Genomic DNA, 72,089 nt, shown 5'->3' with positions numbered 1-72,089 from the left:
TGCATTCTATGAAGGATATTATGCAAATAAGGGGGTCAATATCATTAAAGGAACTGTTGCTACTGGATTCACTAGTAACTCCGATGGAGAGGTATGGTTGCATGTGATCTTGGAATACTGTCATATTATGGGATTTTAAAACTCCTAATCAAATTTAGCTTGACTTTCATCCATATGTCACTCTGTCAGGTAAAAGAAGTCAAACTAAAGGATGGTAGGGTACTGGAAGCAGATATTGTTGTTGTTGGTGTTGGAGGAAGGCCTCAAATATCCTTATTCAAAGGGCAGGTTGAAGAGGAGAAGGGTGGAATCAAGGTTAGTGAGACCATATTCTGAGGCTTGTGTCAAGCTTTAAAAAATCTTAGTTGTGATTAATAAATCTTGATATCAATATCATTGATAGCATTTGTTGTGGTTGTAGACTGATTCCTTCTTCAAAACAAATGTTTCCGATGTATATGCTGTTGGTGATGTTGCCACATTCCCTTTGAAATTGTACAACGAGGATAGAAGAGTTGAACATGTTGACCATGCTCGCAAATCAGCTGAGCAGGCTGCAAAGGTAAGCAACTTCCTTACATATTTATGCTTCTCCAGTTATGCACAAAACACATGTATCGTTTTCCCCGAGTGCCTCCTTAATCCCAAGTTCCCAACACATGTATCATTTTCATGCAGGCCATCATTGCAGCAGAGGCAGGAAAAACAGTTGAAGAGTATGATTACCTTCCATACTTCTATTCCCGTTCATTTGACCTGTCTTGGCAATTCTATGGCGACAATGTTGGTGAAACAGTGCTATTTGGAGACAACAATCCTGCATCACCAAAGCCTAATTTTGGGACATACTGGATTAAAGACGGGAAAGTTATTGGGGCCTTTTTGGAAGGCGGAAGTCCCGATGACAACAAAGCTATTGCCAAAGTTGCTAGAGTCAAACCTGCGGTAGAGGATGTGAATCAACTTGCAAAGGAAGGCATTTCTTTTGCCAGTAAAATTTAATGATGTTTCTTCAGATGGACAAATTGCTTGGTGATTGCATAGAATATAATGGTATTGGCTTCATTTTACTCTAGGTTATATCTTAGGGCATTTGTATTGCGTTTCTTTGTTTTATATATGATATGATTGTGTGGGATATGCGTTATGGTGTTTTCTACTCCATAACTCTTGTAATTTTTGTTTGTTCTGTTTACACAGACTTGATAGAGCATCTCTCTATTTCCACTGCAAGTCAAATACCAAAAAATAAACCCCTTGCAATTAAGATATTAATGGAATTTAGTTTGCTTATTGTTTTTTAATTGTGTGTCAATTACTAGTTATTGTTTTAGCTAATTATAATTTTATCTCATGATTATTATTGTTTTTGTTTTTGCTTCTGTTGTCTGCTTCTGTTGTCTGCTTAAGCAGATTGGTTTTCCTTGTATCTTGGGGTACATTATAGTACTTGTATTTTGATCATCTTTTCAGCAATATTAGTCATTTTTTAAAAACAAAAGTAAGCAACCTCTTTATGTTGATCTTCCACTTTTCTTTTTTACTTTTTCAGTTGATCTATTTCAAAGGATTTTCTGAAATTGCTTTTAATCGGACAATTTCTAATCAAAATCCAAATCCCAGTTTTTTGTGTTTTACAGTACGTTCAATTTGATTAAGAATTATTAGTATACTTAATTGAGTACCAATAATATATTAAGAGCTCTTTCATAAATGCACAAGAATTAAAAAAAATAGTTTTTGTATTAAATTTGTCATTAATATACCTTCTCTTTTCATTTTCAATGCACCTTGAACTTTAAAAATGTTCTTATAAAATGGGAAATGGGATAGAGGTAGTAGAGCTGTCAAAATGGGCTCGCCTGAATGGGCCGGTCTGCCAAGCCTGATTTTTTCCCGGACTCGGGCCTTGAAAATCCAAGTCCGAATTATTTCCGGCCTTTTTAGTCCGGCCCGATAAAGCCCGATTAAAATATAGGCTAGCCCGAATGGGCCACGGGCGGCCCGCAAGCCCGGAAAAATTAAAATAAAAAAAAATTAAAATTAAAAATAAATATAAATAATTTGTTTTGGATGATTTGAACTTAGTTCGTAATATGTGAGGGTCCTGAGAAAAAAGGCACCTGAGAAACTTGTAGGTAGCGGATAAGTTAAAATAGGGCGTGCGAGAAACACGTATATGGCGGTTGAGTAAAAATTGGGCGCGCAAGAAACTTATAAGTAGCGGATGACTAAAAATAGGGCGCGCGAGAAAGTCGTAGGTAGCGGATAAGTAAAAATATGACGCGCAAGAAACTCGTAAGTAGCGAATGAGTAAAAATATAGGGTGCGAGAAACTCATAGGTAGCGGATGAGTAACAATAGGGTGCGCGAGAAACTCTTGTTAAGAACAAATGGCCAAGTCAATTTTATTGATCACACAAACCTTGCTTATATAGCAAGTCATTACAATTGGGCCTAACACAAACTATATTGGGCTTAAGCTAATCAAGGCCCAATACTACAAACACATTATACAACAAACTCTCCCCTAATTGAACAATCCTAAGAGTTCAATTAAAGGATACTTGACAAGCAAGCTAAACAACATTCACACAAAAACTGAAAAATAAGCAAAGCAAAAACAGTGGAAAAACTGCAGCAATCCAAGCAATTCTGCAGCAAGAGCAAAACTGAAGCAGATCAAGCAATTCTGCAGTATTCACTTCATCTCCATTCCTAACCCACTTCTCAATTTCAAAAATGCATCCAACTTCAAAGGTTTGGTCATGATGTCAGCCAACTGGTCTTGTGATTTGCAATGTTTGAGTTCAATTGTTCCATCCTTTGTAAGATCTCTCAAGAAGTGAAACCTCACATCTATGTGCTTACAACGACCGTGCATAATGGGATTTTTAGACAGCTTGATGGAGGAGCTGTTATCACAATAAATCTGAGTGCAAATCTTCTGATTCTTAAGCAAGTAGCTTAGTATACTTCTCAACCAAACAGCTTGGCAAGCACATGCAGCAGCTGCAACATATTCTGCCTCTGTGGTGGACAAAGTGACAATAGGTTGCTTCTTAGAAGACCAAGATATGGCTCCTGATCCAAGCATGAATACAAACCTTGTGGTGCTCTTCCTGTCATTCACATCACCAGCATAATCTGAATCTGACCAGCCAACTAGCTCAAAACCCTTCTCAGTGTCACATTTATACATGATTCCATTTGTAAGTGTACCTTTTAAGTACCTCAATATTCTTTTGACTGCTGTAAGGTGCATGTTTGTAGGCCTTTCCATATATCTAGCTACCAGACACACTGAATAAGCCAAGTCAGGCCTTGTAGCCAACAGGTACATTAGGCTCCCAACTATCTGCTTATACTCTCTTGCATCTGTAGCATCACCATCTTCATCTTTGTCAAGCTTACAACCAGGCACTATAGGGCTGCATACACTGTTGCAATTTTCCATACCAAACCTCCCTAAGACCTCAGCTGCATATTTCTGTTGACTGATGTATATACCTTCCTCAGACTGGATTACTTCTACTCCAAGAAAAAACTTCATCTTGCCCAAATCAGTCATTGAAAATTCCTTTTGCATTGATGTTTTGAACTCATTCATCAGAAGCAAATCATTTCCAGTGTATATGAGATCATCAACATATAGACTGACTATCAGAATCTTACCATTTGGCTTGTGCTTTATGAACAATGTATGCTCTGAAGGACATTTCTCAAATTCCTCAGAGTTGAAGTAGGCTTCAATTCTACTGTACCAGGCCCTTGGTGCTTGCTTTAGGCCATACAATGCTTTCTTAAGTTTGTACACCTTGTTCTTTTCCCTCTGATAACCTGGTGGCTGTTCAACATAGATATCTTCACTTAATTCACCATGTAAAAAAGCACTTTTTACATCCAAGTGGAACACTTTCCAACCTTCTCTTGCAGCTATAGCTAGTATTGATCTAATTGTGTCCCATCTTGCCACAGGAGCAAATACCTCATCATAGTCAATACCATGCTTCTGATTGTACCCTTTTGCCACCAGTCTTGCCTTATGTTTATCAATTTCTCCCTTTTCATTGTGTTTAGTTTTGTAAATCCATTTCACACCAATTACATTGGCTCCATCAGGTAAACTAGTAAGCTCCCAAGTTTGATTCTTCTCTATGGACTGCATTTCTTGATTCATAGCTTCTATCCAAACTTTAGACTTAACAGCCTCACTGAATGATGTTGGATCTTCAGTAGCTACATAGACTGCAAGATTATGCAGCTGGTCAAGCTCCTCTCCTGTGACAAAATCATTCAAGCTCTGAGGTGGTCTCCTAACTCTTGGAGGCAAATTCACCTCAGATTGGAAGTCAATGCCATCACTATCATCACTTGAAGTATTCATATCAACTTCAGCTTGAACCTCATTGTCATTTGCTGGAGCCTCATTGTCATTTGCTGGAGCTGATGTACTATACTCTTCATCACTGAGAACATCATTGCTTGACTGGTTTTGCTTTTTGTCTGAGATCTTATTCCAATTCCAACCTTTATTTTCTTCAAATACCACATCTCTGCTGATGATTATTTTCTTCTTTTCAGGGTCATAAAGCTTATAAGCTTTTGACTCTTCACTTAGTCCCAGAAGAACACATTTCACACTTTTGCTATCTAGCTTGGTTCTTTGACTGTCAGGTACATGAACAAAGGCTATGCATCCAAAAACTCTGAAGTGATGCACAGAAGGTTTGACTCCACTCCAAGCCTCTTCTGGTGTGATGTCTTTGACAGATAGAGTGGGACTTCTATTCATCACATAAGTAGCCCACTTCAAGGCTTCTGGCCAAAATGGTTTTGGTACACCCTTTCCAGCCAACATACTCCTCACCATATTCATTAGAGTCCTGTTCTTCCTTTCTGAAACACCATTCTGCTGAGGTGTGTATGCTGCAGTCAATTGCCTCTTGATTCCATGATTACTACAAAAATCATTAAAAGCTTTTGAGGTATATTCACCACCCCTATCTGTTCTTAGGCATTGAATAGAACAACTGGACTCTTTCTCAACCATAGCCTTAAACTGTTTGAAAGTTTCTAGTGAACTAGACTTCTCTTTAAGCAGGTATATCCAAGTTTTTCTAGTTAGATCATCAGTGAAAGTTATGAAATACCTGTTGCCACTGTTGGATTTTGGATTGATAGGTCCACAGATATCAGAATGAACAAGTTCAAGCTTAGAGCTGGCTCTCCAATTTGCTTGCTTGGGAATGGCATCTCTGTGTTGCTTGCCTTCCAAGCAATCTGCACAATTCTCATCTAGCTCTTTCAATGCTGGTAGACCTCTCACCATATCCTTTTTAACAAGAACATTCAATCCTTTGATGCTTAAGTGGCCATATCTGCTATGCCAAAGCAAAGAGTTGACAAGTTTTGAAGCTTGCAGACATCTTGGAGCAATTACTTCTGCTTTGACAATATACATTCTATTTGTTGACATGTATGTAGCAAAAAGTAATCCCTCTTCTTCATGATAAACTTTGCAGCAATTGTTTTTGAACACAATTGTAGCCTTCTTCTGCTGAATTTGGCCAATGCTGAGAAGGTTTGTCTTTAACCCAGGTATGAAATACACATTGGTGAAAACATGAACTCTTCCATTGATACTGAGTTTCACATTTCCTTTTCCCATGACATTCATCCTTGAGTCATCACCCAATTTCACTGAATCTCTATAATTCTCATCAAAATCATAGAACCAATCTTTGTTACCTGACATATGATTGCTGCACCCAGAATCCAAGAACCAATTTTCACCAAACTCATCATCATTGGTTTTGGCCATGAGGAGCATTTCTTCTTTAAACTCATCCAATTCTGCATAATTGGCATTTTCACTCCAATTGGGACAATTACTCTGATAGTGTCCCAATTTATGACAGTGAAAGCATTCCACATTCTCTTTGCTTTGCCTTCCCCTACCACGACCTCTAGCAGAATTTGAATTTCTTCCCCTACCTCTCCCTCTGCCACCATTAGTGACCTTGAGAGCTTGCTCTTCTTGCTTGATCAGTTGGCCTTTCATACGTTGTTCATGAACTATCAAGCTACTCTGCAGCTCATCAATGGAGAGTGTGGTAACATCAGAAGATAATTCAATAGAACAGACTACATGATTGAACTTTGCAGTCATTGATCTAAGAATTTTCTCAACCACAGTACTTTGTTCTACTCTTTCACCACAAGAAGTCATCTTGTTGGTGATAACCATGGTTCTTGAAAAGTATTCTTCTACTGATTCACTCTCCCCCATTTCAAGAAGTCATCTTGTTGGTGATAACCATGGTTCTTGAAAAGTATTCTTCTACTGATTCACTCTCCCCCATTTCAAGAACCTCAAAATCTTTGCGCAATGCTTGAAGCTGTGCACGCTTCACTTTGGTTGAACCTTGATACCTAATTCTCATAGCATTCCAAATATCTCGTGCAGTGTCACGATTAAGAATCGTTTCTAAGATGGATCGATCAATGGACTGAAACAAATAGTTCTTGACTTTCAAATCAGTAAGCTTACTCTCATTTGCAATGCGCTGTTGTTCCACCGTTGCATTCGCCGGTGCCACTGTCACACCATTCTCGATCAAGCTCCAATATTCTTTAGATCGGAGCAAATTCTCCATCAACATTGCCCAATGATCGTAGTAGCCATCAAATTTTGGAATTGAAGGCTTCAAGAAGTCTGAATTTTCTGCCATTACGAAGAAAATTGCAGTGGGAGGAATGAGAAAGATGAAGAATGTGGGTTTCTTTGGTGTGGTGAGATGAAGAAGATGAACGGAGAACAATCTTTTGGAACGGTTAGGACGGTTAGAGTGGTTGCAACCACCGTAACTAACTTGTTTCTTGCAAGAAACGGAATACAGGTGATGGATTAAAGGCTCATGATACCACTTGTTAAGAACAAATGGCCAAGTCAATTTTATTGATCACACAAACCTTGCTTATATAGCAAGTCATTACAATTGGGCCTAACACAAACTATATTGGGTTTAAGCTAATCAAGGCCCAATACTACAAACACATTATACAACAACTCTTAGGTAGTAGATGAGTAAAATTAGGGCGCGCGAGAAACTCGTAGATAGCGGATGAGTAAAAATACGGCGCGCGAGAATATATATATATATATATATATATATATATATATATATATATATATATATATATCGGATGAGGAAAAATAGGACGCGCGAAAATTATTGATCATATTTAAAATGTTGAGATTGAGCACTAAATGTAAAATAAAAAATTAAACCGGACGGCCCGAAAGCCCGACAACCCGTACCGGGATGGGCTTGGGCACTAATTTTGATAGTCCATTTTTTATCCGGGTTTTTTAGCCCGGCCCGATGAAGCCGGAAGCCCGACCGGGCCGGCCCAAATTTGGCCGGGCCGTAGTTTTGACAGCTCTAGATAGAGGGAGTACAAATATTATTCTGCTTAATCTAAAGTGTTGTTGTTGGGGCATTTGATACTAGATATGAGATTTAGGTTTTACTCGCTCCATCCCAAATGATAAGGGAAAAACAAAAATTACGATAATTTGAAATAGGTTTAATTGTCCCATAAAGACATTTTTGGTTTCAGATTGCTCCCTTAAAGAAAAAAAAAAGTCCAAATAGGTCCCTTAAAGGAAAAAATGTCCGAATAGGTCTCTTAAAGAAATTTCTGTTAATCAGTTTGGTCCCTAAAAAAAGGTCCGAATAGGACCAAACTGATTAACGGATATGTCTTTAAGGGACCTATTCAGATCTTTTTTTTCTTCTTTAATGGACCAATCTGAAACCAAAAATGTCTTTAAAGGACCATTTTACTAATTAAGCTTTTAAAATATGTTTTTGTGGTTTTCCCTAGAATAAGTTGCATGGGAAGATGTAAAAATTGATTGTTGTTTATTGAGAAAAATGGGGGAGAAAGGAAATTAAATGCAATTTGCATTTAATTTTATGAGATTAAGGAAAAAAAATATTCTTGAAAATAGTTTTTCCCTTATAATTTGGGATAAAAAATTTTGGGATTTTTCCCTTATAATTTGGTACGGATGGAGTACATTTGAATTGAAATGAATGTGTTTTTCTTAATAAAAGCGAGTGTAGTCAAACTATATGCTTGATTCATATACCCTTACATAGGGTAGTAATTTTGTAAGGGAGAATTGTGTTGCTGATGAGATGTTTTAAATTGAATGTAATCCACTTATGCATCAATCTCGGTTTGATTTAATGGTTGAATTTTTATTTTGTTTCTCTAGTAGGGAGGCCATTAGGCCAAATTACAAAAGGACTCTACGATTAAAATAAATACCGGCAATATCCTATAATAAGGGATTAATACATCCGGGGGAGGGTGGGGAAGTAGCAAAGAACCCGTAGGTATGGAGAGAGTGTGGGTTGCAATCCAGTCTGTGACATGGTTTGTCTGCCTGTATATGTGGCTTATTTGAACTTGTCAATCTCTCATCATCATAAGACGATTAATGAGAGAGACAATAGTAGCACACATGTGCGATGGAGAGCACCCTTTAGTGATCAAAGACACTGCTAATTGATGAACTTTTTGCAAGTGAACAAAAGTCGACAAGTAGTATTTTAAGATTATCGTTTCCTCAGGGATTGTATTAAACTCGTATCGCGGTCATTGTATTAAGAACACTATTTTTAAACATTTTGATTGTGGAAAGTTTCGGAAAGTCTTTCGATTCTTGTTTCAAAAAGGTTTTCAAGCGATTGAGAGTTTGTCGGATCGAAGTATTTCACATGCAACTCGTGAACTTATGCACAATTGAATCAGTTAACTCACTCAATGATGAATTGATAGCAATTGGATTCAATCTCTTGCAATCCAATACTCTCAATCAATCACAAATCCCTAATCTCTTAGGTGATTTGTGATTCATTGAGGCTTTTAACACAAAATTCATAAGTCATAATCAATTAGTGTTTAATCTCTTGAACAACAATCAATTACTCAAACTTCTTAAATCCATAACAAAATCCTATTCTCATAGACATTCAATTACTAACAACATTTATGTGATAAGCTACAAAACATAAAAGCCTTACAAGCAAAGAAGTTTGAATTGAGTTAATTACACCGATTACAAAAGATTCAAAGATCACTCGAACGCATGCTCCATACTCTTCACCTCGAATTCTCAACCGAGAAGCTTAATATGCCATCATCTTCTTGCGCATCATCATGCTCCTGTGTCGTTCTTGCATCATCTTCATGACTCTCAGCTAAGAAAAGTAGAAAGAATTGCGAGATTGAGTGGAAATATCAATTTTAGATCCAAAAAGTCGAACCTCTGCACTGGAAACTCTGTTTCTATTTATAATTTCACGAACCTGCGCCATGCGCAGGCCCTTGCGCCCTGGCGCAGCTCCAGTTCTGGGTTCATTTTCCAGATGTTCATCTTGCGCCATGCGCAGCTCCTCTGCGCCATGGCGCAACTTACAGGGTTTAACACTTCTATAACAAGCTTTAATTGCGCCATGCGCAGCTTCTCTGCGCCATGGCGCAGAACCCATTGAAGTTCTCCAGCAACTGTATCCTTAAATGCGCCATGCGCAGCCCTGTGGCGCCATGGCGCAACCTACAGAGAACTTGAGCCTCCAATTTGTGCTCAATTGCGCCATGCGCAACACTCCTGCGCCCTGGCGCAGCCTGAGTTCAAAATTTCCCTGTTTTGCTTGCGCTACACTCAACCTTCGATTCGGCTCCTTTTTCACTCATTATGATCAACTTCTTTACATTATTACCTAAAAATTGCCTTAAATATGCTCAAATAACATGTCATGATGAAGATTCATCACTAATTCCGAGTCGGATTCCATTTATTTTGTCAAGAATAGTTTTTTTTTGTTTTGTATATAACCATCTGGTTCCTAAGGGAAATGGCCCCTAGTAGTCAAGAGTTCGGCATCGAGGTAAGTAAAGTCTGTAACATCCCCCGGGCCCTATCATGGCGATCCCGGTGTTTTACCTCACGACCTTCTCCACCCCCCTCTCTAGTGGAGTTTTTGCCTTTCGTGGGAATCGAACCACGTACCCTGGGGTTCAAATACGTGTTCAATCCATTCCCACTACCAATTGAGCTTGGTAGTGGGAATGGATTGAACACGTATTTGAACCCCGGGGTACGTGGTTCGATTCCCACGAAAGGCAAAAACTCCACTAGAGAGGGGGGTGGAGAAGGTCGTGAGGTAAAGCACCGGGATCGCCAAGATGGGGCTCGGGGGCTGTTACAAAAAAAGACGCCTTTTTTTGTAACAGCCCGAGCCCCTTTTCTACGTATTTAGTAGGCAATCCCGGCTGTCACCTCACGATCTTCTCCACCCCCCTCTCTAGTGGAGTTTTTGCCTCCCGTGGGAATCGAACCCCAGGGTATGTGGTTCGATTCCCACGGGAGGCAAAAACTCCACTAGAGAGGGGGGTGGAGAAGATCGTGAGGTGACAGCCGGGATTGCCTACTAAATACGTAGAAAAGGGGCCCGGGCTGTTACAAAGTCTGGCCAATAAATTGTTCCACCCAGGAATTGAACTCAGGTTCTCCCAAAATCCGTCTTTTTTGGTGAAGCTCATTAATCACTTGAGCTCAATGACTTGGTTATTTTGTCAAGAATAGTTGAATTAAACATAACGATTTTTTTGTCGAGTAGTCTAGCAGTTAGACTCACACTATGCCCTATTAATACAACATGCATCATTTGTCCTTGTGAGCTTAGCTGAGTTGGTAGGGACATCACACTATATGTGTAAGAACTCGGATTCGAACTCAGAACACTTCACTTATTCATCTTTAAGTTGGATTTTCTAGCCACTAGACTACTTGACAAAAAAAATAATATGAAAAAATTGTTAAAGCGAATGACTTGATGTGAAAATTTTATTTTTTCTTTTAATTTTTTGCCACATTCTCTCTTTTCTTCTCGAAACCAAACATGTCGTTGCCACAAGCACTCTTTCAAAGAGATGGAACAATCTTTGGTTTTCAGTTCCCACTCTATACTTTGACACAGAAGTTACAGACCAAAACTCCAATCTTCACTTTAACGATTTCGTATCCTCAGTTTTACTCTCCCGAGATGCTGAATTTCCTATTCACACTTTCCACTTTGATGTTGAATATGATTCTATATTCTTCACTCTTCAGTGTCCCATTAAGAGTATCACCAAATGGGTTAACTTTGTTCTACAACGTGGAGTTGAAAATCTTCATCTTGGTCTCTTTGTGGGAACAAATTCTTTACCAAAAATACCCGTTAGGATTCTCACTTGCACAACCCTTGTGAATCTCCAGCTTTCAGGTTTGACTATGGATAAAGGTTATTCTTCTGTTCTACTTCCTTCTCTCAAAACACTTCAATTGGGATTTATTTGCTTCCCAAAACTTCGAGATTTGATGTTGTTTCTATCTGGTTGTCCAATTCTTCAGTGATGGTGTGATTCACTATGAGGAATGGAAATCATGGAGGACTTTTTTTGCAGCCACGTTGAGTTTTCGGACTTTTCAACTTGTAATCCGACAAACAGTTTAGGGTTAATTTCGACATTTTATCAAAAATATAAATTTAAGAGAGTGGTCCATCACGATGTCTAGTCATTCGCGGGATTTTCACGATAGTAGTCTCGTGTCCTTTAGCATTTTTCTTTTTAGATACGGACAGTAGGTACAAGTCTCGTGTGTGTGTGTGTGTATATATATATATATATATATATATATATATATATATATATATATATAAAGTTAAATTTATTTGGATTTGTTATTTTGTTCCATTTTTTATTAGGGCACATTTGTTGGGGTACCAACATGGGTTTGGTTGAAGTAGAAGTTTGTACTTTGAAGGTGTGAAAAACACAAGAAGGGAGGTTGAATTGTGTTTTTAATTTTTAAACAAGATAAAAAAAAACAATAACAAGATGAAGAGGAGGCAGAGAAAGTGAGAGAGAGAGAGTGAGAGAAAATTACATAGAGAATTTATACTGATTCCCCTCACAAATCGAGAGTATTTCATCCCCCTTGCACTTCCAAAGAAGTTCACTATAATCACTAAAGATTACAACTTGCTCAAGAACAAAGCAAGAGATTTTCGATGCTCAAGTTACACTTAACAAGAGACTTCTAACTTAAAATGAATTTAAGATAGAGTTGTTGATAATACAAAGCACTTAAGACTAGAACACTTATTTCTAAGATACAAAGAATTGAAACGGAATTCAAAGTGTTCAAACAAATGAATGTTTCAGATGTTCAGAGTTTATAGTCTTGTGTGTGTATATCAATGAATTGCAGTGGTCATTCTTCAACAAAGAGGGCTTTTATATATAGGAAATGTAGAGAGACATGTGTAGATGACCATTAGAGAAGATAAGGTTGCCAGCTTGCATTGTACTATTGATGTAGTGAAATTTTGAATGTTTTTCCTTAAGTAATAATAATTCCACTACATTGTCCTTGAAGAATAGTACTCTACCATTTAGAGTAAACTATTACAATAGTACAGTACGCTCCTTTCTATAAGGATGAGAATAATGTACTATGATTATTCTCCAATCATACAGTACGCTCATTTAGAGTAAACTATTACAATAGTTCACAAAAGATTATTCTTCATAAATGACGTCCTCTGATCAATTTTGCCAACTAGAACATACTTCAGAGTCTAAGTGTCATTGCCTCTGAAGTCTTTTAGCTTCTGAAGAATTGCTAGCCTCTGAAAGTCTTCAGAGCTTTAGTTAGCTGGGTTGCCTCTGAGAGTCTTCAGATCTTATTTTCAATATGACTTTACTAATGTTCTAAGAGATCATAAGATTTGTTATGCCATATAGTCAATGTTTCCACATGCCAAAGGAGGTTCTCATTGACATTTGTAGTATTGATGAATGAAAAGTTATGCGGCTCGTAAAGTTGCAATGACGTGTTTGGGTGCTCTGGAACAACCACAATAATTATGTTTAAGGGGAAGCAATTTCCTTGCTAGAGGCTATTAAGGAATTGGATTGAAGAGGGTTCACTAATGTCGTATTTAAATCCGACACTAAAATTGTAATAGATGAAATTCATCATAGTCGTGCCAAAGTGTATGAATGTATAGCTCTGTAGTTTTTAGTATTAAGTCTGTGTTGTCTTTACATTCAAATTTAGAGGTGAAGTTTCAAAATAATATGATTGCTCATTCGCTTGTTAGGCGCGACCATTGTTTGGTCTAATCACTATCTATTTGAGTTGTTACCTCCATGTATTGAAGCTATATAACATTTGCTATTGTAAAAAAAATATAATTAGTGAATATCCCAAAACCATGAAGTGTATGTTTACTTTCAATTCTGGAGCAGCCATAATTGATTCTAGACGTATAGAATTGATTCTGGCTTATTTGGTTTCTCAAAATTAGAATTGATTCTGCCTCCAGAATTGATTCTACTTGAAGCTAGAAATCGTAGCTTCTGATTCTAGAATTGATTTGTACACTCAAATTCTTTGTTCAACTCACTTTTGTATGATTATATCCAAACATAAATCAATTATGTCAAACTCAATTCTATCAAAATCAATTATGTCAAACTCAATTCTGTCAAAATCAATTATGTCCATCGCAAAACCAAACACATACGAAAATAATGACAATTTTGGTTTGTAGAAATTTAAATTCTAATTCAATTAAAACCTAAAAAATATCCTTTTTTATTTTCTTGTGATTTTTTCCTTTTTCTCCTCTCTTAAACTAAAAATGCAAAATCAACTCCAAATATTTTAATAAAAAAGAAAATAGGGTGAAACTGACCCCATTATATATTCTCAACCCTACTACTTATTTTACATTTTATGTCGTCTATTTGCTCTATTCATTAGCCGCATAACACAAAAACCCTACCTTTGCCGCACTTGTCCACTATGACTTCGTTGTGTGCTCCTATACGATTATCGTCGTCAGGTATTTATTTGTTTCGCTCTTTATGTTTTATTTCTAACCTTCATTTTCTCGTGTCTCTTTTCCATTTGTTTTTCCTTTTCAGATCTGGTGTATTATTGTTGAAATTTAAGAACTTTGAAACTCTATCTTACTTTTTGTGTGGAATGTTATTTATCGACTCAATTTGAATCATACATTGTTACAAAACTTGGTGCAATTAAATGATTTGAAGGGTTAAATGGGGAAAAATAACAGTTCAAACTTGGAGTTTTCTTGCATTTTAGAATAGTTATCGTTTATAAAATAAAATTAAAATCTAATCGAACAAAATTTTAAATTTTTTTTTGTTGTATTAACAAGTGGAGAATCTGAGCAAAGATTAATAAAACCATAAATTGGGAAAGAAGGAAAAATGTTTATTGTCTTGCAAAAGTTATCTGTTAATATTTCAATATTTTGCTTTGAAGTGGTTCATTGTCATTGTTGTGGTCTCAGGGTAAAGATGTGTCTACAATCAGTAAGGGTCTAATAATAAAAAGTTTTTTAATAGGTTGTTCAGTAATTTGATTTGATGTTTCGCTTTGGAAAAAGTAATTTCTTTACATGATAGACAATTTTGATTCCCTCTTATTTTAGTGTGTTTTCAAATTAATTATATCTCTTCACTTAAAATTTAGTAGGGGCCTCTCTATTAAGCTAGCCTTAATTTCCAGTGAAATCCACGTCTTCACACAACACTATAATCTCATGCGGTACAATTAGATGAATGTATGTTAATGAATCAACATCTTTGTAATATTGAGTACATATGGATATCAAAAAATTATATGTATTCCACGTAAATTTTGTTGACTCATTTAAAATTAAACCAATAAAAAAAAAAACAAAGGTAGGATCTTTTTGGGTTTTAAGAACTGACTTCATTGCTTCGAAAAGATAAAGATATGATCTTTTTTACTTTCACTTATTTTAAATCGAAGGCATGTCTGGTGTCTAAAATGCATAAAAATGTCTAAGATTTTTTGTGTTTTGATTTATTTTCTTAAACTATTACATGTGTTTATGAATTAGTGTTGTGTCTGATGTCTATATTATTATCATTGCTTCATAATTAGAGTTCGAATTTTGATGATTTTTTTATTTGATTAATGTAGATTCATCAAAGAATATGGAAGAAGTTTTGATGGATATATGAGCAGCAGATTATACCAAATCCTCTTCCATTTGCTAGAATGTTAGTTTTGTTTTTAAACAAATCTCTTTCCATTGTAATGTTGTTTGATTGTATGGATTGATGATTTAGGTTGTTTGATTTTGTGTGTGTAGATTGAAGCAATAGAGAAATCATTTCGGGAAAATACGATAGTGTACTGGGAGACTGGATCCGAAAAGACGTTGATAACTACCTACTCCGGAAGATTTCTCCGTACGCTGTTGTCTCTTTAGTTTCAAAAGTTGTGTCGATTTCTCAGGTATCCTACTTTAATTCCTTTTATGATAACCATCACGCTGAATGATTTATATGTCATGATTGAGGTGTTAGATAATAAAATAATAGGCTATTTATTGGGTCTGTTAGTTTAGAGTCCATTAGGTTTTATATATATATATATATATATATATATATATATATATATATATATATATATATATATATATATATATATATATATATTTATATTCTCTTGTAACCTTTTGTAATGTTAAGCTAATGCAATGATATTCTATTGAAACTCTAGCCGTCTTTCTCTTTTCCTATTTGTATATCTCTGATTCTAACATGGTATCGAGAGCTTGTTTCGATCCGCCTTGAACAATTGTTGGCTTCCGCTGTCGAATTCCCAAAAGATTGGGAAACATGTTTGTTTTTTTTTTTTATTATGGTGATTTATGGAGGTACGTTTGTTCTTAATATTTCGTTTCGGTGAATTTGATTTGTTGGGGGTGAAGTAGATGAAAGAGGAACATTTGAATGAATGGATGAGACCAGATTGGTTGGTCAGTTTTTGAAGTTTGTGAATTTTGTATCAAATCATTGCGTCCGAGCACTTGAGATTTGGTGAAGTTCTACTAATATAAATATGGTTTGTGTCCCAGATTACACGATTGGCATATTTAAATAAAAGAAAGCAAATATTTTTGAAGTAATTTCTTTGGTTCATCGGCTAATTGTTAATATTGGTTCTTCTGATTGCACCGCACTTCTCCCCCTGTTGCACTTCTCTTATGATTGCACTTCTCCCTATTGCACTTCTCTTCTAATTGCATTGCACTTCTCCCCCTATTGCACTTCTCTTCTTATTGCATGGCACTTCTCTTCTGATTGCATTACACTTCTCCCCCTATTGCACTTATCTTCTGATTGCATGTCACTTCTCTTCTGATTGCATTGCACTTATCTCCCTATTGCACTTCTCTGATTGCATTGCACTTCTCCCCCAATTGCACTTCTATTCTGATTGCATCACACTTCTCCCTATTGCACTTCTTTTGATTGCATTGCACTTCTCCTTATTGCACTTCTCCCTATTGATTGCACTTTTTGATTGCATCTCTCTCTATTGGCTGATTCTTCTGTTTGGTCCGGTTTTGTTTGATTTGGTACGATTTGGATTGGATGTTGGAATAATTTGATTTGGTTATCCTCTCTTTGATGATTTCTTTGTTGACTGCGAATTGCTGCTTTCCGTTGGTTGTGATTTTAATTGGTTTGATTTATTTTTGGGGCTAATTTGTAATAAGCTAAAGCTTACTAAGCTTTAGATTGGGGGGTAGTATTAGGATAAGAAGTTTTAAGTTTATTTTATTAGGTAGATGTTTTTCGTATTTTGTTTGACAAACTCATAATGCTTCTTGTTGATGCATCATGAGTTTGAGAGTAGATAATAAAATAATAGGTTATTTATTGGGTCCGTTAGTTTAGAGTCCATTAGGTTTTATATATATATTCTTGTTCTGGGCCGAGCTCAGAGCTCGAGCGTCAGAGGGTGTCGAACACATAGACCATCCGAGCACGTCCTAACGGTCAGATACCCTTGCGTATCGTAACGGCCGTGAACCAGAATGATGAGCATTTACTGCTCATCAGGGCCTCCAAGCCGTTTTCCGGCAGCCACTTGATGGCCATTAATGCCATCAAGGGCCTTAGCCCAGCGCTGGGGGCTATATATATGCATCTCCACTTCATTTGCAAGGTACGCATTTTTATAGCTAAGAAAACCTCTAAAACACAAACTGACTTGAGCGTCGGAGTGCCTGCAGGTACACAACCCCCCTCCGCTTCAACAGGGGGTCTCAACGCTTTCAACCACCGCAAACGCCGGCGAAGTCGCATCATTCTGGTCAACACGATCAGTGGCGCCGTCTGTGGGAACTATAGTTTCCCTGTTTAACCAAACCAAAAACTAAAACTTCCCTCAAAACACCTTCTTCACGACCAATGGCTGGCGTTAACAACCATCAAATCCCGGAGCTCGTGGCGGAGAACAACGTTCAACCAATGGACTACGCACCGTACCACCCGCTGGACGGCCAGTTCGCCTCCGTAACGGAAGATGGCCAAGAGGGGCAAGACGCACATTACGAGCCCTACAACCCAGAAGAACCGCAGATCCCTGTGGCTACCCCGCCACAGGCGACTCCGGCAGTGGCTATCCCTCCGGGCGTTCCCATGCAAGAAATGATGGCTGCGTTGGTCAATGCAATCAACCGCCAATCGGACTTACTGCTGCAGCAGAACCAGCAATACGAGCAGCAGAATCAAAGGCTCGAGCAACAAAGCCGTCGCATCGACGCAATTGCTGAGTCGAGGGTCACGGCGCAAGCTCGCCCAGCTCGCCGTTCACCCACACCTGTGAGGAGCAGAACCTACTCCAGGTCTCGCTCACCACCTCGCCACAGAAGCGAAAGGAGGTCGAGCCCAAGGAGAAACGAGGCTATATCTCGAAACTCCACCCCGCCGAGGAGACATTCCCCTAGAAGGGACAACCTTCCTCGTCGCCAAAGGAACCGATCCCCGGAAGAGAGGGACAGTCACCAAGGCCCCCTCTCCCGAAGGATCCGAGAACTTCCCCTACCGGTCGGACTCGAGAAACCACCGGCAATGGATACCTACGATGGCTCGACAGACCCGGACGAGCACATCGAAAATCTTGAAGCTCTCCTCGAGTACAGAAATGTACGAGGCTCTATCAAGTGTAAGCTCTTTCCCACAACCCTGAGGAAAGGCGCTATGGCTTGGTACAAGAGCTTGGCGCCAGGATCCGTAGACTCTTGGTCGGACCTGTGCGCCCGCTTCCGGGCTCACTTCACTTCCTCGAGGCGTCACCCAAAAACTGAAGCAACCCTCGAGGCCATTATCCAAGGCGAGAACGAGCCTCTAAGGGCCTACCTCGAACGGTTCAACAAAGCGGCCGTAGAAGTGAAGGTCGAGGAGGGCATGAAGCTGTATCTTCTCGATAGGGGATTACATCCGGACAGCGACTTTGCTAAAGCTGTCGGTATCGAAGAGCCGAAAACGCTGGATGCATTCTTCGAAAAGGCGAAGAATTACATTGCCTACGAGGAAAAACAGAGGGCCAAAGATCTAAGAAGGCCTAAAGGTCAAGAAAAAACCAGGAACCACGAAAAAGATGAAGCTGGAACCTCGCGAAGAGGTAACGAAAAGCAAAGGGAGGAAAGGATTAAAGATTCCAAACCTCCTCGGGGAAAATTCACAACATATACTCCACTGAATGCGTCAAGAGATCGCATTTTCGCCGAAGTCTCCGCTGCGGACTTCAAAAAGGCTGGGATACACTTCCCAAGACAGCAGCCCATGAAGGCAAATACTGATAGGACGAAATTCTGTCGCTATCATAAAAGCCATGGACACGTCACTGAGGACTGTGTCCACTTAAAGGATGCCATCGAGATTCTGATACAAAAGGGTTATGCCCGAAGATATGTTCAGAACGACGAACAAGCACAACAACAACAACAACCAAGGCGGGAGCCTCAAGAGGTCGCAATGGCCATTGATGTTCCCGAGCAGGAAAACAGAGGCATCGTCCCTCAGGCACTGGCCATCTCGGCACCTGAAATTCCACTCCCATCCCCGGGGTCAGACGAGGGAGCACTCATGAGGCATTTCAACGCCCACCTGAATGGCTCATGGGAAAACTTCCCAAAAGCACTGGTGATAACAGGTGGAGGGCTAAACAAAATCACCCTCGGATCGGTAAAAAGAAAGTTCGAGGAGCTGGAGAACGTTTGCTCGGTGACTCCCATCACCGTCACCAAACCTGAGGGAGACTCCGACCCGCTGGCCTTCTACAAATCAGAAGTTCCCGGAGGCTCACCAAACTATCAGATACCACTATTGGTAAGGGCTCGTATGGCGAACTTCGACGTCCACCGCATCCTCGTAGATCAGGGGAGCTCGTGCGACGTAATGTACTCAGGGCTATTCAAAACTCTACAGCTGTCGGAGAAGAACTTGGTTCCATATGTAGGACCCGACCTTCAGGGGTTCAACGGGTCGACTACCAAACCTTGGGGATACGTGGACCTCATCGTCACCTTCGGCGAGGAAAAGGCTATGAAATCCGTGAGGACGCAATTCATGGTCGTCGACTGTCCCTCGCTGTACAACTGCATCATCGGCAGAACTACTTTAGCGGAGCTGTTTGCTGTGTCGTCCACCGTTCACTTGAAGCTGAAATACTACACACCGGACGGCCAGGTCGCCACCATCAACGGCGACATAGCTGCTGCGAGGAGATGTTTCGAGGCCGCGGCGAAAAATCTGAGTACCGTGGCAACCCCCAAGAAAACTGAAAAGAAAAATCCGGGGGTAAACACTATTGGAGGATCCGTCGACATCGATGCTCGACTCACAAAAAAGGAGCATCAAGAAGAGAAACAGAAGGACCTCACCGATGCTGAAAAGAAAATCTACCGCCCCATTCCGGACGGAGATTTCGAGCTGGTGCCCTTGGGCGAAGACCCCCTCAAAGGGATCAAGATTGGAACTGGGCTCCCCGACTTGGTCAAAAAGCAGCTGGTCGCCTGCCTTAAGGACAATGCTGAACTGTTCGCCTGGAGCGCTGCAGAGATGCCTGGTATCGACCCTGAGGTCGCTTGTCACCAGTTGACTTTAGATCCTAGGGCTAGTGCCGTTGTTCAGCGGCGTAGGAAGCAGTCTCCCGAAAAAGCGGAGGCTGCTGAAGAAGCTGTAAAAGACCTCCTCGAGGCAAATTTTATTTCGGAAGCTAGGTATACCACCTGGCTATCCAATGTTGTACTTGTTAAGAAATCGAATGGAAAATGGCGCATGTGTGTTGATTATACCGATCTTAATAGGGCTTGCCCTAAAGATGCTTACCCTTTACCTAACATAGACAAACTAGTAGATAATTCATCAGGATTTAAATTACTATCGTTTATGGACGCGTACTCGGGTTATAATCAAATAAAAATGGCTGAAATCGATAAAAAGAAAACAGCGTTTATGACCGAATCCGGTAATTATTATTACAACGTAATGCCTTTTGGGCTTAAAAACGCAGGCGCCACATACCAAAGGATGATGAACAAAGTCTTCAATAATGAAATCGGTGACATGCTCGAAGTATATATGGATGATATGATCGTCAAATCCGAAGAGGAAGTCGATCATACAGCCCATCTAAAAAGAGTATTCGACCAGGCGAGAAAGTATAACATGAGATTCAATCCTGAAAAATGCACGTTCGGCGTAAAAGCTGGGAAATTCCTCGGGTTTTACTTAACCGAAAGAGGAATCGAAGCTAACCCCGATAAATGCAGAGCATTCTTTGAATTTCCCACGCCGGACTCAAAGAAATCAATACAATCATTAAATGGGATGCTCACAGCCTTATCTCGTTTTGTCGCAAAATCCGCTCAACACGCGCTGCCTTTATTCAAACTACTTAGAAAAGAATCCGCATTCGAATGGACAAAGGAATGCGAGGACGCGCTACAACACTTAAAACGAGCATTATCCGAACCCCCAGTACTAACGCGACCCAACGAAGGGGAAACCCTATACCTTTACCTCGCCGTAGCATCGGAGGCCATCAGCGCCGTTCTCATAAGAGAAACCGAGCAAGGGCAAAAACCCGTCTATTTCGTGAGTAAGGCTCTGCAAGGACCAGAACTCCGATACTTACAAATTGAAAAAACGGCCTTAGCAGTAGTCATGGCCGCGAGGAAGCTAAGACACTATTTCTTAGCTCACTCCATCGTGGTTCGAACTGATCAACCGATTAAGCAACTCCTTGCGAGGCCGGATATGACAGGACGAATGCTAAAATGGTCGCTCGAGTTGTCCGAATTCGAAATCTTTTTCGAAAGCAGAAAGGCCTTAAAAGCCCAAGTGCTAGCAGACTTCATAGCCGAGATGACCACACCATCTACCCCGGACAAAAACAAATGGACCATCTTCGTAGATGGATCCTCGAATCCACAAGGGAGTGGCGCAGGTATCATACTCGAAAGCGGTGAAGGAGCGCTCATAGAAGTTTCACTCGAACTCGCCTTTCCAACCACAAACAACCAAGCCGAGTACGAAGCCTTCTTGGCAGGGTTAAGGTTGGCTCAGGATATGGAAGCCGAGGAAATTAAGATATTCACGGACTCACAACTCGTCGCATCACAAATAAACGGAGAATACCAAACAAAAGACGAGCGACTCACGGAATACTTAAACTTGATCAAAGAAAAATTAACCAAATTCAGACAAACCGAAGTCAAGCACGTTCCTCGCGAACACAATGCGAGAGCAGATATTTTATCAAAGCTCGCGAGCACTAAGAAAAAGAAGGGCGGAAATCAATCGCTTATTCAGGAAACGCTATCCAAACCAAGCATAGTGAAACCCACCGAGGTATTCCTGATATGCGAAATCAACGCCGACAGCTGGATGACACCCGTGTTCGAATTTTTGAATACCGGAAACCTCCCACTTGACAAGAAGGAGGCAGCTAAGGTTAAAAGAAGAGCCTGCGCATACGTAATCCTAAATGGAAAAATGTACCGCCGAGGATTTTCCATCCCTCTACTAAGGTGCGTCGAGGAAAGCGAGGTAGCCTCGATCCTCAGTGAAATCCACGAAGGAATAAACGGTCAACACATTGGTGGACGCTCCTTGGCCAGAAAGGCCTTGCGAGCAGGATTCTATTGGCCTACCATGCAAGCAGACGCAAAAGAGCATGTCAAAAAATGCGACAAATGCCAACGTCACGGGGATATGCACTTAGCCCCTCCAAACGAGCTAAAAACACTATCATCCCCGTGGCCGTTTTCTTGGTGGGGGATGGACCTCTTAGGACCGTTTCCAACGGCAGCAGGACAAAATAAATACTTAATAGTAGCTGTCGACTACTTCACAAAATGGATCGAAGCCGAACCTCTCGCCCACATCACAACATTCAACGTATTGCGATTCTTCAAACGCAATATACTTGCGCGATTTGGAATCCCTCAAGTTATCATTACAGATAACGGGACTCAATTCACGGACAAGAAAGTGCGAGAATTTATGGCAAAGATAGGCACAACCCAACACTTCACCTCTGTCGAACACCCTCAAACGAACGGCCAAGCCGAAGCTGCAAACAGGGTTATATTACGAGGACTTAAAAGGAGGTTGGATGAAGCAAAGGGAAAATGGACAGAAGAACTACACAGCGTACTCTGGTCCTACCGAACCACTCCACATTCTACAACCGGAGAAACGCCCTTCCGACTAACGTACGGAACAGAGGCCGTAATTCCAGTAGAAACCGGAGCATCCTCCTTCCGAACGGAAGTACCCCTCGAGGGGGAAGACAACCATGAATTGCTCAGAGAGGAGCTCGACCTCTTGGAGGAACTCCGAGACGGCGCAGCCCTCCGAGAAGCTACTTTGAAACAAAAAATAGCAAAGCGGCATGATAAAAAGGTCATCAAGCGAGAATTCGACGTTGGGACACTAGTACTACGACGTAACCAAAAGGATTCCCGCGAGGGTAAACTCGCGGCAAATTGGGAAGGACCTTACCGTGTCCGAGCCAAAACCGAAAACGGTGCTTACTATTTGGAAGATCTTTACGGAAAAGAAATTCCTCGACCTTGGAATGCCGAAAAGCTCAAACAATACTACAGTTGAGGGGAGCTCAAAGTCGCCCCTCGACGAAGGCTGTGTCTTCGCCCATGAGAAGCACGCCTGTACAACGGAGGAATGCTTAGGTACGGGCATGAATCTTAAAATATAAAACAAAGTCGAGACGTTTTGAGCTCGATGATGTTGGCGAGGAAAGCTCTAGACCACGGAGCACCATCGTCATAGTACACGCCCGGTAGAACCCCAGCTCGCGATGGGATGTTCACACCCCGAGGAGGAAAGCTTAACAACAGCCCCTCTCCTCGTTGTTAGTTTGGATTAACATCTCCAAACACTTAGAATGGTTCCCCGCACCTTCTAAGCCCGGCATCTAATGGTACCAGCTACCGCAACGATGACCACCATCCAAACACACACTAGCGCGAAGAAACGAATAGTTCGGCGTATAGAATGTTTGGAAGATTACCAAGTTAAAAACCTCAAGGATGGTCGAGCACAAATAAAGAGCGTCAAGCATACAGGTCGTCACAACGAAAAGATAATCAAAGCGCGAACCTAAAAAGCGTTGAGCAGACAAACGATCGATTCGACATTCAGAGGAAATTAAAGCATCGCCATACAAACCCTAAATCTAGATACGAGATAAAGGCAAAAGGCAGGAGAATAAATCAAAGTACTGATATTTAAAGACCCCGAAGGGCCATAATTGTCGGTTACATCAGAAGGGCAAATACCCGGACAAAATAAAGAAAGAAAAACAAATTTACACTTCATCATCATCAGGAGTAACAATAGCTCCATCCCGCACCTCCTTCTCCTCATCTAAACCCTCCTCGATCAAGCTAGGGTTGAGAATCCTGAGCTGAGCCACTGCGTTGTTGAAGCTAAAAGCTGCAGCAGCCACCATGTTGGACTCAAGCTCCTGGATCTTGGCGAGCAAATCAGCACGAGAGGAGGAAGCATACTCCCCTTGGGGATCGAGCTCCTTCTCCCGATCTTCAACAACCCCGGTGACTTGGAGCCTCTCCAACTTCCCTGTCAGTTCGCCAATCATAGCCTTCTGCTCCTCAACCTTCTGCACAGCACTGTCCCTCTCCTCCGAAACCGTCTTGAGCCTATCCTCCGCTTCCTTAAGGTTGGCCGAGAGGGTCTTGCGCTCTTCCCTGAACACCTCGCAGGACGCCTCGGATTCTGCCAACCTCCGCTGCAACAAAGGCAACTCCTTGCGAGCTTCATTCCTTTCCTCCAAATACTTGCACTCCCGGCCATTCAAAAAAGTCGCCACCTCGACTAATTTGAGCAGCGCCATGGATTGGGCGGCAATTTCAGTCCGGAGAGCTTCGGGACCCATATCCGAGAGGATGGCCTCATCCGCTGGATCAATCTTCACTTTGGTCTCTCCGGTCAGCAGTCTATCATGAGCATAGATTGGAGGAAGGACGAAATCGTCGGCAGGAACACCAGTAGACAACCTGTGAGGTCCGCGGCGAGGAGGATCATCCTGGCCAGAAAGATCCACTACCTCAAGCTCTTGACGAGAAGAGGTTTCCTCCTCCAATCGGATCCTTTTCGAGCGATCCATGTTAGAGGCTGTAGGAGATTGAGGGGCAGAAGAAGTTGTAGCAGCACTGCTCGCCTCCCTCTTGTTCTTAGCAGCACGAGCTTTGCGGAGAGCAGCAGATCCACTGGTCATTGTACCTACACAAATCAGAGCAACAGTCAGCAAAATAAAAGGCGAGCAAATAAAAGAAGCAAAGAATAGTTGGTAAAAAATAAATAAAAGAAAGCTACGAGCATACTCCAAAAAGCAGTCAATTTTTCCGAAGTGTCGCAAGCGAGCAACTCCTTCGTAGCGATCACCTTCGGGGAGGTCAACCTTCGACCATCTACCCCAAACAAAGGCTCACCCCCAGGATCACTCATAAGGTAAGGAGGCAAGCCCTCCACGAACTCCAATAATTTCTTATAGTCAGCTCTCTCCTCAGCTGACAACGCTCCCAGCGTAAAAACGAACTCCTTGGTCGACATGGAGTAGTGATCCCTGCGCCAATAGAAAGGAAATCTGGCAAAATCCTCCTCGATAGGGAGCCCCTGCTCGTCAAGCACTTCCTGTCCCAGCTCATCAATTCGATGCCCCCTACGAACGAAATTGTTCCAACCTTTCGTCGTTATTGGCCTAACTCCATAGAAAACAGACTTGAACCCCCGTACCGACTCGTCGAACATGTCAAAGAGGCGTTTCCGTTGCCTCAAAGAAACCCATCCGTGCTTGGTGTCCGGTACCGGGGCTCCCTTCGCGAGCTTCCCTTTCGCCTGTTCCCCCCGAGGACAGCTCCGTTGAAGGCCAAAATGGTAGAAAAATAAAGGCAAGGTGGGGCCCAAACCCAAATACTCGGCAGTTTTTTCAAAAGCCTTAATAAAGGCCAATGAGTTCGGGTGGAGTTGAGAAGGGGCTAACCGAAGATGACGAAAGATGGACACCTCCAGATCGGTGAAGGGCAGCCGAATTCCCAGATGCTTGAAGGCAATCTCGTATATGGGAATCGTCCCCCAAGCCCAATTGCTGCAGATCCTATGACGAGCAGTAGGAATCCGCACTTCAAAATCCTCGGTAGGAGGAGTCTGTATATCCGTACACATCGTCTCTGGGATGTCACTCTCGCAATTCTGATAAACCGACTCTGTCTCTCTAGGTTCATCCGCCACCCACGAAAGGTCGGCTCGGATACGAATTGACGAGGACGGCTGTTGATCTATAAACGAGACTTGACTTTGAGATCCCTCAGCCATCTAAAGAAAAACCTGAAAAAGCAGAGGAAGGAAAAGTGAATTCGACATTCAAATCCACCCTTCCACCGCCAAATCAAGTGAAAGGGCGAGGATCTCAACAAAAGCCTACGCGAAAACGGAAAGGGATAAAATAATCTCTCCGGGCGCTAAGTTCATACAAACAACCGAGCACGAAACGCATGTGGTGCTCGACACTGTTCTAAGCCAAAACCCAACCGTCAGTTGGTAAAAACAGCGATTTCTCGCCGGAAAACCGCGAAAAACCCCTCTTTTGGGGGGAAAAAGGGTGCTAACCACCACCTACAACCTTCAAAAAGACTACCCAGGCTACACAGGAAACATACTACAGCCCTACACCGCGTGAACTATCTACAACAATCCAAAGTAAAATCCAAACAAAATCTTCAAAGATTAAAAGGATAAAACACTTACTTGTTGATTAAATGAAGATAGGAGTAAGGAGTTTGTAGTAGAAAACCACCAGAGGAAGCTTGAAACGGAAAGGCCAAACGATGTAGAAAGTGAGTAAGAAACTGTAAAGTTTCAAACGAAAAAACCTCCCTCCTATATATAGCCCAACGCGTCTGTACAGGAAAATCCGCGCCGCTTCCATTCGAACCACAGGATCGATCCAACGGTCCGGATCAATTACGATCAAGTGGCTCAGATTTCATCTTAGGAGAAACAAAAAGGCGCGAAAATCCAACGGTTCAGGACGACCTCGAGATTCAAATCTCAGTTAATAGCCACTCGAGTGCTATTTAATAGTCTTTACACGTGGCGAGAGGAAACGAAGCGACTCGTCCTTTCAAGTCACATCCGTCTGCTCGCACAAATCTCGCAGAATCCAAGACACCACATCCCGAGAAAATCGCAACCGAAAAAGGAAATGCAAGATCCTCGGAGTCCATTCCCCGTATTTCTTTGCTAAAAATACGGGGAAGGCCACAGTAACCGAATAAGAATACCGCGCTCCTCGACAAATTCGTAAAGTCGAAAACATGCTCGAAAAAGGAGTCCGGTTTTCGATCGAAAAGTCCGCTCAGAATCGTTCGGAAAATCCGCGACATTATTAAATTAAGAGCATACATAAAGCATGAGTGCAAATAAATTATGCTCGGGAAAATCAAAGGAGAATTATTTTATTAATGATAATCCATTACAAAGGGAAGAGGATTACAAGGGAACCGAGCACCTAATCCTCGTGCTCGGAACCTGAGCTAATTGCGGAATCCGAATCAGTCCACAGCACCTCCTCTGGCCATATCTTAGCCTCCTTCCCAACCTGGGACCCTCCTTCACCAGAGGCAGGGCCCGGAGGATAGAGGTGGGGAGATTGACGAGCCCTCAGGAACTCCTCGATTGCCCCAATAAAATCCGCCGATTCGTCGGAACTTGAGGTATCAGAAGTATCCGAGGAAGGGAACACCACCTTAGCTTCTTTCCCCTTTTGAGAACGAGCCGGCGCAGGCTTAGGAACCTCCGCTCTCTTTTTTCCTCTTCGAGACTCAGAACCATCAGCAACAACCTTCTTGGAATCCCTATTATCCATTGCTAGCCTTCAAACCCAGGACATGGGAAGCCAAAGGGTAAGCAAGTATTTATAGTAAAACTTGCCGCCCAAAGGACCAGTCACTACACCTGACATCCCATAAATGCGAGAGGCGGCTGCAGAAACCTAGGATTGACCACTTGGAATAAACGATTTTCCCTTTCCAAAGCTTGACTTTGACCACAGGGACACTGCGAAAATTCAGCTGCCCAACTCGGATCTGTTATGTTCGGCAAATCGAGATGAATCGGTAAAGCTTCAAGTCATTACCCTCGCCTACGAGCATAACGACTTGGGGGGCTCCTGTTCTGGGCCGAGCTCAGAGCTCGAGCGTCAGAGGGTGTCGAACACATAGACCATCCGAGCACGTCCTAACGGTCAGATACCCTTGCGTATCGTAACGGCCGTGAACCGGAATGATGAGCATTTACTGCTCATCAGGGCCTCCAAGCCGTTTTCCGGCAGCCACTTGATGGCCATTAATGCCATCAAGGGTCTTAGCCCAGCGCTGGGGGCTATATATATGCATCTCCACTTCATTTGCAAGGTACGCATTTTTATAGCTAAGAAAACCTCTAAAACACAAACTGACTTGAGCGTCGGAGTGCCTGCAGGTACACAACCCCCCTCCGCTTCAACAGGGGGTCTCAACGCTTTCAACCACCGCAAACGCCGGCGAAGTCGCATCATTCTGGTCAACACGATCAATTCTCTTGTAACCTTTTGTAATGTTAAGCTAATGCAATGATATTCTATTGAAACCCTAGCCTACTTTCTCTTTTCTCTATTTGTGTATCTCTGATTCTAACATGAGGATTCACTTTACTTGTTTGTTATGTTCACTTGTCTAGCAAGCTAAAGCTTTGAGAAAACACACAAATAAATATTGAAATGTATTGGGAAACATGTGTCGTGACTTTTGGGATTGAGATATTTGGAAAGAAGAGATGGAGAAATATGAGGTGAGGCTCTTTGAATTTGTATTGTGACTAATAGATATGTCTTGTTAATTATTTTCTATATTAATATTAATCCTGTTTGCAAAATTATAATCTATTTGTTAGTGTCAAATAGCGGCTATAGATAGAGGTGTAGCATGTTGCGTAGCCACGAGCTTCCTCGAATTTTTGGGATGAAATCACCAATTATGTCAAAAGGTATACAATCCTATCAAAAATTTATTTACAGTTCTTGTTTTTTCCTGTTTATTGTTCAGGTCGTCCCGTGTAAGTTATTCTTTCATCTTCCAATTCTTTTATCTTCACTTTTATTTTTTAATACAATTGTGAATTCTGAGTCGACCCTATCAAAAATATTTGGGAACTAATGACTCTAATGAATTCAAAAGTTGTTTTATTTTCTTCTCTTTATATACATTTTCTCTTACTTTGTTCTTTATATGCATTTATTGTGTTGAGCGGTAATACTTATCCCCCTCTGTCTTCTTCGTGAATGTTTCTCTTTTATTTTGAAATACTGCTCAATATTACTATTCGGCCTTGTTATACTTTATTTTTGTGATATAAATTTTTAAATTGAAGCTTCATTTTTGTGGAAAAAAATATATAAAAAAACTTATACACAATCCACTACTAGAAAAATTAAATATAGAGAGGGAAGGAATCCGTCGCTAATGTGTTAAATTTCCGTCACAAACAATAGAGAGAAGCGGCAGCGGCATTACCGTGACTGAGGCATGAGGGAGAGAATAGAGTTACATGGAGAAGATGAAGCAACGGCGTCGTTGCCGAGATTGAGGCGCGTGAGAGGAAGATGAATTTGTTGCTCAACACTATACGCTTTCTCTTCAAAAACCTAAAAACCAAACGAATCAAATCGAATCAAAGAAAGTGAAATTGAAAGTTGAGAAGTATGATTTATGAACGTCTCTTCTGTTACAGAGCTCGAAACGATTATCGAAGTTACTACTATTGTTATCGTCGTTTTATTCGAGAGAACAAGCGGAGTTGAAGGTGGCGCTTCTTCGTTGTGCGACGATGATTGTGGTGGTTGAAACTCAATCGGAGAGTTGCGACTGTGCAACAGTGTTGTTGGAGGAAGATGAAGACGCGAGAGGACGAATCGATGAATCTGGGAAAGGAAATTGAGAGCGTGCAAAATGAAATTGGAGACGAATTTATATAATTAAAAACTTTAAAATTCATATTAATAACGTTTTTAGGAATGAAATAGGTAAACACTCATCAAGTTTTTGAGGTTATTTTCCTCATAAACTCCTAAATCTACATTAGTGATGGAAATTTGTGACGGAATATTTGTGAGAAAAATTAGTTGTCACAAATTCCGTCACACTAACATTAAGTAATTTATTTTAATAAAAAAATTCACTTTCCGTCACTAATTCCCTCACAATTTGTGAGGGATTTTGTTCTCTCCCTAAATTCCGTCACTAATTCCCTTATTTCTAGTAGTGATCATAACTAAAACATCAATTTTTTTTTTATAATTTAAAACAAAGAGACTCAACCACACTTATCCCATAAATATCACTATTGTAATAAAAGAGTGGAAGATCAGACAAAACCGAGATTGTCCAATCAACTTGTTTTTAGTTTGTGTTCCTCTTTTCTTCTCCTTCACATATAAAAGAAACACCATCATATATTATATATAAGTCATACCACATATTACAAGTATAATTTTGGGACATGTGGAAGAAAAACCATTACTAAAAATGTATCTTAGTATAGGCTGATAAATCTAGTTAATTCTTTAAATACAACAACATATTAAAATTAACAAACCCAAAAATTAAACCACAAGAAAAATTATAGAATTTTGAGTTAGTAATTACTTTTTGAGAAGTAAATACTAAGTCAAAATTCTATAATTTCTTGTGTGGTTTAATTTTTGAGAAGTATCATATTGTGAATGATAATTCACATGAGGCACCTACTAACAATGATAAAGTTACGCTCGGGTCGCTCTAGTGCAAAAATGACTTTGAAATTATTAATATTATACCCATTTAAATAAAAAGGAGTATAAAATATAAATTTGGTGCCAGATTTGGAAAAATATATATTTGAAAACCAGAGACTTTAAAGAGAAGAACACTCCCATCTAGGCATGGCAATGGGGCGGGGACGGATTTTGTCCTCCCCAAACTCAAACCCATAAGGTTCGAGTTTTCCCCAAACTCATCTCAATTCTAAACGGGGATAAAAAATATAACCACAAACCCATACCCAACAGGGATCGGGTATCCCCGACGAGTTCGGGTATCCCCGTTACACCTCTTTCCACATGAATTTTGATTGTTTTTTAGAATTTTTTTTAATAAATAAAAAGTTAAAGTCCCAAATTATTTTGTTTAAAAAATATTTTCTTAAATAAAGAAAAGAAATAGAGAAAACAGTTTATCTATTACTCAAATTAAAAACTAAAAATAAACATATTAATATAATTTAAGATATTGTTTAAGGGTTTTTAATTTAAAAGATGTAAAATATAGTTTTAATATAATCGGGACGGGTTCGGGGACAGATTCGGGGTGGGTATCAATGTCGCCATTACCCGCCCCAACCCCGTCTTTTGAAATTAGGGAAAACCCAAACCTGAACCTAAAACTCAGTCAACTCGGGTTTTTCCCGTCAAAGCGGGTAGGGTTTGGGCGGGTACCCGCATGTATGAGTTTTATTGTCATGCCTACTCTCAGCTCCCAAGCCAATACCACCAGACCAACCCAAGTGAGTTTCAGATTTAGAGATTTTGATTTTAAAATGTAACCTTTTTACACCAAAAGCCGAACCAACCGAGAGTTCAGTGGTTCAGACATTAAATTCATTAAAACCCAATCCACATCGGTCTAATTACACCATATGGTCCAGGGTTTGAGGGCATGGAGAAATTGAATTTAGGCCAGTTTAAGCATTTGAAGCAGTATTGAATGGCACATGGGAACCTGTGCAACTCATAAAAATTGAGGGGGGAAAATTACATTACATTTCGTGGATAATCAACAAATTGAAAGGACTTTGTCCTATGATATTCAGATCAAATCAAGGAAAGCTAATTCAACTGATTGCATCAACTTCTTAAGACCTGGAATTGATATATATTTGCTTTTAGGCTACCAAAGCAATGATAATGGTTCGGATCAATTTAATCCTATTCCATCTGTAAGTTAAATTGTTTTAATTATATATTGTAGTTTTTATTAAACTTAATCTCTTTTGTATGAATTTATTTGTTAATCTTTAATTTCTTGAAATTTATTTATATTTATTGTAGTCTTGGGTTGATGCAAATATACACTTCATTCAAAGAAAACCTCACAAATCTGATGAATGTTCATGTGACTTTTATTTACACACAATATTTGGAGAATAGGCTATTGCATTTGGATTTGATCAAATTTACATCCTACAAAGGCTTCAACACAATACTATGGGTTGTGGGGAAAAATAAAATCTCTGAATCTAAGCCTTATAGGTGGGGTGCATTAGAGGATTGTTCTACATTATCAGAATCTAGATTAATGTTGGGGAAATTTTATTCTGATCTTTTGTGGTTAGTTAACACGTCTCATTTAAAGAATGTTTCATTCATTATAAGATCTGCTCAAAAACAATATTGTTTATCAAGTTAATGGAAATGATAATGATATTGTAAGTCAAATTGCGACGGAGAACAAGATTGTGGGTGTCGAGGTTCCGGGGTATAGCACTGAAATTATTGGCGGCCCCCAACATAATGATGACGTTGTTTCCTGCTTTTCTGACATTCTCCGCCTATTGGATTTTGCACCATCGGCCAAATTTGGTGCCTCGTCATTGATGGTTGTAATTGTGGCCCCTGACAGTCAAGGGGTTATGACCCTTTTTAGAGAGTTGAAAGAAATATTCTCCATGTCTGCTGGTGTGGATTCTTTCGATCAAGCCACCATTACCAAAGCACAATCTCTGGTAGAACAACTTCGACCCCTTCTTTTACAAAACTGGATTGCTCTGTTGTACCCCATCTTCGACCCTTCTTCAACAGACAAGCTAACCCAAGGGGTACAACAGAGCAACCCAGTTTTGAAGAAGAAGGGGTCGAAGTCATTCTACAAAGATTGCGCCTTGGTAATGGTGGCTTGATCGAAAGAATCCACACCAGCAGACATGGAGAATATATCCTTCAGCTGTCTAAAAAGGTTCATCACCCCTTGACTGTCAAGGGACACAATTTCAACCATCGATGATGAGGCACCAAATTTGACCGATGGTGCATAATCCAACAGGCGGAGAATGTCAGAAAAGCGGGAAACAATGTCATCATCATGTTGGGGGCCGCCGACAATTTCAGTGTTGTACCCCGAAACCTCGACATTCAAAGTCTTGTTCTCCACCGCAATTTGACTTACAGTATGATTATCATTTCCATTAACTTGATAAACAATATTGTTTTGAGCATATCTTATAACGAATGAAGCTTTCTTTAAATGAGACGTGGTAATAAACCACGAAACCTCAGAATAAAATTTCCCCAACATTAATCTAGATTATGATAATGTAGAACAATCCTCTAATGTACCCCACCTATAAGGCTTAATTTCAGAGATATTATTTTTTTTCCAACATCCCATCACAAGTATTGTGTTAAGCCTTTGTAGGATGTAAATTTGATTAATTTCACATGCAATAGCCTCTTCTTCAAGTATTGTGTATAAATAAAAGTCACATGAACATTCATCAGATTTGTGAGGTTTTCTTTGAATGAAGTGTATTTTTGCATCAACCCAAGACTACAATAAATATAAAGATAAATAAATATCAAGAAATTAAAGATTAACAAATAAATTAAAGATTAAAAACTACTATATATAATTAACACAATTTAAGTTACCGATGGAATAGGATTAAATTGATTTGAATCATTATCATTGCTTCGCTAGCCTAAAAGCAAAGATATATCAATTCCAGGTCTTAAGAAGTTGATGCAATCAGATGAATTAGCTTTCCTTTATTTGATCTGAATATCAAATGACAAAGTGCTTTCAATTTGTTGATTATCCACGAAATGTAATGTAATTTTTCCACCCTCAATTTTTATGAGCTGCACAGGTTCCCATGTGCCATTCAATACTGCTTCAAATGCTTAAACTAGCCTAAATTCAATTTCTCCATGCCCTCAAACCCTGGACCATATGGTGTAATTTGACCGATTTGGATTGGTTTTTAATGAATTTAATGTCCGAACCAATGAACTTTCGATTGGTTCGGTTTTTGGTGTTTTTCAAAATTGAAACTGAATCAAACTAATATGTTTGGTTCGAATACTTTAATTGGTTTGCAACTTTTTTTTTCTCCTGGTGTATTCCATGCTATTATTTGTTTTCCGATGTATCTATTATTTTTACAATCACACGTAACACTTAGTGTAATCAATTATCACTATACAAAAAAGACTGTAACATGGTCTTCCAATACCTATTTCAATTGGCTTAATTAATAAAATGGTCCCTTAAAGACATTTTTGGTTTCATATTGGTCCCTTAAAGAAAAAAAGGTCTAAATAGGTCCCTTAAAGAAAAAAAGGTCCGAATAGGTCCCTTAAAGACATATCCGTTAATCAGTTTGGTCCTATTTAGACCTCTTTTTAGGGACCAAACTGATTAACGGAGATGTCTTTAAGGGACCTATTCGGACTTTTTTTTCTTTAAGGGACCTATTTGGACCTTTTTTCTTTAAGGGACCAATCTGAAACCAAAAATGTCTTTAAGGGACCATTTTATTAATTAAGCCTATTTCAATTCAAACAAAGTTGACAATAATAAATTCATAGGCTTTAAAATACAAAATAAGATCCTCAGGTTTTCAAATACAAAGTAAAATCCATAGGTGAAGTTCATCATCAAATACAAAATACAACCATATATAAAATTAAATTCATATGTTCAACATCAAATAACAAAGCACAACTAAAATAAAGTTTCAATTCTTTTCCTAATTGAATCGTCAATGCATCATCTTGTAATAACAAATTGAAATATATACATGGGGAGGGATCAAATTACACCGGTGTAACATTTGAGTAATGTTACACCGCTCAACAACACTTTAACGAATACAAATTTTACAAAATCCCCCGTTGGATTGAAAACTTATATCGTATAGATCATCTATGTTGAATTGTATAAAAATCTAAAATCGTTTAATATGTTTTTGAGATAGATCAAGATTAACGGTATTCAATAAAAACACATAAACCTTTAATCTTCATCGGTCTCAATAACATATCAAACGATTTTAAATTTTTGTAAAATTTAACATGGATGATCTATACGATATAAGCTTTCAATCCAACGGTGGATTTTGTAAAATTTGTATTCGTTAAAGCGTTATTGAGCAGTGTAACATTACTCAAATGTTACACCGGTGTAATTTGATCCCTCCCCTATATACATAGTTAGAATATAGAATATTGAACTTATTTTCAATTTGAAAGGGGAGGAATGTAAAACTTATTTTCAATTCATTTAGGCGTGCGTGGCCTTTCTTGATGAACTAAACTCAATAAATGGTTAATAATAATGTAATCCTCAGTTCAATTTATCGGTTCTTCGGTTTCTAAAACCGAAACCGAGGACTAAACCAAACCAAATCGGTTTTTAATTGGTTTAGTTCAGTTTTTTATCCGAACCATAAAAATAACTTTTTTGTTTGTTTGGATCGTTGGTTTAATCGGTTTTTTCTGATCGACTTACACCCTTATTCGACCTCCTTCGATTTAGATTAAACAACAAAGAAGAAGAAATAACGTGGGGGAAGAAGAAAGCACACAATTCAAGAGTTAGAAGAAGAAAACATGCAACCCCTTTCTCCGGTTGAGGTTTGTCAAATCAAAATTTCGTCAAATATTTTTGTTTTTGTTCTTTGTCTTAATTACAGTTTTGATCCCATATTTTCACTTATTTACTAAATTGGTCTCCTTATTTTAAAATCACCCAGTTTTGGTCCCTCCACCGGATTTTTATACTTAAAAACTATGATTTAGTATATTTTGAATGATATGGCATGATGTCGATTCATCCAGGTGTATTAATTATTTAAATTTAATTAATTAAATTTGAAAAATGAATAACTTTTGAAATTGAAATCGAAGAAAGTCACTAGATTTGGTCTAGTGGTGAGGGGTTTGAGTATTATGCACGAGGTCTTAGGTTCAATTCTCATTGGCAACATTTGTAAACCAAAAGAAATTGAAATCGAAGTTTTTATTGAGTTTTCTTGCAATTTCATGACTTTTTATCATTTATTATTATCAGGTTGTATGTCGCATCGTTTAAAATATGTAAATCACCATTTTTAAGTACAATTTTTTTATAGAATGACCAAAACCGTATGATTTTAAAATAAGGGGATCAATTTCCTGAAAGAGTGAAAATAGAAACCAAAATGTAATTAAGTCAAAAACTTGTATTTCTTATTTAGTAAAATGAATATTTCTTATTGTCAAAAACTTGATAGGATTGTATAGCAAGTGAACTATCTCGACGTCAAGTAGTAAAATTATCGTTCCGCATGGATTGTTTATGATTTGATAAACACAATTGAATCTAACGCTATTTGTAAACAAGTAAACATGATTGGGGGGAAAGTTATCACAAACATTCTATGGTACTTTACGCAAAAGCACTTAAAGAAATTGTTCAAAGATTAAGGGAAAATGGATTGGAAATCTTTCGGATATTTCGATTACGCATGACAATCTAACATTCATACTCAAATAAATTGATCAATTCTTCTCAAGATAGAATTAACAAAGTAATCGAGTCTAATTTCTTGGATCACAATTCTCTCAATTGATCACAAATCTCTAATCTCTTAGGATAATTTGTGATTAATTGAGATTTTTAGCACTTAATCCTGTAGATTGATTTTGTGTAAATTGAAGTTTGTTACTTGTTGATTTTCAGGTAACATGAATGTTGGGTTATTTGTTGGAAATTGTTTTATTAGTGTTCTTTATGTTCTTGAAGGTTACTAGTTTATGGTTTCTACGATACACACTAATATGAGTGTTGTTTTGATAATGAAAAGTCTATGATCGGTAATGAGTGCATGGCAGAAGGAGGGAAATTGTGGTGGATATATGTTTGCATACTAATCTATATTCTCAATTTTTCATATTGTGGTGAATTTGTTAAAATCATATCAATAATAATACTTGATGTGTGGAACAAATTAATCAAGTAACCAATATCAATCGAGAATGACAATTATAATCATAAGTAAAAGATAAAACAGCGAAAAAGGAAAGAAACAAGCACGCGCAATATTTTTTATCCAGTTCGGTCCAGACCTACATCTGGGGAGAAAGCAGTCATTCGTTCCACTAATTAAAGAGAGTAACTTTACAAAGAGACGTTTCAAATGGTTACAAGAATCAACCTTCAACCTAACTCTACTCGTATCCTGAATCTCTTCCTGTGACCAAGAGATTCAATTTAATATAGTGTTTCTTCAAGGTGAATCAATGGTGATTAAATCTTAACCCTAGTGTTTGTTGTTAAGAGAATTCTCTATAGAATCTAGTTTGTAAGTTGGCCTCAAATCCTTATTTTTCGATGCATAAAATAATTAATATATTTTGTAAAAAAAATTAAAAAAATAATTCCTATATATAGAAAAACAAAACCCTTAAAAGTAGGTACATATATACTCTAATTCGAAACATAATTAGAATATTTTTCATCAAATATGCCCACATGCACAGGTGCATACTGGCTATGAACCAGATCAAGTTAAGTAGTATTAACTTTTTTATATCGTCTGCATGGCTAATAGAGTAGCATATCGGACAACTTAGAAGAGTATCACGTGAAAGTTTTAGATAAAAGTAACTCAAAATTAATGGGAATGACGAATTTTTGTTGACATTAGTAACATAATACTCCCTCCGGTCCTTTTTATAAGGAACACTTAGGGCAAAATATTTGGTCATTTTTATAAGAAACTTTGACCAATTTTCAAATGTTTTAAATATTCAATTTCACTTATGCCCTTATTTATTATGAGAGAGAATTTAAAAATAAGTAAGTTAGTTGAATAAAGAGTAATTAAATAAGGGTATACATGGAATAAATTAAAATTTATAAGAGTATTAAATGAAAATAACTATGTTAAATGTGCTTCATTGGTCTGTGTGATTTTTTCAAAGTGTTCCTTATAATAAGGACCGGAGGGAGTAGATCAATATGAAACTTTTTAAACATAGAGGACCAACTTAAAACTTAAAACAAAATTAAAGAACCAAAATTAATCAACCATATTAAATCCTTTAACCTCAAATCACAAATATCAAATCAATGCCAAGGTATTCAAAACAATTAGGTTCATTGAATAATCGATACATCTGATATATATTATATAGATCAAGTACATCAATTATTCAATCATCCAAGAAAGTGGATTTTTATTTATCATAGGGAACAAAATAACGGAGCGAGTACATTAATAATTATAGAGATAACAATTTTTGGTATTCGTGTGTTTCCATCAATGTCTCTTATTTTATTTACATGTGCAAAAACAAGAAAGAAATAAAGAATGAGAAAAAAGTACAAAAGAACAAATGAAAATAAGTGATTATGAGACAAAATAAGTAATTATATTTTGATAAAATAACAGAATATTACAAAATTTTATGTCATTATTTAAATATAATAATTTATTTGATAAAAAAATAAATACATAAATGTAATAGGGTTTTCCAAATATAAAATAAAATAATAAGGGTTGAATTTTGTTCTGAATGGGCAGAACTGATTACTCCAATGGCAAAAATAGGTGGTTGATATGGTGGCTTTGGCATCAAGTATGGAGGGGAAAGGTACCTACAAACATGTTAGCACTATGACACTCAAGTCAGTATTTCAATGAGGTAAATGCTAAGAAAATTGGGTGAATATTGTATACCTTAGGGGTTTAGAGCTATGTGTGTATTTAACTATTTATAGGCCCACCTTGCACGAGTATGCATGTAGAGTGACGATTCAACTATGTTAGTGGAGGCAGAAATAGTACTAAATTAGTATTATGTTGAATCCTTATTTGCTAATGTCATATGCTATGGCGAACGTGGTTGTTCTTGCCTTGAGTAATTATCTCATACTTGATAACATGTATTAGAGCTTTACCCCTCGATCTGGCGTTCAATTGGTTATGGGTTGCTGAGACAAGATTTAATTCGTCAGAGGTTGTTACAGAGGTCTCACTTTACTGGGTCTATCTCAATATCCGTATCTTCCATGATTTCGTACTGTTTAGCTTGAAAAAGTCATCATTACATGTTGCTTGCTGCAGGGAGTAGTAGGTACGTGGGTCGTTCCGTGCTGGCGGTCAGTTCATTCGCCTTCAGTTATTAGGAACTTCTATTTTGTCTTTTAGGATTAAATAGGAGTTTGTACTTCATTGTTCTACGTTTATTTCCTTGGGGTAAGGCATAGTCTTCCCTTTGTAATTATCTTATTTTTCTCTTTTTAATAATAATATGAGCTGTAGGTGGAAGACGGGAAAGAATAGGGATATCAATTTAGTTGGAATATCTATTTCTACATGACATCTAGATGCTCTTAATTTATTTAAAATATTAGAGCTTTACCCCTCATTGTATTATTGGGGCCTTGTCATATTAGGCTTCAGTCTATTCCGGAACTTTTTTTTGTGACTAAAATATATAGTCATTAAATTGTCATGCTTTTAAGGGTACAAATCTTATCTAATTGTATTTCACTTTTATATAATACCATTCTCATGACATGTATGATTTACAAATTCATATTCAATACATGAAAAATGAGAGAGATATTATTTATTGGTATATAGTTGTTGGTGTTATTGAAATGCATGAATATAGTAATATTTAATTGAACAAAATGTGAGAAAATAAATTGAGTGTAAATTATATAATATTCAAAATTCATATCTTGAATTTAAAATTATCCATATATTAATTTTATAAAATATTTTCTTTAATTAATATTCATAACACTTAAATTTCTCAATTAAAAATAAAATTCTTATAAATTCAGGTTACATTTAAAATTAAATTATTGATTACGAGTATATAAGTTTGATCTCTAACTAGTTTAGAGACTTGTGCATTCGCACAGGTCTATTGATTTTTGTTCGATGCTATTTTTTTGGTAAACCAAAGGTGTCCTCCGCGAGCAATTGCTGAAATATTTTTGTTCGATACTTAACTTTGTCATTATATATCAACGTTAAATTTATTTTGAAAAAAATATTTAAAAATTGTTTTTTTTTAACAAAATATTTAAAAATTGTTATTAAATATTGTTCAAATATAAGTGAAATTATTGCGATATTTTTTGTAAAAATTATTAAATTAATAAATTGTTAACGGTGATAAATATTTGTTATATGTTTTTAATGCGTATATTTTATATTTTATTTGACAAAATATTTTATCTTTTTTGTTCCTATTCTTTTTTTTTTATATAGTATTCTTCATAATTTTATTTTAGATTGTAATCTTCATAATGTTGATTGCATAATCTTTTATTATTTTTTTCCCAATTTTTATGCCTATTTTTTTTTGTTTTTTTATCAGTAAGAAAATAAACAAGAAAAAACTAAGGTCTGGTTCTCATGAGACCAATAGCATCACTCAAAAGGGTAATGGATAGAGCAGGAGGACAAGATTCCCAAACCATTAAACCTTGGTCCATATTAGAGTCATACTTGGCAAGCCAATCTGCACAAAAATTGCCTTCTCTGTTGAAAATGGAGAGACCAACCATTATTCTTGTAATTTCGAATACGATTCACCACATGGGCATAAGGGTGGGTATTCGGGACCCCTTGAACAATGAGATCGATAGCGACTTTGGAATCAGATTCACAAATAACTTTAGTGTACCCTTTTGACCAAGCCAAACTATGACCATGAACAATGGCTAATAACTCAGCTTTAAGATTGGTGGTTATGCCACAAAAACCCGAGAAACCATAAAGCCATCCACCAACATTGTTATGAATAATACCACCATAACCAGATCTACCAGGGTTACCTAAGGAAGTTCCGTCAACATTAAACTTAACACAATTATCATGAGGAGGAGTCCATGCCACCATACGAGGTTCTTTATGAATAGCCACATTGACAAAGCATTTAGTGCAAGTATCCATATAGCTATGGATTAAACTTAGTATATACCAAGAACTCCACTTAATGCTTGAAAATATCTTTTCATTTCGTGCTCTCCAAAGGAACCAACAAACAATAACAAACAAACAACTCATACAACTCATAGTACTTATGGCATTTTCTTTAACACCTGTATTAATGTTCCATATCATACTATGACTTGTAAATTTATTAACCTCCGTTAACGTTATATTACTATCTCTGTTTTTTTTTTGTTTTTTTGACAAAGGAACCATCTCTATTTTTGTTTGCGTTAATATTCTAACTGATATATTCCATGGCCGTCGGCATAAAAGTTTCCATGAAAATAGAAGCACCTGACCCAGTTATCAAGCTTGACCGCCTATTCAAATCATCACTTAATTGCAATAATCAAATCACTCAAGCTCTTATTTACCTATAAATTGAAGAAGAAAGGTCTGGGAATAACACCGTATAATTAAGGAATCACATGTGTTTGGTGAGGTTAAGCCCTTTGTCAGAATGGCAACTTGCGTGCAATCGTTGTTATTGGTTAAACCTTTATTGGTTAAACCATCTCTATTAGTTAGGCAATCAAAACCTCACTAGTTTTTTTTATTAAAATAAAAGTGAAGATGAATATCAATGGGACGAATTCAGAAAAATTATTAGATGAGATCGCACAAAAATTATTACATGGAACATTAATACGCGTGTTATATTTTTAGTGGGCAACAGGATGAACAGTACCTAAAGTATTGTTCCTAAGTTTTCTCCTATTATTAAAACTAATAAGTAAAATTAGTAAATTTGGTAGTAATCAATTTTACTTCCTCTAGTCCTTAGTATAAGAAGTTGACTTTTTAAATACATTAAAAAATGAATGTATCTAGTCTATAATATAGTTTAGATACATCAATTTTTTAATGTATCTAAAAAGTGAATTTTTTTTTATATTAAGGACCGGATGAGGTATTAGATTATAAGTAGATTTGAACATTATTTGATATATTTTCTTGTCTCCCGACCGACTTTCAAATTACTAAAGATCTTTTCTTTAAGAATTGGACGGATAAGCTTTTTATTCCAAATCATTGACAATTTCATGATAACGTAATTTAGTTACAAAAAAAAAACTAGTATAGAGTTTGTTATTAGTTTTCTTGTCAAAAAAATTGGATTTTTAATTTCTTATTTAATTTTAGTTTAATAACTTTCATTCGACTATTATTCAAATGTAGACATAAAATAACTAGTAATTAACGTTGAAAAGAAATCATTTAGAATTGCGGATCACATAAAAACCACATATAAGTAACTAACCATGAAAAAATCATTTACCTGAAAATGTTTAGGGTCTTTTATGGGAGAATTTTCTCGAACATAAACGGCTGTATTAGTAGAACTTTTAGAATTGCCATATGCATAAACATGCATGATTGAACATACAAACATAACTTTCAGCTGTATTTTATACGCAATAACATACAAATAATTTTATAAATAAAGAAAACGTACACTTTCATCAGCAGTTGAAATTTTTCCCAAACTTGGTTTGTCATTCTCCATTGTAGAGTTATGGTGATGAATTTACTGCGATTGGAAAACCAACAATGTGTTTGTTATCTAAGTAATGATAAAATGAAAATCAGCAAACTGTTAGATGGGTGAATGAAGGGACGGTTTTTTATATTTGAAAAAGTTTAATAAAATTTGTAGTTTGCTTATTGTTGCCCTTCATTGTACTAGTATAATAAAATTATCTGATGTGGCATGCATGGTTGTCAGGATCGAGTTTTTACCTCAACTCGTTTTGTCTAGGTAAACTCGACACGTAGGCTCGACTCGTAAAATGGTACGAGTTTACCAAAAATTAAAATAATACTAAAGTTATTATGTACATGATATATATACTAGTATAATACTATAAAAACGTCAATATTTCAAAATATAAACTTAATTATAAACGAAAAATATAAAGGAAAAATATACCAAATCACCATATAAATAGCATTATGTCCATAAACTTGTATTAAAATATATAATTATCCCATCAAATCATATAAACGTCCAAATTAAATAACAATCTAGATAAGAAGGTTTATAAGTTTCTAAAATCGTTAAAAAGTTAAAGTATAAAAAAAAACTAGAATTACTTTTTCCAAAAGTTCAATTCTACTAGAATTACTCTTTTCAAAAGCTCAATTCTACTATAAGACTACACCATCATCTTCATCGATGTATTTATTTCCAAAATCATCAAATTCTTTTCCATATGATAAAAAAAATTCATTATTACAACTAAAGATCAAATTCATTGAAGGTGGAGCCGAGAAAAGTTGCTTATTTTACCAGTTAGACAAAAAAAAAAAAAAAAATTGGGCCAAAAATGAAAATGGGTCTTTAAAGATAAAATCGTAATCACAAATAAACTCTAAAATGAGTTTACACGATTCCATCGAGTTTGACCGAGTTAACTCGGTGTAAACTCGTTTTTTTCCTGAGTTTACCAGAAAATGAGTTTACATCCGATTTAACACGTTTTTCATACCTAAAAACGTAAAATCAAACGAGCTTACACATTAAAACGCGATTTTGACAACAATGGTGGCACACCACGTCAGTATTTTTTTAATGAAAAATGAGAAAATAACTGAAGTGTTACAAATATACAAGATAAAGAATTTATATGTTATAAATAAAAGACAAATGAAGTATTAAAAATAAATAAGATAAAGGACTCCTGATATATTTTTTTACAAAAAGAAGTCAGATAATTAGATAATGAAGGGGTAAAATTAAAATTTTAGATTGGCCGTAGGGGTGAAGTGAAGGGATAATGTAGAAGTGGAAGGAAATTTTTTTCTTGTCGATTGATTTATAACTTACAAATAAAATGGAATATTTTTTCGTACCAAAAAAAAAAGCGACCCCCATTTTTATTTGTATGACAATTTCATTGACTTGTCAATAAAATTGTTTAGTTTTAAAAAATTATCTGATAAAGGTTATTTCTTAAGAAACGTGATCAATTGCTAGATTTTTAGTGGTTTCAAACTGTACAACAGTCACACATACAACTTCATCCTATTCGTAATAAATTTTAATTAGGTAAATATATCAATATCAATTTATAATGTTTTTGCACTTCGAATAAAAAGAAATTCTACTGAAAAAGTAAAACAAAAAAAAAAAGGTACACTGATAACGAAAACATTACTCCATAACATTAACAAACTAAAAATATCTCAAACTGAATTCATCCAACTTAGTTTTTTTATCATCCAAATGAAATCACACCACATTACTCTTTTGAACAAAACTTCAACAGACTCAGCAACTGTAGACTTAATCAAAAAGACTGAAACCCATATCCTGCATCACAAGATAAAAGTTGAAGAATAAAAACAATCAGAAAAATCAAGAATTTGCATAACTACTCAAAAATAACAAAAAGTAATTAGCAAGGTGCATTAAACCATATTCAGATCACTCCTATGTATGTAGTCATTGGCAGATAGTTGACTAAGGCAGTCAACCACCAAAACATAATAGTGGTATAACAGGTATTAAAAGTTTTACAAACAATACAGGAAACATATACCAGAGTCCCATAGACATTATGACATAAAGAGCTCAAAGATAGAAAAATAAACAAAATTAATGTTCAATTTTATCAATACTCATACCCAATATAAAGCAAATAAAATTTAAGGTGAAACAACCAATAAGTCCAAAAAATTAGAGGGAACAACTAAAATCTGAAGGCACATCATAGTAGCGGCCGCTATTTAGCAATAAAAAACGTAAAGCTACTGCAGTAGCTCTACTATTTAGAGTCCAATGCTGCTGCTAAAAAATGAACATGAGGGTTTTGCATAACCCCTGGGTGGCTGCAATAGCGGCTGCTACAGCTACTATAAACAACAGAGGATAAGTCAAAACCCAACTAACTAGAAAGTAAGAACCTTTTCCAGTGCAAAACAAGCAATTCTAATTAAAATATACTTCTAGTGCATACATAGAACGACATAATTAGAATTGCTAAATGATTTAAGAAGCAAAGAGATTAAGACCCAAAAGAAAAATACTTACATCATCAGATTCCTCTTTCTCCTCCACCTTCTCCTCTTTCTTTGCCTCGGCAGCTGCAGGAGCAGCACCACCACCACTTGCAGGTGCAGCGGCAACAGCAACACCACCACCAGAAGGCACTGATGCCAACTTTTCCCTACCAGATGCAATAACCTCAGCTAAATCTTTGCCCTTAATTTCAGACAAAAACAATTCAATTCTATCATCTTCTGCTTCTGCTCCAACTGCACAAAAATCACACTTTCACTATCAGTTAAGCTTCAAATCAAGTGGTTAAAACCACTCTACGTCTCATCTCAATTTCACTGATTTTGTAACCTAAATCAACCGAGTTCAAATCGCCTCGGATACAGTCATAAAAATAGACATTAGTAACAATTTAATTGATAATAATTTCCCCTTCCCATAAAAAAAACTCAAATCAAAAAACCCTAATTGATGAATACATTTTGAGATTCATGTTACTGCATAAACAAACAACTAAACAAACTCATTTACCAAATTCCAAAAATCATTACAAATCAATTGATACAAACATAACTATATCTTAATCTTTATACACAACATTCAACAAAAATTTCACTAAAAAAAAAAAAAAACAATTGACGATACGTACCTGAACCAAGGATGTCCTTGATGGTTTTGGCGGAGGGGGTGTCGTTGCCTCCAAGAACGGCAAGCAAATAGGCAGCAACAACCTTCATGTTTACGGCGACGGCGTCTTCAGATAAAATCAAATGCAAAACGAATGAAACGAGACAAAGAGGGAGTTATATTGAAGTTTCGAGATTTCAAGGGTTTTGGTTTTGGGTATAGATTTTAGGGCTTTGATATATTCGGGTCTTTGGATGGACCAAATTTTGGGCCTAAAGTTATGGGTTACCCTTTTCCATTTAAATTTTACTTTTCGCACCCCCCGATATTCCGAAATTACCCCTCTCGCTACTTAGAAAGCGAGTGTGTAAATAGCAAAAATTGGGGGGGGGGGGGGGGGGGGGGGGGGTGGTGGTGGAAGAGTTCGCTTTCTAGATAGCAAACTGCAAACTGAGTTCGCTTTCTAGGATGCAAACCTTATAAAAATCAAATTTTGTTGTTGTCAAGACTCATGTTCTGTTTTTTATATACCTGGCGGACTTCTTGGTGTTGCTGGTTTTTCATTTGGTGTTAGTGCTCTAAGATGCGTTGATGGATTGTCTTCGTTGTAATCTCTCATATTCGGTGCCCAATATTGAAATGGATGTGATATTTTTGTTGGTTATTGAATTGTTATTGTATTGGCTGTCAAATTTATTCACCATTCTTTAAATTTAGATTTGGTGCTTTTCAATTTACACATCATATTTTTTACAATTTAATTTCACGTCCATACATAGGTTCACTAGACATGTGTACATGATGCATTTGTTTATGTTTTGTTTTCTTAACCCATTGGGTTATTGGTGTTGAGGAGTGCTAGGGTCACACCCTTTAACACACTCCTTTAAACACACTCCAATCACTTAATGCCACATGTTCCTCTTTTTTAATTATTACCTATTAACCTGTTAAGCAAGTGAGAAGTAACTTTTTCTTTTCTTTTTTTAATTAAAAAATAAAATAAAAATTAACTTCTCCGATTCTCTCATCTTCAATCTCATATGGGATCTGTAAGTTTATCGTTTAATAAACTAAAATATCATTGCCACATTAATTGTTTATCTTCCGACAAAAGATAGATACTGAGATTTTGATTCAATCACATCCCTAGATCTAAAAAAGATGGATACTTAGAAGAAGTGAGAACATTCTCCATCTTTTGGATCAAACCCAACAAAGTAACAAACCCATATTTGATTCTACAGTCAATTCATATAATTCCCAGCAAATTCACACAAAATCGGTTCTGTTAGCATGCGCAATAACAACCAGATCTCAGATAAAAAAGTATTTACAAGAAAAAGAACAACAACCAGATATCACGACAAACAAATATTTATAAGAAAAAGCCTCGAAATCGTATCAGTTCATTCTCGCCGGAGAAAGCAGCGGCCGACGGAGCTCGTGGCAAAAACGATTTGTACCCAGATGTGATTGAAGCTTCTGGATATGGAGATGGATAAGAGAAACAGATGTTACATTTATTTAAAAAAAAATATAAAAAAGAAAGAAAAATTACATCTGAAACTTGTTGTATCGGTTGAAAGGTAAAAATTAGAAAAATAAATGAGGTGGCATTTAGGAGGGTGTATTGGATTGAGATTTCATGGGATTTTAAAAGACTTTTTTATGACAAAAAAATCTTGAGGTATTCAATCAAGACTTTTACAAAAGTTAAATAAATCTTGTGGTATTCAATTAAGACAAACATGATTTTTTTTTCAGGGCAATAAAATCCGTTGGTATTCAATTGAGATTTGGTACTACTTTTAAAATGTCTACCGGTATTCAAAAGTCTACCGATTTTGATGGATTCTTCTATGGAATGGATTTTGAGAGACTTTTTAGTTGAAAATACACTTGAAAGACTTTTTCAACAATCTCACCAAAAGCCTTGAGACTTTTTTGAAATCTCCAAGACTTTTTATTTTCATCATCACTGTATCAAATTTTTTTTTCTTTATTTTTTCATAGTTCATCATCACTGCACTCCTTCTTCTTTTCTTTGTTCACTTGTTCAAGAATCTCACCAAAAGACTTGAGACTTTTTCAAACTCTCCAAGATTTTTTACTTTCATCATCATTATATCGGTTCTTCTTCTTCTTCTTCTTCTTCTTCTTCTTCTTCTATCAAATATGTTTTTTTGCAAAAAAAAATATTTTAACAAATTCTACATCTTTTTTACAAACTTTTGATTCAATACAACTTTTTACGGCAATTTTTTTTTCGTTACCTTCATCTGCTTCTTTTCCCATCAATGGTGATAATGGTTTTTATTTATGATTAGAAACATATACGTGAAAAAAAATGTAAGGCTTTTTTTTTGTTTAAAAATTTGGATTCCCAAAAAAATATAATTTCTTTTATTAAAATTTATTGATTCTTTTAAAATTTGCCTAATATACAAAAGTTTCTTAATATATAAAGTATTATGAAATCTTGATTGTAAAAAGTTTTTTGAAAAAAATCTCTCAAAATCCATTCAAATCATGTGTTAAAAATCTTGATTGTAAAAAAGTCTCTGTAAAAAAGTCTTTAAAATCTCACAAAATCAATATAGTCCAACAAAATCTCATAAAATCATCAAGACTTTTTTTGCCAAAATTATCTCATGAAATCCCAATCCAATACACCCCCCTTAGTGATTAGAGTGTGTTTAAAGGAGTGTGTTAAAGGGTGTGACCCTAGCATTTCTCTATTGGTGTTATATCCTGCTGTGTTGTTCGTTTTTTATTTTCACTAAATTAGGCTCTATATTTCTTCTCAATTATTTGTAACATTTCTTTTTATCTAATTTGGCTCCATTTGCTTTTTAAAAAAAGACTATTACGTCTCTTGAATATTTGTTTTGCTCGATAATTACTAGTTTAGTGTACTTATTTAGCTGAGAATCTTATCCAATAGTACATATTAAATTCTAACCAAGTACAATATTGCTTCCAAACTAAATTATTGAGCTAAACAAGGCATCAAATCAATTATAGTAGCAATGCTTAATTTATTGGCATATTGATCCAAAACTCATAGCGACATGTTAAAAGAAACCAAAATAAAAAAGTCTTGAGAACGATAGATACCTCTTTTCCTAATTTTTTTTCTTTCTTTTTTCCATAACTCTTATAAAGATGCTTAGGGGTCCGTCCGTTTAGTATATTATGGTGAGTTTCACTGAATGATAACGAGCCACACACACAATGAAATTACAAAGTGTTGTTTTTAAGAAAATCAAGGTTATTAATTTACTATGATATTAATTTTTTTTTTCTTGACAGTTTTTTTTTTGTTTATTATAGGTTCCTTTTTTTTTATCGTCATGTTTTAAGAGTTTAATATTTTCAACTGAATCCAACCTGGATATACTAAATTGACTTATTATTTCCTCTAATTATCAGGTCATATATATAATTATTTTTCTTAGGTTAGTTGATTAAAACTACAATTTAAGTGTAGCCAACTCTCTGGATCCTAACCTACTCTCTTTGTTTTTTAATGAGTGGAAAAATTCTACTAGCCGTCATGAATGGATGGGGAAGGAAAACAGTGAATATGGGACCATATATAAATTTTCCAATTGAAATTACTAAATTATTTTCACATGTTTTTGTGGAAGAAGAAGGTGCAAGGTAATGACGAATGTAATAAAATTGGTAAAATATAATGTAGCACAAATTTGACTCAAACTCCACGGAATGCACATGCTACTTTATAAATATAAGGTACGTAATCAAATGATGTGTTGTTTTTCCTTTATGTCCATTTTTGCTTGGCCTCTTATAGCCCCCACACCTGCTGTATAATTTGATTCAACTATTCTTTGCACTCTCTATTAATCTAACTTTATGCTAAAAAATAAAAATAAAACGCAATATTATGAATCATATCTCAAACTTTAAGATTTATGACTGTTTAGATTGATTTATTTCTGAACTTATGTATTGTAAATACACTAACAGAGCTTGAAAATCATCCTAGAATATATAGGGGTAGTATTTTTTTTTATGGTACAACAAACCTTGAATAGCTTTATATATTTTCAACTCATTTAACAAAATCCTATATTTAGGTATAAATGGAATATTACTAGTCTTTCCTAAATCACCATCAATATTTTATTTTTTTTACTGTCATGACTTGCTAAATGTATATAGCAAGGAACAAAAAGACCTTATCCTTCCTTTCAAATCTCTCATCTCATGAGTCTATTCCCAAAAGAAAAAGAAAACAAATGCATTAAAGGGTGTTAATTAAAGTTGGGACAAATTGTTGTGTAGTATAAAAACAGCTCGGACACATTGAATATGTGACTTTCTCAGTCAACAACAATAAATAAATAAATAGGCCGATGAAATATAAATTGCACTCTGCTGCTATTGATCCGCGTGTATTTCCGTAGTTAAATAATTATTTTTTTAATTATTTCATAAATAAATAATCAAAAATTATGGAGCGTGACTATATGGTCACATGATCATGAAAGTCTTGCTCGTAACAAGTATATAAGAACGATTTTTTCTACGAAAACGAAAAATAAAAGAGATAGAAAGATACAGAAATGTCTAGCGGCGCAGTTTGTTACCTGTATGTCTGTCTATATAAAAACATGAAAGTCTAAATTAGCAAGGTGCACATTTTCACTTTGAACAAAAAAATCATTGATATTTAGTTATTTTACACTAGAAAATTAATGTTTAATTAGGTAAATTTTGTTAAATATTGTGCACTAATTTGATAATTTAGGCTCACGTAATTATAAATATATACAACCTAAATATACAATCTAGAAAATAAAAAAAATAATAATTTGAAATATACAATCCAAACATAATAGCTAAAGTATGTGAAAGTGATTCAAAGTGAAACAACTTTAAAATTCATGTTTATGAATGTAATAATAGCATAATCTTAAGTATGAATTACTAAGCTTAATCCACTGAACTATTTTGTTGCCACTATCTTGTCGTTTTTTTTTAATTATCACTATCATGTTGTGTTTTTATTGTGATCAATGCGTTCAAGCTTTTATAAAGTCTGAAGGATGAATCTCTACCAAAAGAGAAAAGAAAAAGTTACGAAGCCTATGTTGTTTTTCAACAAACAAAAAAGAACATGTTGTTTTATGTTTTTATAAATAGAGGAGGGATTCGTTGACTTTAGGAGTAAGTCTTCATTGACTTACTCCACTTAATAACTCGATATCAGCATTATATTTCTTCAATTCAACCGTTGAATTCAAAGATCTTATTGAGTAGAATCAACTCCACAAATTTTTATAAAAATTCAAAACTGTTTGATATTTTTTCTGATAACTTCAATTGAACGTACGAAAAACTTTTTAAAAAACCGTTAAATTTCAATAGTCTGAATACATAACTACATTTTTTGAATTTTTATAAAAATTTGTGAAGTTGATCTACTCAATAAGATCTTTGAATTCAACGGTTGGATTGAAGAAATATAATGTCGATATCGAGTTATTAAGCGGAGTAAATCAATGAAGACTTACTCCATGAGTCAACGGATCCCTCTTCTTATAAATAAAGTAAGTGTAAATTAGCAAAGTGAGTGCAAATTAAGAAACATTTTAAATAAAAGTTACAAAGTTATACCTCAAGTTACTAATTTTAAATAATAAATATGAATGATTTTTTGTCCAAAGTAAAAAAATGCAATTTGCTAATTTAGACCTTCTTATGTTTAGATGAGTGTAAATTAGCAAATCTCATATATATATATATATATATATATATATATATATATAGGAGGGATCAAATTACACCGGTGTAACATTTGAGTAATGTTACACTGCTCAATAACGCTTTAACGAATACAAATTTTACAAAATCCACCGTTGGATTGAAAGCTTATATCGTATAGATCATCCATGTTAAATTTTACAAAAATCTAAAATCGTTTGATATGTTATTGAGACCGATGAAGATTAATGGTTTATGTGTTTTTATTGAATACCGTTAATCTTGATCTATCTCAAAAACATATCAAACGATTTTAGATTTTTATACAATTCAACATAGATGATCTATACGATATAAGCTTTCAATCCAACGGTGGATTTTGTAAAATTTGTATTCGTTATTGAGCAGTGTAACATTACTCAAATGTTACACCGGTGTAATTTGATCCCTCCCCATATATATAGTCTAGATTTTATAGAGTGATTGGTAAGTATTGTACTACGGACCATGATTTCCTGCATTTACAACACCATTCTGTAATTGATTTTGACCGTCCAATCTGTGATCGATCGACGGCTGACATCATTTTCCAGTATAAAATTGTATTTTAAATTCGAACCGTCTGATTTCAAATTAATGATCACAATTGATTACTACATGTAGCTGCGTCATTATTGGACAACAGTAAATCTGGATCCTTGTACTACTCTATCTATCCCAAATAAATGAAAGTTTTGCAAAAAGAATTTGTCTAAGAAAATGTTTTTAAACTCTATTAAAATATTTTACTTATTTTTTTTAATTTATTAAATTAAATCTAAAAAAACTAAATTAGTATCATCATAATTGTATGAGTAACCAAAAAAATCATCATAATTGTATGCATCCTTTTACATTCCTCCAAATATAACTTATAAAATGAGAAAGTTTAGTGACTAATAGGTTCACTCTCACTCTTAATAACCACCACCCCACATTCTTTTTCTACTCATTTCTAAATCTTAATATTTGACATTTTCATTCAATCTTTGAGCGTATTTCTACCATGGTGCTATGTATTGATATCCAACAATATTCATTTGTACTGTTCTGGTAAAAACTCAAAGGGGTTTGTATTATTGATTAAATGATGTGGTTACACTTGGTTCAATCCCAACAACCCTGTGAGTTTTATAAGTCAGACCAAAAGATCCCTTTACAAATGAAAGTATGGAGCTATTTATAGAGCCTCTAGTCTTCTTCTCCAAGTAAGGGTTCCTAAAAATCCGGTCCTTAGCATCTTCTTCGGTGGTATAGCGTGAAAATAGGGATGAAAACCTTGGTCTCCAAGCTATGGCGGTTTGCGGGAAGTTGGTTTCTTCCTTCCCAAGCCAGTTGCTAACACAGGGAAGAAAAAGATATTTATAACAATACGGGATTCAACTTCTGGGCGTTGCCCCGCTATCATTAATCACGCCCGGGGCTTCGTGTCGCCTAATGGATTTTAGGATTTACTTGATTTGGGCCTATTCTCCTTCTGATATTCATTGGGCTTGCTGGTTATGTCCTTAAGCCCATTGTCCAGTCCACAGCCCCCCAAGTACGAAGTCCAAAGGAGTGAAGTGCTTAAATATGATTCAAATTTCCCTCTAAAATTTTTGGCGCGAGGTGAATCTTGTCACGTCCTTACCCATTTTCTAATGCACGTTGTTCTATTTACACCATGTTTATTAACCGTTTCTCCACTTCCTGCAGCCACGATGAGATTTTTCTTCTATAAAATGAAGCATTCGATGCTGGGCTCAACTCATCACATTCTCATCTGCTTGCTTGAGAGTTTTCTTTTTGCAGTATGTCTCCCAAAAATCCTCCCTTTGAATGTGGTCAATCCCCTGCTTCCCCCGTCATCAAGCGGCTCCGGCGTATGTTGACCCTGAGTACGGAGGACTTAATGGACGATTTTGGTGAGTTCTTGGAGTTTGTCAAAGAGCTTAATGATTATTGCTGGAGGTTGACCAAGGAAGAGAAGCGTTTTCTTGACAGTGTGCTGCGTCTGGAGAAGGAGTTGAAGGATAGTGCATCCTTTGTGATTGCTGTGGAGAATGTCAAAGAATGCCATGCCGAAGTTACCGAAGCTGTCGACAGCCAGATAGAGATCACGAAAGAGACCATGGATGTGCAGGAGGAGATCCTGGGTATATGCTTTAACGAGGAGCGAAGGGTGGATGATCGTTTGGCGATGTTGAACAAGGAGATGAAGCCACTCTTGAAGAGGAAGAGGGCTCTTTAGGGTGAGATTAGGGATGATGTTACTAAGCTGATTTCCAGACGTCACTCTTTGGTGGACCTTTTGGACAAGCAGGGCGAGCTGAAAGAAGATTTGAAGCCCATTGAAGAAAACATGGTGAAGGCGAAGAGGGTGAAACGGGCACTGGAGGAAATGCACCGTATCGCCGTCGCCGATGCTGGTGAATTGGGGAGTTCTACCATGCCATGAAGTCTTTACTTGCTTGCTCTTTTATGTCTTTTTTCCTATGTTTGTAATTTGTTTCCGTATCTTTGAACCTTCGTTATTTTCATTCTGTTTCTTGCTTCCGTTGTATTTCCTTTGCAAAAAATTTGAATATTAAGCAATTTCCTTTCCTTATGTGTTGTTCTTTTGTTCCTTTTAGTACCGCCTCCCTTTGCAATCTTCAATAACTAAAATGGGTCAAATTTTTGACTCCTTGGAAACGTAAAAGTGACATTTCTCGAGACAGTCAAAAGTTGGTGGTTACGACCGTCCAAGCATTTATTACTATCGTTAATAACGATGTTAAGGTTAAAAATTGACTATAAATATCACCTGATAAAACTCAAATTTATATCAACTTGTTTTGAATCATCACGATGGAAAAGAACAATGCCAAAATGCCTGCTGCTGAGAAGTCTCAACCTCAGCGAAGGAAGAAAAGGGTAGAGGTATCTACCTCTAACTCCACTCGCTCCCGAAGGTCTAAAGAGGTCAAAAAGGTGGAGGTTATCGTTCTTTCCTCGGATACCTCCGATTCTGGTAGTGGTGATGAGGATTACGTTTCGTTTCTGGAGACCTATATTCCTCCTGAGCTTCGTGCTTCTTCGTCCAGTGAAGAAGAGGGGTCCCGGGTCACCGTGGAATCCAGGATGACTTTTCCTGAGCCTGCGCAGAAGGATTCGGAGTCTGATTGACGAGATTTAGGACTAGGTCTTTCTTTGTAATTTTGCTTTCTATCATTGTACCTTTATTTTTCAAAATAAATAAAGATTTTTGGTCTCCGACTGAATTTATTGTTCCTATGTTTCGCCTTCTCCTTAATCTTGAATCTTTTCCTTTTGGGCGTTTTCCCTTGTTACGCCTTAAACAGGGCGAGGTTTGTATCCTTGGCGTGGTTACTCTTGAGGCGCGTTGTGCTTCGAGGTAGTAATTTGGCGACTTCGATTTCGCCTTTTAGGATAATAACTATTTGACGATAAATCTTCCAAGGTTTACTCTCGGGATACACGCTTTTGACACGTATTTAATCCGACGACGCGTGCGTTACCTCTTGCTTCAACTTCTGGACTTCAACCAGCCGAAAAGGTTTCCCTCTTTAAATAGTATCTCCGTTTCTCTTTCCCTTTACTTACTTCTTCTCGCAAATCCGTATTCTTTTTCGCATATCCTTCTTCGATCCTCCAGCAAGCCTTTGTTCAACGCTCCGTGTTAGGACGCTTCCAGTTTATTGCTCCAAGCTTTGTCAATTTCCTAAGGTATTCTTCTTTTATACCTTACTCCTTTTCGCCGATTTGGTCTGTCTTGAGTAGGAACCCTAATTTTCTGATTTAGGTTTAAAAAGATGGTTATTTTGAGGGAGTTAGATGATAATGAGGGGAGGGTTCCTATTTCTTCTCCTAGTTATCTCGAATGGGCGCAACAAGTTCGCGCCCACTAACGGCGTTCTTAATAGCCGAGGGTTTTACTCGGAATTATGGGGTTTTGATGTTGGGAGTAGTAGTAGTGATAGTGATAGTGATAGTAGTAGTGCTGATAGTGGTAATGACAGTGATTGCGTCATAATCTCCCCTTCCTCTTTCACAGGAAAGTGGAAGAATCCTTGTCGAGATCTGGTTGTTGCTGGGTATACTCCCGTCACCATGGAAGTTTCTTCAAAGTATACCAGTATGGAAATGGTGAGGAGCTTTAGGAAAGCCGTCAAGCTTTCTGACCCCTCTCATGAAGACTCTATTATAACCGAACCCGTCAAAGAGGACGAGTTTGTATTTTCTAAGAATGACAACCCGCCGCATTATTTCTACCTTTATACTGGCGTGATCCAACCCCTCAACATTTGGTTGCCTTTTACTCCCTTTGAGGCGGAGATATTGAAGGTTCTTAACGTCGCCCCTACCCAACTCCATCCTAATAGTTGGGCCTTTATCAAAGCCTACGAGGTAATGTGTTTAGGCTTCGAACTGGAGCCCTCAATTGGCGTTTTTTTCTCTTTCTACCACATAAAGAACTTAAAAACTCAAACTTTGGTCTCCCTTAGCAGTCAACCTAACCGTCGTCTTCTGAATCTATACGCTTCCAACTTCAAGAACTTTAAGAATTCTTTCTTTCGGGTTCGTAGTGATGAGAAATTTTCTGACTTGATGTATGATGAGGTTGATGATCCTCTATTCCCTTTCTACTGGACCGATAACCCTAGGCTTATCAAGGGTGCTATCTTTGAGGCCTTAAGCGATTTTGAGCAAGATACTGTCAACTTCCTTGACTCCTATGCTCTTATGGATACCGCCGACATTCTTAGGTGTGAGGGTAATAGAGAAGCCCTGACAGAGTATTTACGTAAGTAATGCATTTGGTATTTTTCTACTTCTGTTTAATGTTGATCTCGCCTGGTTACTAACTTGTGTTTGTTTTTTTTTTTTGTCTCTTTATTTTTGCAGAGAGGATGAGAACTATCTCGAATGAGGAAAGATTGGCGTTTTTGGCAAAGGCTCGCCAACAGAAGGCCAATCCTGTCGTTACTGTGGTTGATCCGTTGAAGCAGCTGCAAGTGGAGGAAGCTGCTATAAAGGAAGGGCGGAGCAAGAAGAAGCATGAGGGGCGTATCCGGGTCGAGATCCCGGGAAAAACGGCTTCTGGAGCAGAGGGAAACGAGGGTGTTGCTCTTCCTCCTCCCAAAAAGCAAAAGGTTGAGAAGACTACTCAGAAGGCTGGGGGTGCTGACAAGGGCAAAGGCGCGGCTTCCAGTTCTTCTCAGCCTCCTGCTCAAGACGCTGAAACCGCTGCGCCCCTTTCCTGGAGCTCCTTCGATGCTCTGGAGTTTATTGAGAGAGGAGTAACCATGGTGGGTGACATGACTCGCTTCACCAACACTTCGACGGAAGACCTGAGGAAGAAGGCCTTAGAGTATGAAGTCAAGGGTACTCTTCTTAATTATCTACTGACAAACCGCCAGGAGCAAGAGGTTCTAGAGGCGAGGCAAAAAGTGAAGATGGTTGATGATAATCTCGCTGACATTGAGAAGAGGTATTCTGAAACTAAGGCAAAGCTGGAGGACGACATCAAGAAGCTGAAGGAAGAACGGGAGGGCGAGACAGAGAGACTGAAGAAAGAGTATGAGGAAAAGTTGTCTAAAGTTAAAGAAAGCTATGCCGCTTCGGAGGCCAAGCTCAAGGAGAATGCTGCTGCCCAGGATGAGAAACTCTCTAAGCTATCCAAGGAGAAGAATGAGGCGGTACTGTCTATTGGGACCTTGGCTGATGAGAAGGCTAGGTTGGAGAACGATATCAACGAGCTTCAACTCTGTGCAGCCAATCAATATGATGAGGGTTTCGCCTTTGCGATCGAGCAGGTTAAGCTGCTCTTTCCTGATTTAGATGTTGAGCGCCTAGGCGAGGCCGATGCAATGAAGCAGATAGTTGATGGCAAGCTCGATCCTTACGTTCCTCCTCAGTGAATGCTTTATTCTTCTGTTGTAATAGATTAAATCTTGCCCTTATGTGGCTTTTGTAACTATTCTGTGTGCCCTTTTGTGGCCTGAACATCTTGCCCTTCAGTGGGTTTTTTATTAATTTCTTCGCTTGTCTGATTTTCTTTCTTCATGCTTTTGCGGATTATTTTGATATTGCGCTATTAAATAACGCCTCCTACCTTTCTTTCTTCGTAAACTTTTACCCTTACACCTGCGATTTCTTTGACACTTTAACATAATTGTGAGTTGTTTGAAAATAAGTTTATACCTGTTGTTTGTAGCTGGTATGGCGATATGTCGCCTTGTTTTGAGTGCGTGCAAGCTTTTCCTCTTGGTGATGTTGATAATCTTGCTTTTCTTCGCTGTTCATTTTTTGTTTTTGGCGCCCCCTACGGGTGACGCCAGGGCCTTTCAACCTTGATTTAATTTCTGTTCTTGACGTTCCCTACGGGTGACGCCAGGGCCTTTCAACCTTGATTTAATTTCTGTTTTTGGCGCCCCCTACGGGTGACGCCAGGGCCTTTCAACCTTGATTTAATTTCTATTCTTGACGTCCCCTACGGGTGACGCCAGGGCCTTTCAACCTTGATTTAATTTCTATTCTTGACGTCCCCTACGGGTGACGCCAGGGCCTTTCAACCTTGATTTAATTTCTATTCTTGACGTCCCCTACGGGTGACGCCAGGGCCTTTCAACCTTGATTTAATTTCTGTTTTTGGTGCCCCCTACGGGTGACGCCAGGGCCTTTCAACCTTGATTTAATTTCTATTCTTGACGTCCCCTACGGGTGACGCCAGGGCCTTTCAACCTTGATTTAATTTCTGTTTTTGGCGCCCCCTACGGGTGACGCCAGGGCCTTTCAACCTTGATTTAATTTCTATTCTTGACGTCCCCTACGGGTGACGCCAGGGCCTTTCAACCTTGATTTAATTTCTGTTTTTGGCGCCCCCTACGGGTGACGCCAGGGCCTTTCAACCTTGATTTAATTTCTATTCTTGACGTCCCCTACGGGTGACGCCAGGGCCTTTCAACCTTGATTTAATTTCTGTTTTTGGCGCCCCCTACGGGTGACGCCAGGGCCTTTCAACCTTGATTTAATTTCTATTCTTGACGTCCCCTACGGGTGACGCCAGGGCCTTTCAACCTTGATTTAATTTCTGTTTCTGACGCCCCCTACGGGTGACGCCAAGGCCTCTCAACCCTGATTTAATTTCTGTTTCTGACGCCCCCTACGGGTGACGCCAAGGCCTCTCAACCCTGATTTAATTTCTATTCTTGACGTCCCCTACGGGTGACGCCAGGGCCTTTCAACCAAGATTTAATTTCTGTTTCTGACGCCCCCTACGGGTGACGCCAGGGCCTCTCAACCCTGATTTAATTTCTGTTTCTGACGCCCCCTACGGGTGACTCCAAGGCCTCTCAACCCTGATTTAATTTCTGTTTCTGACGTCCCCTACGGGTGACGCCAAGGCCTCTCAACCCTGATTTAATTTCTGTTTCTGACGTCCCCTACGGGTGACGCCAAGGCCTCTCAACCCTGATTTAATTTCTGTTTCTGACGTCCCCTACGGGTGACGCCAAGGCCTCTCAACCCTGATTTAATTTCTTAGTCTATTCAGAGTTCATAACTTAATTAGGTTGATCTTGATTGACGTAAATGTTTTGACTGTGTAAGAAAACATGTGTAATAAAGTAAAAGAACTACTAAGATTTTGAAATTTAATGAGCCTCGATAAAAACCCTAGTTTGCACAAGGGAAAAGAGTATCTCATTGTTTTTATTTATTAATGAAAATGGTTCTTGTACATCATTAAAATAGTGCTGAAAAGGCATGAATTTACTTGTTCTTCCACCAGTGGCGTGATGCTCCGTAGCTAGCTATAGTAGAACTTTAAGTTTGATATGTTCCACGTCCTGGGAGGGTTCTTCCTTCCATAGTCTCTAAGCGATATGCTCCTCCTTCAAAGGCTTCTTGTATACGAAAGGGGCCTTCCCAGTTTGCCGCGAACTTCCCTCCTTTATCCTTTCCCATGGGTCTTTTCAACACTAGATCGCCCTCTTGAAAACTTCTCTGTTTGACTCTCGTATTATAACGCCTAGCGGCCCTTTGTTTTATGGCGAATTCTCTGAAGTGTGCTCTCTCTCTTCTTTCTTCGATCATGTCTAGGTTCTCTTCCAAAGCTCTATCATTCTCCTCCTGCGTTATGGTTTCTCTGCGCCAACTGGGAGGATTTATTTCCACCGGGATCATTGCATCTGAGCCATAAACCATTGTAAATGGTGCTTCTCCCGTTGAGGATTGGGGAGTGGTATGATAGGACCACAGGATGGGCGAGATGTGGGCTACCCAAGCCTCGCCTTTGCTATCTAGCCTCCTTTTCAATGCCCTTAATATAACCTTATTTGCCGATTCAGCCTGTCCGTTAGCCTGTGGGTGCTCCACTGATATAAAGGTGTTTTTGATTCCTTTGCTTCGACAGAATTCCACGACCTTTTCGCTGGCGAACTGAGTGCCGTTATCGGACACGATGTACTTAGGCAAGCCGAATCTGCAGATGATTTTTTTCCAATAAAAAATCTTGACCTGTTCCGCCGAAATACTAGATACTGGCTCTGCTTCAATCCATTTTGTAAAATAATCAACGGCGACGATGATCCATCTTGCTTGTTTGTAGCCAACTGGGAATGGTCCAACAATATCCACCCCCCACATGAAAAAAGGCCATGGGGATAATACTGATTTCAATGGCTCTCCAGGCATGTGATGTAAATTAGCGTGTCTTTGGCATTTATCACAGTTTCTTACGTACATGGCGGTGTCATCGTGTATGTCCGGCCAGTAAAAACCTGCCCTTAATATTTTTCCTGCCAAAGCCCTTGAACCGATATGGCTGCCACATGAGCCCTCATGCACTTCAGACATAATATGTTTTGCTTCTTCCTTGCTGACGCATAGGAGGAGGGGGGATGCAAATCCCCTTTTGTATAGCCTATCCCCTACCATAGAGTACCATGCCGCCGTCTTCTTCAATTTGAAAGCTTTTTCCCTTTCTTTTGGGAGTTCATCCTTTTGGAGGTATCGTATAATGGGCGATCTCCAATCTTCTTCTTCTATCACCATCATCAAATCTTCTCCGCCGATGCTGGGAGTTTTGATCGTTTCTTGGATAACGGTTCTATGGCTCCCTGGTTTCTTTGTGCTCGCCAGTTTTGACAATAGATCTGCTCTCATGTTTTGCTCGCGAGGGACATAAACTAATTCGAACGAGTCGAAGTGTTTAGCTAGATTTTGCACTCCCTCTACGTATTTGATTAACTGTGGTTCCTTCGTCTGAAACTTTCCTGACACTTGGTTGGTCACCAGTTGGGAATCACTCATGGCTTTTAACTCCTTCACTTCCATGTCTTTTGCTAACTTCATTCCTGCTATCAAGGCTTCGTACTCAGCCTGGTTATTGCTGGCTTTGAAGGCGAAACGTAATGATTGCTCTATCATAACGCCATCTGGTCCTTCCAGCACTACTCCGGCTCCACTTCCCCGTACGTTGGAGGCTCCGTCTACTGAGAGGGTCCACGTCGCAGCTTTCTCAGTTGTTGGCGGGGTAGACATTTCTAATACAAAGTCAGCCAGCCTTTGCGATTTGATGGCCCCTCTAGGCGAGAAAGTGATATCAAATTCTGATAATTCAACGGACCATGCTACCATCCTTCCTGCTAGGTCTGGCTTTCTGAGGACGTTCTTGATAGGGTAATCTGTTCTAACAACTATCTTGTGGCTTTGAAAGTCTTGTCTTAATTTTCTAGCTGTGACAACCACCGCAAGAGATAACCTCTCTATCCTCTGGTATCTTGTTTCTGCTCCTCTGAGGGTTCTACTTACAAAATATATAGGCTTTTCTTCACCCTCCACTTCCTGAACCAGAGCTGAGCTTAAGGCTCTGTGAGAAACTGCGAGATAAAGGTAGAGGATATTACCTGGTAATGGGCGCGTCAAGATGGGCGGCGATGCCAAAAATTCCTTTAGTTGTCTGAAGGCTTCTTCGCATTCGGGCGTCCAGGAGAATCTTTCATTCTTCCTAAGGGATGCGAAGAAGTGGAAGCCCTTTTCGCCCGCGCATGATAAGAATCTGGATAATGCCGCTATTCTGCCCGTCAAAGTTTGGACCTCTTTCACAGATGTAGGACTTCTCATGTCTATGATAGCTTGACATTTTTCTGGATTGGCTTCTATTCCTCTGTTGGTGAGCATGAAACCTAGGAATTTTCCTGCTTGCACCCCGAAGGAACATTTCGCTGGGTTTAATCTCATGTTGTACTTTCTTACTGATCCCAGGATGTCTAAAAGGTCTTCGTCATGGCGATTTCCTTCGGGAGTTTTTACTACCATATCGTCAATGTATACCTCTAAGTTCTTTCCTATTTGCTCGGAAAAAACCCTGTCCATCAACCTTTGGTATGTTGCTCCTGCGTTCTTCAACCCGAAAGGCATAACGTTGTAAAAATAATTACAGGTATTCGACATGAAGGCTGTATGACAGCCATCTATAGGGTTCATTTTTATTTGATTATACCCTGAGTAGGCGTCCATAAAACTCAACATTTTGCATCCTGAAGCACCATCAATCAACCTGTCTATGTTGGGCAAAGGATATGGGTCTTTGGGGCATGCCTTATTTAGATCCGTAAAATCCACGCACATCCTCCACTTTCCGTTGGCCTTTTTCACCATGACGACGTTAGCCAACCAAGAGGGATATTTTATCTCTTCAATGAATCCAGCCTCTTTTAGTTTCTCCACTTCCTCTGCTATTGCAGCTCGCCTTTCCTCCCCAACTTTTCTTTTTCTCTGGGAGACAGGTTTTGTGTTGGGTGATATTGATAGTTTATGTGTTATCACCCATTCATCTATTCCTGGCATATCTGAGGGTTTCCATGCAAATAGGTCAGCGTTGTCCTTCAATATTTTGATGATTCTTCTTCTCTCCTCATTGGGCAACGCCGTTCCTAAACTGGTTGTTTGGTGCGGGTGATCGCCGATTTGAACTTGCTCCAGGTCTTCTATAGGGCTCACCCTTTTGTCTTGAAATTCTTCTCTTGGATCCATGTCTGAATTTTCTATGATGTTTATGCCACCCGGAACTGTGGCTTGTCTTCTTTCGGACGCTCCATTCGTATTGGATGCTCGATGCCGTATCTTCAAGCTGGACTCGTAACATTTTTTGGCGAGGATCTGATCGCCTCTAACTGTTCCCACTCCTCCGTTATCTAGAGGGTATTTAATTGATAGGTACAGAGTGGACATGGCCGCCCCTAAGGTGTTGAAAGCAGGTCTTCCTATGATAATGTTGTAGGAGGTGAACGGAGTTTTGACTACCAAATATCGCACTTTGATAGTCTTGGCGTTACTTCCCTCCCCGAAGGTAGTGAGTAGGGAGGCGTAACCCATCACGTCTACCTGTTCTCCGGAAAACCCAACTAGAGCTCCTGCGTAAGGCTGCAATTGTTCTTCCGCTAATTGCATGGCCTTGAAAGCTTCCCAGTACATGATGTCTGCTGAGCTCCCTGAATCAATTAGTACTCTCTTTACATCGCAGTTCAGGATTTGGACTTGTATTACTAAAGGGTCATCGTCATGGGGCGCTACCTCCAGGCCATCCCTTGCTGTAAATGCCAAATCCGGGACGTCGAGTGGTTGGGGTTGTCTCACGAGATATATCTCTGAGATGGCTCGACGCACATATCTTTTCCTTGCTGAGCTTGACTCCCCTCCTCTTGAGAACCCCCCCGCTATTGTATTAACAGCGATCCTCTCCTTTGGAGGCTCTTTACTTGGTCCCGGAGTATCTCGTGGCTCATGCCTGGGGATTTTTGGCACGACGACTCGGCCTTGCGCTGCATCGTCAATGAACCTTCGGAGGTGTCCGCTTTTAATCAGTTCTTCGATCAAATCTCTTAGGCGGAAGCACTTTTCCGTAGAATGACCTCTGCACCTATGGTAGGCGCACCAGGCATTGTCGTTGAGTCCCATGGGGATATTGTTGGCTCTTTTTGGGGGGAGATTTGCCAAGCCACTGGCCAGAATTTCGTTTAACACGTACACTTTTGAAGTGTTTAATGGCGTAAACCCTTCCTCGGCGGGGTGATTCCTGAACTCTCTCCTTGGTGGTTGATGGTATGGCTTACCATGGTGCCTTTGCCATGTGTTTCCTTGATGACTTCCCGTTTTTGGTCGCGGGTGTTCTAGGGCTCTAGTAGCACGGCCTACATATTCCTTCTCCTTGGCGTCTCTTTGCCTTTTCTCGGCGTTGCTTTCTTCGCCCTTTATGTAACACTCCGCTCTTTTGTTTACCTCCTGCATTGATGAGGCTGGTTTTTGGGCTAGGGATTCGTTGAAATGTCCTGCTCTTAGCCCATTGTGGAAGGCCGCCACGAACATCTCCTGGTTTGGATTTGAGACCTTGATGGTGGCCTCGCTGAATCTGGCTAGAAAACTACGCAACGATTCGCCGTGGTTTTGGCGAATGGAGAATAGGCTAGTTGACGTGACTTTCACGTGTTTCGATCCGGCGAACTGGTGAACGAATTTTTTGTGAAAATCCGCGTAGCTTTCTATTGAATTTCTTGGAAGGTTCATATACCAACGCAAGGCTACATCCTTGAAGGTGCCGGCTAGTAGTTTACATTTTAGGTGTTCTGGAGCATTGATTATGGCAGTTTGTGTTCCAATTGCCATCAGATGCTCTCGAGGGTCAGTTTTTCCATCAAAGGTAGGAAGGTGAGGAACTTTGATCGCTTCTGTGACTTATGTATCCCATAAATGCTGTGCCAAAGGCTGTACATCCATGATGTTCTCTCCTTCCTCCTCTTCTGAAATCATTTTTGCTTTTTCTTTCTCATGTGTTCTTTCGGCTTCGATAGCCGCGATCTGGGTCTGCAAACGCCGAATTTCTACGACGGCGGCTTGCAAGGTGTTAACGCTAGAATTATCGTTGTTTCCATGTTCTCCAGCCATGTGGAGATGTTTGATTTTTTCGTCTAATTGCTGTGATAGGCTGGGATCAAATGATTTTACCGCAGCCCCACGGTGGGCGCCAAAATGTTCTGGTAAAAACTCAAAGGGGTTTGTATTATTGATTAAATGATGTGGTTACACTTGGTTCAATCCCAACAACCCTGTGAGTTTTATAAGTCAGACCAAAAGATCCCTTTACAAATGAAAGTATGGAGCTATTTATAGAGCCTCTAGTCTTCTTCTCCAAGTAAGGGTTCCTAAAAATCCGGTCCTTAGCATCTTCTTCGGTGGTATAGCGTGAAAATAGGGATGAAAACCTTGGTCTCCAAGCTATGGCGGTTTGCGGGAAGTTGGTTTCTTCCTTCCCAAGCCAGTTGCTAACACAGGGAAGAAAAAGATATTTATAACAATACGGGATTCAACTTCTGGGCGTTGCCCCGCTATCATTAATCACGCCCGGGGCTTCGTGTCGCCTAATGGATATTTAGGATTTACTTGATTTGGGCCTATTCTCCTTCTGATATTCATTGGGCTTGCTGGTTATGTCCTTAAGCCCATTGTCCAGTCCATGTACTAATGTTTAGTTTTTGTTCTTCATTTGTAGGTTGAAGGAAATAATTTTTCACTACAAATAGAATGTTAACGGATGAAAAGGCCGGTATTCTCAATTACTCTTATTAAATTATATTGTTCATTTAAAAGTTATCTTTAAAATATTTTTTTATCATAACAATGATTGTAAGTAAACAATCTTATTTTTTTCATTTATTTATTGATATTGGTTGTTCATTTGTTATCAAGAACATAGAACCGCTATATTATTTTAGGGTGTGTTTGTTCGGAGGATTAAAATTATAATCCTAGGATTATTATTCCTTGGAATATTATTGCTGGGAATATTATTCCTATCAATATGTTTGGTAAATAAATAAAGTTCCTTGGAACATTTTTAAAATAAATTCAATTAATATTTTAAAATATTAAAACAAAAAAATAAATGAGTTAAAAATAATGGGAGCGTGGGGAGTTATGGGTGGTTACCTCTTATTCCCATGGGAATGTAAGATTCCCACCATTTAACATGGGAATAAAAAGTGGGAAAGTCATGTGTAATTTATATTCCAAGGAATAAAAAGTTCCTAGGCATAATTTTTTAAAACTTGAAACAAACATAGGAATTAAAGATTCTCAAAGTCACATTCCTAAGAATAAATTTATAATCCATGAAACAAACACCCCCTTAGTCTACTTACTCCAAATCCATGTGATAGAACCAGAGGAAGAAAAAGGTATTTACTAATTTATAGATTTTTTGTTTGAGTCATCATTTATTTTCTCCAAAATAACTCTTGGGTACGTATTCTTCAACTTTTAATAATGTCTTATGTTCTTTTCATACTTTTCATGTATGCCTTCACTAATTTATTGATTTCTATGGCAGAATATTGACTAAAGTATCTATTGATTTTCATGCATTCTTACGAGAAATTTGTAAAACAAATGGTCACTCATATAAGAATATCTTATCATCTATTGTATATTCAGTTTCACCCTTTTATTATTTATCCATTTTGTATTTCACATTCTTCATATATGTTAATCCATAATTTTTATGGTTGGATATCTATTATATTGATCGGCCAAATTATATCTTGAAAATTGATATAACATCTTTTACTATTAAAAGGAAGCTTGAATTGCTCTTAGGCCTTCTTTGTGATGATGTGGCACCTCTAAGAGAATTTCTTACAAAAGAATATATCAAAAATGAAAAATTTAATTAAAAGTGACAAACTAATATTATAAGACCTACAAATTTATATCTCGGTTATGGTTTAGAGAGAGACATAAATGATACTATGACCATCAAATTATCATGATTGTTGGAATTCTAAAATGAAATTCTCACAAGAAGATATATCAACAAACAATTATATATTCTTATATTATTTGTCTCAACTTTCTACTAAATTTGGACTTATAATGATAAATGATAGTATATAATGTAATTGAGAAAAAACTGAATTGCGTCATATTGACATTTTTGCGTCCAACTTTACTAAAGAAAAAAAAAATCTTCCTTAGAAAAAAATAAATTAATAATATGTAATTTTACTAAAGTTATTGTATAACTATGAATATAATTTTATATTTGATACCGGACTTTTTAGAAAAGAGAATTGATAAATACGAGAACAATAACATGTCTATTATTAGTCCATAGAAGAAAAAATAATTGAAATCGGTTATGAGATTTATTTTATGCTTAATTGTAAATAATTGGAAACACCAATTAATAGTGTGACTTTTGATTATCTGCAAAAGAAACGGCACACTAAAATGAAAAGAATAAAACTTCATGTGTTATTGTGGTTTTTGCATAAAGAGTTCTAATTTCTTATGCTATAAATTAACTTTTGCATAGTTAATTTGTAAAAATATAATGCAATGATAACTAAACACTCATTACAATTAAATCTTATGACTGTTGAAATGCTTCTCAATGTAACCATGGTCTTTATATAACTAATATCTATTCACCTGTATCACATACTTTTTGTTTAGTCATGCTCTCTCATTTTTTGTATTTAAATTATTTTGTATGTTTTCTATTTATAGATATTTTTGCAAATTATGTCTATATATATTCTCAACAAGTAAGTCAGTCACTATATATTTTTATCTTTTTAAGTATATTCTATTTTCAATATCCATTTTTCACCTTTTTAAGGACTGAAGTTTAAAGATTGCTTTGTGGAATAAATGTGGTCATTGCAGTGTGATGATTGTGGAACATGTCAATTTGATCAGAAGTTTTCCTTCTATTTAAACCATGGATTTGGTATGTTTTGTAAAAAAAAAAAAAATTATGTCTCAACTACATTAGAAATAATTTGAATGTATATGACCTATGCAAAAGTTTAGAAGTTAAAGGTTATAATTTATTTTACGACATCTCTATAAGCGAACTTTAAATTGCTCTTATGTCTCATATTTTCTTATTCTTTTTTTACCAATAATACATTGAAGATGAGTTAAATAAGCTATTTTAATATCCATCAATTAACTATATGATATTATTATATTTATAACAATTATTATTTTTCATTTATAAAAATATTTTAATTATATATTTAATCGAACCCGTGGAACGCACGGGTTTACCCCTAGTTCTATCCTAATTAATGTGTTACTTAGATCACTCAATACAATATCTTTCACTTAATATTTATTATAGTTGTAAATACCAAGTTTTTAAAAAAAAAAAAAAAAAAACAATCTTTCACTTATTATTTATTAGGCTTAAATGCACTTTTGGTCCCCCTATTTTTTAAAAAATGAAGTTTTTATCCCCCTATTTTAAAAACCAATTTTTTGATCCCCAATTTTAATTTTTTGTTAGTTTTGGTCCCCCACTCCATTTTAGAGTCATTTTTGCTGATGTGGCCTATTACTAATGACGTGGCAGCACCTACTGCACAATTTATTACATGTTATTACTAAAATTTTAAATTGAATAATTTATTTTTTAAAAATAATAAACATTTATGTGTTCATCATGATCTTCAATATTGTTCATCGTGTTTGTCATCTTCTTTGTCAATAAACACAAAATTTTTAAATACCACCTTCATCAAAATCAATAAACTCAAACAAATCAAGATTATCTTCAAGAATCCTAAAACATCTTTATCAACTCAAAAAATCTAAATCCCCACATCTATACCCTAAATTTTTCAAATCTTGAAAATTCCCAAAATTCCCTCATTCACAATCTGATTATCAACTCTTTTGGGGATGAATGTTAGTTTTATGTGGTTATATATCAATTTTAGATCACCTTTGCAAGCTCCATAAGTATTCTTCGACCTAACCCAACCCAGGGGTCGACACCTCACGCAGTTGGGAACCTGCATATACCCCCACACTTTTAGGTTCAATTTTTCAGCATATACCCACAAGTTGGTTGTTTGATTATAATGCATACTTCTTTAATTTGGGTGCTCTATCTACTATACTGTGCTTACTTCTTTTTTTCCTCAAAGATCAATTGTATGTTTGATGGTATATTAAAAATTTGTATGTTTTAAGTTTCTAGATGATGATTTTGTTTTGTTTGAGATTGATTTTGATGAAGGTGTTTTCTAAAAATTTGGGTTTATTGTTAAAGATGATGATGAACAATGAAGATCATGATAAACACATTAGATGTTTATTATTTTTTAAAATAAATTATTTAATTTAAAATTTTAATAATGACATGTAAAAGAAATTTGTCCACTAGGCGCTGCCACATCATTAGTAATAGGGTCACATCAGCGAAATTGACTCCAAAATGAAGTGGGGGACCAAAACTAACAAAAAATTAAAATTGGGGGATCAAAAAGTTGATTTTTAAAATAGGGGATCAAAATTTTATTTTTTTAAAAATAGGGAGACCAAAAGTGTATTTAAGCATATTTATTATAATTGTAAATACGCAAATACTTATTAAAATTAGTTAAAATATTATTCTCTCTTTTCATTTATCCACTTTTCTTATGTCAAAATGATTAAATATGTCAACTATTTTGGGATAGAAAGAGTATTATATAATTTTAAGCACAATATATATGTTTTATGAGGAGATTTTGTTTATTATTAGTAGTTGAAATGTGGCTCGAGTAAAGTTCATACAGTAAAGAATTGCAAAATATTTGTTTTGTTAGAGTACTTGAATCGGCAATTATATGAATTTTGTCACAAAATTGTAAACAGTGTAACAACGGAAGATAGGCCATGAAGGAAGCTAATTATAGAGGTTTAAATAAAGTTCAATTTGAAAGTGACTTGCGGATGTTGACTTTCGAACCAGATGGAGTGGTAATTTGGATTTAGTTTAATTATTGCTGACATTATCTAAATTATGTCATCATACATAAACTTTGAAGTGAAATTTGTTAGGGGACAAGCGGATATATTGCTCATACTATTGCTCATGCGATCAATTTTTGGGTTAGTTTCCGTAGATTTGAGATTACTCCTTTATGTATTGAACATTTACTAATTAATGAAATCCGTTAAGTTTGTTTGATAAAAAAATCCTACTACAAAATGAAAATGCAGTAGATAAAAGTTTGATAAAAAAAAAAAAAAAAAGTCTATGTCTTTTAGCATGAGGAAGAAAGGAAGAAGAAGCCGGTTGGAAAAAAAAGTCACAACACAAGAGGAGACATAGTTGTAAATATTTCTTCGAATTTCTATTTTATAACTAAAAAAAATCACTCTATAAATATATTAAAAAAACTTAAATAATATAAGACCAAAAACTTATATAATAAATATAAAATTCCCGTAAATTTAAATCAATCGATAAAAATATCACATTATATTCATAGAGTTCGATTTCAAGTACTCAAATTAGAGACATTGTTTTAGCCTCCATTATTTTCTCTGTAAATGTTATATGTCCAACATGTCTAAGAGTATTATGTCCAACTTTATTACTGACTTTCAAGCTTTAAAATAGTATAATATTGTGAGTCATCCTAGTCCTGCTCCGAAGATACATGAGGTTATTTGATCTTTTCCTCCGACTGATTGGATAAAAGCAAACACTGATGGTGAAGCGAGAGGTTCTCCGGGGCATGCCTCAGTTGGTGGTATTTTTCGTGACTCAAGTGGAGGAATGAAAGGTTGCTTTAGCTTGTATCTGGGTATTCAATCGTCTCTCTTTGCTGAAGTAATTGCAGATATGCATGCTATTGAAATTGCTCATCAAAATCATTGGCATAATTTTTGGCTGGAATGCCACTCTAAACTAGTGGTGGATGCCTTCAATAATTACCATATAATTCCTTGGAAACTTTAAAATCGTTGGTATAATTGTATCTATTTATGCTCCCTTATGAACTTTAGAATTTCTCATATTTTTAGGGAAGAAAATTGTTGTGCTGATAAGCTTGCAAATTTTAGTTTAACGTCTCGGGAAGATCACTTGTGGGATAATGTTCCTAGTTTTATTGGTGATGACTTTTTTCGCAATAGGAAAGTTTTGCCTTCTTATCGATTCAGTTGATTGTTTTTCTTGGGTTTTGGGATAGTCCCCCCAATGTTCAGTTGCTCTGTTTTCAATAAAATTTTGTGTGTGATGCTGCAAATAATGGGTGGTATTTGAGGTGCCAACATAATTGGGATGTCAAATTTTTACCACTAATGTCTTTGCACTACGCTGGCCTTTATATAACAAAAAAAAAATTCTACATCGTTAATTTATTCACAATTCTAGTCTTTAGAGTAAATGTAAAAAAAAAATTGGTTCACAAAATAAATTTTCTTTATAATAAGACAAGATTGAGTAATAAATAGACAAAAATAGAAAATAAGAAAAAGAAATCAAAATAGCAGTAAAGAAATAGGACAGTTGTGTATTTTCTCTATATAACTATCTCTACCTTACCTGACTTACAACCTTCTCTGTCCCTCCTCCCATCCTCACATTCCAACTTTGCATTTTGTTTTCAATTAACAACACAACACAACTAACTCTTCAACACAACCATTTAAGTACTCTCACAATTTCTCTCGACTCATTTCAATACACTCTTCAAAAACCCTTCCTTCTACTACTACTACTACTCTCTTTTTTTTGTTTTGTTTTGTTTTTGTAATTTCTAATGGAAATTCAAACTCATTCAACCTTTGATCTTAACCCAAATCCAAACCCTTCTTCATTCTCATACGACATTCATCCTTCCGATTTCCGGACCTCCAACTACCCTGACCCGACATTACATGATGATGATCCGCCAATATCCACAACTTTTCAGTTTTCTGAACCACACGCGCTTCAAAGCGCGTGGTCTGTTTTCAACGCTGCTCTTCTTGTTCAAAAGGTTTACCGTGGTTACCGTACTCGCCGGAGGTTGGCTGATTCCGCCGTCGTCGCCGAAGAACTATGGTATGTCTAGTCTTGCTCTTGCATGCAACCTCTCTCTCTCTCTCAACTTGAATATTTTATGAATGATTTGATTTTGAGAAAATTGAGTTGAAAATTAGGTGGCAAGCAATAGATTTTGTGCGGTTGAATCACAGCACAATTTCCTTCTTTAATTTGCCTGAAACTGCTCAATCTCGCTGGACTCGGGTCAAACTCAACGCTTCCAAGGTTTTTCTCTCTCTAATTCTACTTTTTTTTTTTCCTTCTATTCTTTAATAATTTTTTATTTATTTATTTTTTGCTGCATGTACCTGCTTTTGTTTTTTTTTTTTTTTTTGCTTGATTTTGATTTTGATTATGATATAATTATGATTAAATTATATATTGTGTGACGCATGTGGTAGATGTTTGAGTTCTTATTCATCCGACCAAATGTTTATCATCTGACCGGATGTTTGATCTCTGATCGATGCATATGAAAAAAAACAATTTTGTACATGGATAAATATATTATTATTTTTGAGTTGGAATCTAAAGTCAACCAACCATTTTTTTTTGTGGCAGGTCGGTAAGGGATTATCCTTAGACGCCAAAGCACAGAAATTGGCTTTTCAGCATTGGATTGAAGCTGTGAGTATGATTGTTATAGTTTTTAATTTTAGAGTTATTTTTATGTATGACCAATTATTGATTTTTTTTTATAGTTTTTTTAAGTTTAATTGGTCTTGACATGAAATGTAGATTGATCCACGCCACCGTTATGGACACAACTTGCATTATTACTATGAAGAATGGTGCAAAACTGATTCTGGTCAACCATTCTTTTATTGGTGAGATCAATTTTTTCCCTAATGATTTAATTGGTTGTGATTAATTTGAGTAATAAGACAAATTTTTTTATTGACAATTTGATGTTGATTTTGGATTTTTATTGGTAAGATCAATTTTTTCCTAAAGGTTGAATTGAGTACTGTTCACAATTTTTTTATTGCTTATTTTCTGTTCATATTTTATATACTTTTAATGGATATGCTTGTGCATACAATTTGGAATTTCATGCTGAAATGGATACGCTTGTGCATTTTAACTGTTTTTGGTATTGGTTCTTATACCACTGACTTATAAAGGTTCACCTGAATTTTTCGAATTTCTTTTGAAAAAAAGGATATCATATTCAAATGATGATGGAATCGAGATATAAATTGTTTCTTTTCTCTTGATTATAAAAAG

At 37.2% G+C, this 72,089-nt stretch overlaps 3 protein-coding genes across 3 annotated transcripts in view; 2 read left to right on the top strand and 1 right to left on the bottom strand.

The window, feature by feature from the left end:
* Positions 1–1,304, top strand: part of LOC123904040 (monodehydroascorbate reductase) — a 3,896-nt gene extending 2,592 nt beyond the window's left edge. Inside the window, exons 7-10 of the mRNA XM_045953741.1 lie at positions 1–91; positions 190–315; positions 422–562; positions 679–1,304. The exon at positions 1–91 is cut by the window's left edge and continues 28 nt beyond it. Coding sequence (XP_045809697.1) covers positions 1–91; positions 190–315; positions 422–562; positions 679–1,002 — 682 coding nt within the window. The 3' untranslated portion in view covers positions 1,003–1,304. The remainder of the gene's footprint in view (positions 92–189; positions 316–421; positions 563–678) is intronic.
* A 42,330-nt stretch (positions 1,305–43,634) lies between these two features.
* LOC123904032 (60S acidic ribosomal protein P2-4-like) lies at positions 43,635–45,444 on the bottom strand. Its single transcript, XM_045953732.1, has 3 exons — positions 45,258–45,444; positions 44,642–44,865; positions 43,635–43,921 (listed from the first exon to the last, which is right to left on the bottom strand). The coding sequence occupies exons 1-3, from the start codon at positions 45,343–45,345 to the stop codon at positions 43,895–43,897; spliced, it is 339 nt and encodes a 112-aa protein (XP_045809688.1). The 5' UTR covers positions 45,346–45,444; the 3' UTR covers positions 43,635–43,894.
* A 24,933-nt stretch (positions 45,445–70,377) lies between these two features.
* Positions 70,378–72,089, top strand: part of LOC123904025 (IQ domain-containing protein IQM3-like) — a 3,503-nt gene continuing 1,791 nt past the window's right edge. Inside the window, exons 1-5 of the mRNA XM_045953725.1 lie at positions 70,378–70,546; positions 70,578–70,880; positions 70,979–71,087; positions 71,424–71,489; positions 71,601–71,689. Of these exons, the coding sequence (XP_045809681.1) occupies positions 70,597–70,880; positions 70,979–71,087; positions 71,424–71,489; positions 71,601–71,689 (548 nt within the window). The 5' untranslated portion in view covers positions 70,378–70,546; positions 70,578–70,596. The remainder of the gene's footprint in view (positions 70,547–70,577; positions 70,881–70,978; positions 71,088–71,423; positions 71,490–71,600; positions 71,690–72,089) is intronic.

The sequence above is a fragment of the Trifolium pratense genome, linkage group LG1 (assembly GCF_020283565.1).
Source record: "Trifolium pratense cultivar HEN17-A07 linkage group LG1, ARS_RC_1.1, whole genome shotgun sequence".
Taxonomy (NCBI): domain Eukaryota; kingdom Viridiplantae; phylum Streptophyta; class Magnoliopsida; order Fabales; family Fabaceae; genus Trifolium; species Trifolium pratense.
The sequence above is the reverse complement of the archived record's forward strand: the minus strand, read 5'-3'. Positions and strand labels throughout refer to the sequence as shown.

Bases quoted from the DNA above. Each gene is read 5' to 3' on its own strand.
- LOC123904032 (XM_045953732.1), bottom strand. From the start codon at position 45,345: ATGAAGGTTGTTGCTGCCTATTTGCTTGCCGTTCTTGGAGGCAACGAC. The intron at 44,866-45,257 runs GTACGTATCGTC...ATTTTTGTGCAG, and splicing joins CAAGGACATCCTTGGTTCAG to TTGGAGCAGAAGCAGAAGAT. The intron at 43,922-44,641 runs GTAAGTATTTTT...CTTGTGATGCAG, and splicing joins AGAAAGAGGAATCTGATGAT to GATATGGGTTTCAGTCTTTT.